This window comes from Vulpes lagopus, chromosome 1 (assembly GCF_018345385.1).
Source record: "Vulpes lagopus strain Blue_001 chromosome 1, ASM1834538v1, whole genome shotgun sequence".
NCBI lineage: Eukaryota > Metazoa > Chordata > Mammalia > Carnivora > Canidae > Vulpes > Vulpes lagopus.
The window spans coordinates 174,686,608-174,758,696 of record NC_054824.1 but is presented as its reverse complement, the minus strand read 5'-3'; positions in this window follow the sequence as shown (position 1 = coordinate 174,758,696).

Genomic DNA, 72,089 nt, shown 5'->3' with positions numbered 1-72,089 from the left:
ACGACAGCATAAATCCTTGTGTTTTCTAGCTTGTTTTATGCAGCTGAACCTCATCCAAAGTGACAGAGCATTTGATACTTGGAAGGGGGTTGCTCCATGAAATGCAATCTAAAGTGTGATATTGACTGAGTGGAGGAGGTGGGAAGGCAAATATTTAGAACTCAGATTTTGCTAACTGGAAAGCTGGTGGCCCTAGTTAAGCATCGGTAGAGCATTGGATTGAGCTATTGCCAGCTATAACTGGGAAAGCAAACCACCAGCTCCTGCTTGAGAGGAAATGGCAGGAAAAAAAAATCAGTTTTGGTTTGCTGTCTCCTTCTTGCCACTTTTGGTGAGGTCCTGCAAGTGAGAGCTAGCCAGTCTGAGGGCAGACAAGGAGAGAAACACTGCTTTGCTGAGGAGCTACGATCTACCTGGGGCCTATAATCTAAGTTCATTGAGAAGATGGAATTTTGTTGGCTCTTATGCTGCCAAGTGAAGTGGGAGGTCTACTGGCTCCAAAACCAGCACCTTAGCAGGATATAAGGCAGGTGCCCATCCAGCAAAGATGGGATTGAGGACTGCCTGCCTCTGAGCTCATTTATGTTAGTGAGTAAGCCCTGGTCTTCGAGCTTCTGGTATTCTGGATGAAAGTAATGGAATGCAGTCTTAATTGATCCTCAGGGTCTGGGGGCCGATTGTGAAAGTTTTCTTCTGTTGTGCTGAGGACTTGGTACATTAACCTCCAGGCAGGGAGAGGGGCCTATGAGCCCTGGTAAGAGTGGGTTCAGGCAGGTGAGGAACAGGCAACCTCTAAGATGGTACAGGCTATAAGGGTATGAGCAAGACCTCCTATTCCATACCTTCCTCCCTCCCAGCTTGCTGGCTCCTGACACTTTATCGCTATACTGTATTCCTTGAGTTTCAGAAGGTATTTCAGACATTGAAAGTCTTCTTCTTCTTCTTTTTCTTCTTTTAAGATCTATTTATTTATTTTAGGAAATGAGAGAGAGCACGAGAGAGAGTGTGTGCATACATGCAAGTGTGAGTGGGTGATGGGGTAAAGGGAGAGGGAAAGAGAGAATCAAGCAGACTCTGCATTGAGTGCACAGCCCCATGCCAGGATCGACCTCATGACCCCAAGATTGTGACCTGAGCCTAAACCAAGAATTGGATGCTCTACTGACTGAGCCATGGCCCTTGGATGAATTTCAAATACTCAGAGGAGGGGATGGGCACAAGAATGTTCCAGTCCTTGGCTGCAGCCAAAGACCCTGGCGCTGTGGGGCCAAGCTCCAGGGAGTGAGGTAGAGAGACCTAGAAGTGGTAAGGATGCTGAAAGGGAATGGGGAGTGATGTCCCAGAGAAATGTAGCTAAATCCCTAACTCTGCTAAAGGTCACTGCAGCCCGGAATGCTGGGATACTGGGACAGGTTCCTCAGTTCTCTCAGGCTGAACCTGTGCTGCGTCAGTGAAGTGGAATTTGATCCATGTAGACAGCTGATCTGGACAGTTTTGGCCTGGATTATTTGTTTGGCTGTCTCCACTGATCAAATTAACTGGATAATTGCCAAATCTCTTCTCAGTTGTGCTCTCGTAGGCAGCTGGTGTGGCCAGCAGGATGGGGTGGGCCTCCAAGGACAAGCCAGATTCGAGAATTAGCACATGCTTGCTACCTGGTACACCCAGGGAACTGGCCATTTAATCTGGGGTGAGAACCAAGGGTGGGGGTGGGGGAAAGTGGATGATGGATGGGCCTCGTGCAACAGTGATGCAGCCTGCATAGGCCCACGTGACCCTCCAGCCTGGCAGGTGAGGCAGTGCCTAGTTAGACCTAGCCAGCTGCCCTAACTCTGTTCCTAGTGGCTGAGTGTGTGCATTCGGGGTATTACGGGGTCTATTTCTAAGGGTTTGTTGTGCTGGGAGATGAGCTCTTCAAACTCGAGATCCAAGAAGCGCTTTCCAGAGGGTATGAGAGAGACAGGGAAAGAGGTCCTCTTCCTCTTACCACTTCTCAGGGCAGTTAGGATCCCCAGGCTGGAGCTGGGGTCCAGCTGCCAACTAGCACACTTGACCGTTACTACAATTGTTGTGCGAGTGTCTTGTCTCTTCAACCAAGGCACATCTTCCTGAAGGGCATGACTTGGGGTTGGTTTCCTTTACACCTAGTAGAGGGTCCTGCACATAATCAGGCCTCAGCGAGCTGGTTGGTCTCTTGCTTCATTCACTAAGATTTATTGAGCACTTACCATGGGCTTGTAGGCTCTAGGGGGAATGAAGGTGGTCAAGCCTAATTCACGAGGAGCCCCAGTTTCGTGGGGTGAAAAATGATCGCAGTGCGGCATAGGAAGAGAGATGGTCATTTTGAATGGAACTGCTCTGGGGAATTAGGATGGCATAGAGGCCAACACACTCTCCCCCAGCCAGAGCCTTGGGGGTGCTGAGGAATTTAAGCCTTATGGGAGCCTTATTAGCCCCATTCAATAGATGAGAAGACTGAGGTCTAGAGAGCATAAACAACCTGCTCAAAGTCATACCACTAGCAAGTCAGGGCTGGGATTGAAACTCAGGTTTGCAGACTCCAGGCTTTGCATCTCCAGACTGGCCCCATCTTTTGATGAATTACATCTTGACCTTCAGAGAGAGGAACAGGGGTTCAGGAGCACCTTCTTGGGGATCAGATCTCCAGCTGGTGCCCTGGAGGGCAAAACAGCCTGCGAGTGAGTTTGTCAGGTTCAGAGAGTGGTGTTGTTATTTGAAACCCAATCGATCCTTAAAAATCAGGATATTTTACATAAAGATTCAGATCTCTGGCTTCACTTAAAAAAAAAAAAAAAAAAAAAAAGAGAAGACCTGCCTGCCATTCCTGCGTAGCAACAATCTGCTGGTGCCCAGTAAGGGCTGCCTGCCCTGAAATGGGGCCCGAGCTTTCCAGTTAGCTGCGGTGCACCCTTGCTTCTCCAGATCCTTCAGCCAAAGCCTGAGTTTGGGGGAGCAGAGTGCTGGCCCCTCCCCCAGCTTTTATCCCCAGATGGTCTTAATAAACAGAGAGACTAGTAGACAGAGCACTGGACGGGGAGTCAGAAATCCAGGGCTGCTGGTCCAGCTCTGTGATCTGGGGCAGATCACTTTACCTCTTCCTCAGTTTCCACAATCAAAATGAAGCCCTTCCATTGTGTCTGTGTAGCTCCCAGGATTTCTGTGTAACAGAGAGAGACAGCAGCCCTAAAAGCCCTTCGTAAACTGTGGACCAAGAATAAAGGACAGGCAGGTGGTTGTGATGAATGAATGGCTGGGGTCTGTGAGGGTGGGTGCTGCAGAGAGAAGGGGTGTCTGCCCATACCCCTGGGCTGGGGCCTTCAGCCTGCCTTCAAATAGGGCACCGGGAAGGGAACATGGACAAGTGGAGGCCCCGCTTCTGGTCAATCATCCAAATGTTTGCCTTTAGATCCATGGAGAAACTACCGACCAGGTGGGGAGGTGGGTGCAGGAGGCTCCCGAGGCCTTTGTCAACAGAATCCTCGGTCCCCGTGCACATGGTCTGGCCCCGAGGGCCGGGTACAGCTGCACGTGGCCCATCCTGGCAAGGGGAACGGGCTGGGTGTCTGCCCGTCTATTCGAGCTCTGTTCCGTGTGAGTTCCGCAGCAATCGCCCTCAAACCATTTCTGTTGGACTCCCTCTCTCGGGAACTTCTGCTTTGTCATTTAAAATAGTTTGGGAACTTCAGATTTAGCTGAGTTTCAGAGCAGTTTATTTGGTCTGTAGGCGTTTTTGTTTTTAAAATTCATGACAAGTTCCTTGCAACATGTTTTATTATATTTTCACCACCTGTTCTACCTTGGGGGTGGTTTTAAAATCTGGGACTATCTATCTATCTGTCTTTTTTTTTTTTTTAAAGTTTCCTTATTTGCCATTTATATGTGTCTTGCAAACACACACACACACACACACAATGTGATTATAAATATGGAGATATATATATGTGTATATATATATGCATATATATATGTGTGTGTATATATATATATATATTCTTCTCCCCCTGTGGCTTGATTGGCTTTAAACTGGTTTGTAATGTTGAAGGTGTGTGTTTTGCCAGGCTAATTATGGAGTTTTAAATGATAAACTTGTAAAATAAATAAATACTTGTAAAACCCTTTGACAGTGTTAAGTGCTATCTCCCTGAACATTAATAGCAACCACCCCCCAAACAACAGCAACCCCACAATATTAATCCTCTAAGGATAAAAGCCCTTGAAAGCTTTACAACTTCTTTCAGCTTTCATTGAAGTGGAGAAAGAGAAGTAGTGTGCCCATTTTTAAAGATGGAAAAATCAAGTCTCAGCAAAGGTAGCTGGAGGGCCAGTGGTGGAAGTAGGGGCCCGTCCTCAAATGCCTAATATCCATGGGATTATTTACAGTATCTCTCTGTGTCCACCAGGACAAGGGGCTAAGACATATTTATAGCACGATATTCTACTTCCTTCCTCTAAAAATACAAGCAGTAGCGTTCAGGTTTAATGATAGTCTCATTTGAGCCCCTGGGTCCAACTGTGTCCGAAGCTTGGAATTTTAAATTCTATGAGCCAAGAAATTATCTTTGGGCTTCTCCTACCAGAAACTAAAGAAAAAAAAATCTTAAATCCCCAAACCAAAAAACAGCCCAGAGTTACACTTTTAACATAATATGTACTTAAATTTGACATGAAAGAGTGATGTGAGGTGGATATTATCCTCTCTACTTTTTAGAAGACCAAAAAAAAAAAAAAAACCCCAGATATGCACATAGAGTATCTTATTACTTATAAAACCAGGTCAACAAATATAGAAGACTCAAGAGAAATCAAGCTTATTTTAGAAGAAATAAAAAAAAATCATCTACTATATTTCCCATAATATCTTTGGAAAATATATATTAGGTCTCCTGACATGGTGCCCTGTCATAACCCTTTTGCTGAGATTTTCAAGGAGGATTTTGTTTCCCTCTCTCTTCTTCTCCAGGGCAACCAGAGAGCTCACAATACCAGCGGTAGGCTCCAGCTCCTCTTGTCCCATAGAGAGATGATTTGTAGCATTGCATGACAGGTCATATGGGGAACAAGTAGAGTGATATGCATTAGTTGCATAATTTATGCAAACAGAATCTGCAGAACAATGTCCTGGAGCGAATAAAAAGGCAGGATCTGGTAATGGTTAAGAACGTGCACTTTGATTGCTTGTAAGCCCAACGTAAGCAAGTTGTTTGACCTCTGTAGGCATCAATTTCGATCTATAAATGAGAATACTATAACTGATAGTACATCTCAATAAATAATAGCTCTTCCTATTCTTTCCCCAAAGTTGGGTCAAATAAATCTGGGATCCACTGCGTGTTGAAATCTTAATCTTTGAGATTCATAATGTTCATTAGTATATCAAAGACTAGGAGGAGTCCACCAATAAGGCAACTGGTGGCTTTTGTTTACCCCAGTGTTTTTAGATCTAACGTGAGCGTGAAACACTTCTCTTCTTTGCTATTTTCACCCCTGCAGAACTGGGGGTCCCATGGAACCCACTTTGAGAAACCCCCTGGGCATGCCACCTATAGTAATTGAGGGGGATTCATTAGGCCACCACTAGGGGGTGTGCCAGCCAAGTTTTCTGATTCTCAGTTGGAAAAGAGGGTTTACTCTCTTGCTTCCAAAGAATAGAAGCTTTTGAAGGATTCACTGGGGAACTCGAAGAAGCCAAAATGGCAGTGCTTTCAGGGAGTTATGGCAGTAGTCACACCAGGTGGAAAGATAGAAGGTTTTCCTGCTCTTCCTTTCTGTTAAGACATGCAAATGGCTGACCTTTGGATATTGAATCTGCAGAGACCTCAGAATGGCTGAAATGGGAGGCAGGACCTGGGGGCCAGGCCAGGGCAGGGGTGGGGAGGCAGAGGCAGGCCCGCAGCTGAGCAGCAGAGGCCTCCGGCAGGGAGAGCCCTGAAAGGACCAATCCGCTCCAGAATATAGGTTTCTGTGTCTAATCAGAAGATTATAAAGTCATAATAATAACTATATAAAATCTTCACATTAGACACAAAATACGTATTTCTTAAACACAGATTTTCTGTGAAGTAAGATTTTCTCTTCACCTTGGCAAAGTATGTTTGTGTGTAAGTGAATTAGAGTGGTGGATTTGAAGGTGGATTTTTATCAGACGATAAAACATGTTTACGGGATCCCTGGGTGGCGCAGCGGTTTGGCGCCTGCCTTTGGCCCAGGGCGCGATCCTGGAGACATGGGATCGAATCCCACGTCGGGCTCCCGGTGCATGGAGCCTGCTTCTCTCTCTGCCTGTGTCTCTGCCTCTCTCTCTCTCTCTCTCTCTGTGACTATCATAAAAAAAAAAAAAAAAAAGTTTAAAAAAAAAAAAACAACATGTTTACAAGTAGAGAATTGGGGAAATGCAGACAAGCAAAAAGAAATCACTTGCCATCATACATCCCTCCCCTACGACATTTTGAAGTAGGTACAGGATTTATGGGTAATTGGGTGTTGAAGGGACCACATATCGGTGAGGGGTTCTTTTGGTTACAATGATGGAAATCCGATTCAAATAGCTTGGGTAAAAAGGGGACTTTTTTATAAGGCCTTGGGGTTGTCTGTCTGGTGGGCTCCAAGGGCAGAAAATGTGGCAGGGCCTCAGGAACCAGGAGACTCATCTGCCATCAGGACACTCTGTTTTTCTGACTCCTGTTTTTCCTTCTGTGCATTTGCCTTCTCTTGCCTCTTCTCTCTGTGGATCAGCTGCTGGGATCTCTGGCCCACCGGGTACAACATGTGAGCGCACATCTGTACCTCCTGGCCACTCTGTCCTATCGTTTCTACTGCTGGAAAGAGACAGATTCCCTCAGTTCCAGTTCCAGAATTACTGGGGAAGGGGAGGATTGTCCTAGCTGGGGTCAGATGTCTACCTTGGACCAGTCAACTGTGGCCAGAGGCCAGCCATAGTAGCACATAATGTGTATAATGGCTCCTCTGTGGCAAGTGTATCTGTGTGTGTGGGTGTGTGTGCAACGTTGCCAGAGAAGCTGGAGTTGGGCAGGGGGAGTGGGATACCGGCAGACAAAACAGTATTTAGTACTGTATATATTTTCTATATTTATATAGCTGGGATTAAACTGAATGTAAATGTATTCTGTATCCTGTTTTTAATCAGTAGTTCCCCAGTCCTCAAAATCTTTGTAAACAGCATTTTATTTACATTTATTTATTTTTTAAAGATTTTAATTTATTTATCTGACAGAGAGAGAGAAATAAAAAGAGAGAGGCAGAGGGAGAGGGAGAGGGGGAAGCAGACTCTTCACTGAGCAGGGAGCCCGACGCCGGGCTCAATTCCAGGACCTTGAGATCATGACCTGAACTGAAGGCAGATGCTTAACTGACTGAGTCCCCCAGGTGCCCCTGTAAGCAGCATTTTAAATTATTGCACTGTATTCCATTATTTGGATTTACTTAGCAAATTTTCAATTGTTGGATATTTGGACTGTTTCCAGTAAATTTTTTAAGGGGGGGCTATATTAGTAATGCTATGATGGAAGGAAATTTTCTTGACATCATGCAAGGATTAGGTACATTATCGAGAATGAAAATAAGTAGGGTTTAGTCCCACAGTCGCCCTCTCCATTTCACAGTGAATGCAGACTATTCTGGACCTCAGGCCCTACAGTGCTTCATGTTTCCATTTCACCCATCCCCAAAGCCAAAAGTGGCAGTGGCAGTGGCAGTTGAGGGTTAAGCAGTGTGAGGGAGAGTGGACACGAAGAGAGGTATGGTGGTCCTTTGGGGCTTTGAGTCCACCTTGGTCCTGCCTGGTTTCCATCTGCAGACAGGTCTAGGTAAAGTGAATCATCTGCAAATACACCCTTCCACCTAGTAAACCGAGGTCCGTGTCCATGTCCCCAAAGTCAGGCATCTCAGGAACGGGGCTCCATTTGGATGATGCTGGATGTGTTAATGCAGGAGAATCCAGGAGTGGGGACAATCAGGGGACCTGAGTGAAGGCTGCTCCTCGCTCCATGTGGGAATTCACCACCACCCTGCTTTGGGGAACAAACGGGCCCCCAGCCACTAATCTGCCGCATTCTTCTTGGGGAAGGGCAGTCCTTTGGTGGTTTTCAACATCCCATGATTTTTCTCCAGTTGGTGTTAAACGTTTGCTCAGGTTGAAATGTGGAAAGGCCCTTTGTGGAATGAGATTTCCTGGATGTGTGTATGTGTGTGGGTCACTGGGTATTCTCTAGTGGCGAGCAAAGAATTCCTGTGAGAGCCTTAGCCAAAGAGCTTATAGACTCCTTGAAGAAAGCTCCACTGAGTACCACCAGCAAGGGGAGGACACTAAAAATGATGTCCTACTGTGGGCCAGGCACTGTGCTGGGCGCTTGACACTTTATCCTTCTGAGGTTTTAAATGAGGGATTACCCTGAACAGTATTCTTTGTGTCGATTTGACCAGATGTTCTCTGACGCTCTATTATTTCAGGTGATCTCTGTTTTGGGGGGGAAGGTTCAGAATGTCCTTTGCCATTGTTTTTCTGCATTTTCTAACACTTTCTATTTGTGGAATGCTATGGTTTTTATTAGATATTCCAGTTCCTTCTGTGCTGGAGTGGCTCCAACTGATGTTTTATCATTCTTATTTGTTTTGAATAATAATAAGCGAATAATAATACTAAATGCCGTGACTCCAGGAGGTGGAACATTTCTCAAGCTAGGGCTGTATTTAATTTTGTTTTGGAAACTGCTGAAATTATTCAGCACAAGAGGGCCAAGAGGCACGATGTTTCTGATTGGGAGTAGGGAAACTGGAAATAAGAGTATTCTTGCTTCGTTTGAGAGGAAGGGAGTCTGATTACCTGCCTATGACACTCACTTCCATGGTAAGATCACACCTGTAAGCTTGAGAGCATCTTGGAAGATCTTGACTGTAGAGGAAAATCCCATTTATTTGAACTTTCTACCACAATTGGTATTTGAGGACATTGATCTATATTTTTACACACTCTAGGGAAGAGGTATTTGGTGATTAAAGAACAAATAGGGTAGTAGAAGCAAAGTTTAATTCCTGCAAAGTAACTCCATTTGCAGCTCCTGTTAGGGTAGCTCTGCCAGGCTGACTGGCTAACTGGTTAACTGAGGGGTGGCTACCTGAGGTTAACTAGGGTGGGCTCTTTCTAACCAATAAGGCCGCATGATCACACTAAGACTTTCTAATTCAGATTGCACTCAGAGTAAGGAAATCTTAAAATAAATACACAGTTGTTTTTTTCTTTAAGGTTTAAAAAAATTATTTATTTGACAGAGAAGGAGTAGGAGAGAGCACAAGCAGGGAGAGTGGCAGGCAGAGGGAGAGGGAGAAGCAGACTCCCTGGGGAACAGGGAACCCGACACGGGTCTCGATCCCAAGACCCTGGGATCATGACCTGAGCTGAAGTCAGACGCTTAACCGACGGAGCCACTGGGGCTCCCCAACACACGATTTTCTACATTATTTGGCCTTTTCAAGGAATGATAGTGAGTCACTTAGCATTTTTGTTCTCAGTTTCTTCATCGATAAAGTCGGAATAATAATGGGTCTTCCATATGTCACTGCTGGGAGGATTAATTGAGCTAATTAATGTAAATTGGCTGAACTGTGCCTGGCATGAAGTGATCAATAAATGCTATTTATTTATTTAGGTGAAGGTCAGGTACATTGTGGTGGCCCCGCTGAACTGCATTGGTATTTCGCTTGTGTCTACGTAACAATGAGCTTGTGTTCCTGGGCAGACAGCAGTGGTGGTGGGGAGAAGAAGTTTGCAGGGATGTTAAACAGGAAACGGGCAACTGACATTTATTGAACTCACACTATGTAGCATGTACTGCCACACTATTATTTTTATTATTTAACAAATAATAAATCAATACTAAATACTAAGTGAATGTATGATAATAAAGTACAGAATATTTTGTCTCCTTTAGAACCCAGGAAGAGTGAAGAATCTTGCCAGGCAGGAGCAGCACGTGTATGAGAGCAACACACTCTGCCTTCCAAGCCCATCCAAGGTTTGGATGCCACGTGCATTCTGGAGAAAACAGAGCTTTCTGAATGATTTATGTTGGAATTTGATGGAACCAAGTGATCCTAGGCCATGCCAGGATCAAGATGGCCCACCAAGAGAAGGTTGGGACCCATCTTCAATCCTAAGGAGAAGCATGGCCATGGCCAACTCCCAGGCACTTAGCAAAGGTCGATTGTTGCATTCAGATGGTCCTATTGTTATCAAACTTCAGTTCCTTCACCTTTCTGGGTCCTACTTTCACTCTTTATAAAATGGGGACGATGACACCCTTGACATAGTACCTAGCTGTTCTAGATTGAATTGTGTCTCCGCTGCCCCCAAATCCATATGGTAAGGTCCTAACCCCCCATTACATCAGAATGTGACCTTATTTGGAAATAAGATTGTTGCAAATTTAATTAGTTAAGGTAGGTTCATATTGGAATAGGGTAAGCCCCTAGTCCAGTGTGATTGGTATCCTTCTAAAAAGGAAAAATTTGAGCGTATGGACAACACAAATATGGGAAGAGTGTCATGTGAAGATGAAGGCAGATGTCAGGGTTTTGCATGGGTGAGTCAAGGAACTCCAAAGATTTCCAGCAAACCCCCAGAAGCTAGGAGGGAGGAGGCATAGAATAGAGTGGCCCTCAGTGCCCTCAGAAGGGACCAGCCTTGCTGCCCCTTGGATCCTGGATTTCCAGCCTCCAGGTCTGTGAGACAATGCATTTCTATTGCATAAGCAGCCCAGTTTCTGATACTTTTTTGCTGCAGCTTGAGAAAACTAATATCCCGACCAATAGGAGGCCATCATCATCCTTGATCATTGTCATGGCTTCTTCTCCATGCCCGCCTTCCTGATGGCCTTCTCCAAAGCATCCAGCAGGCAACCAGGGCCACCATTTATTTGGAAGGATGCACAAAGGAAAGGGAATGTGCCATGGGCGGGGGGGAGAGCAGTGCTCAGACAGAGAAGCGATGACTCTCTCTCCGAGTCTAATGTCTCCACCACGTGCAGCTCAGCCTGGGCAGAGTGTCTATCAGCCTCTCCTTCCTCTTGGGTCTCTGTGCTCATCTTCTGCTCCTCCTCTGCCCACGTGTCTGCTTCATGCCCATCTGTGCTGTGGGGTCTTAGAGAAGACTATTTCTCTAAGTCCCAGCAAGGCTCCTGGATCTGCCAAACAAGGATGCCTGGCTTGGCGGAGGGATCACAGAGAATTGTCATGACAACTCCCTAGGCTTGGGAAGCGCTTCTGCGAAGTGCTTTCTTCTCTGTTGGCCCTTGGAAGAGTCACACAGGGCAGGGAGATACCTGGAGCAAACTGCGTTTCGGGGGAAGGTGGGACTGGGGGTCTGGGGGTTGGCAAGCAGTGAATAAGTTTAAAGAGAGAGGGAGCAGGAGGTAGGATGGTGGTGTTCTGATTTCTTAAAAGTGCTGTGAGCCTGGGGGGCAGGCAAGCAGGGACGGAGCCTCCTGGTAAGGCTTGGGAAGAGTTCTGGAACACAGTGCCTATTTTTCTTTCCTCCTTTCCCCTTCCCCTTTTTGCTCCCTGTCTTCTGCACATGGCTTTCCTCTCTTCCTTAGCTGGGTGCTTCTGGGGCCAACCTTATGTTGCACCCGCTGAGTCCTCCCGTTCATCTGGTCTGGTTCCCAATGTGTGATTTAGCGGTGGTGCGTGCCCCGAACGCGAGCAGGAGGTGGAGGGAGGGGGGAGAGAGAGGCGGGGGGGAGGGAAACCGTTTGATCTGCTCAAACGCACCTTAAGAGCAAACCCATCCACATTACTGAAGGTATCAGCTGGGTCCTGCCTACAGTTATGTCAAACAAAGTGTGCTGCGAAGTGCCAACTCTCCCTTTGTGCTGTGACACCGAGAGCTGCCAAAAGATATTAAAAAGCTTGCATGAACTAGGTGATGGCAGCTGTAACTATCTAAGTTATTGCCTGGCAGCTGCAGCGCTGCCTCACTGCTGCTGGCCGCCTTTAGAGTTGGTTCTCCATTTGTTTGCCCTTTCTCTAGCAACCGAGAGCACCAAGCCTGCAGTGGGCAAGTGGCCGCCCCAGCCCCCTCGCGCCTGCGGTCGGGAGGCTTGTGGCGTCCACTGCCACCACCACCACCACCGCCGCCACCACCACCGAGGACACACACACACCCTGGCGCATGCAGCTCCTGGGAGAAGTTGTGTTTCTCTTGGCCTGGCCCCAAGCCCTCGTTTTGCACCGGTCAGCTCCACTTTAAGGAGCCTTGGACGAGTGGATGCTCAGAGCGAGCATGCACACCCAGGCGCACACACCAAATGCAGCTTTTTGTGTTTGTGTGTGTGGCTTTTTTTTTCCCCTTCCCTGTTGGCTCCGAGTGAGCTAGAACAATATCGCCAGCTCCAAGCCCTGCCAGTCCTACATCTGCTCCCTAAAACCTCCAGCAAATAAGAATACGGTGGGGTTGTTTAACCAACACTTACAATATACACACTTTTCAGCTCCTCTCCCCCTGGGTGGCCCAGGCTCAGAGATCTGGATGCTGGTGGCAAAGGGTTGAGAGATAAGGGGCTAATGATCCCTGTGGGCATCTGTCTCTGAAGCCTCCTTCTCTGGCACGTTGATCTGTGGCATAAAATACATTTCATTGTCATGGGCTTCGGGGAAGGTGTCTGTACCGAGCTGTTTTTTGTATTCTTCTGTTGAGTTTGGTCTTTTCAGCTGTCTGTTAAATAATTCATACAGCTCATGAAAGTAATATTTCTGGGATGTAGGGGGTTCCATTTTTCCAATTCCCTTTCACTCCATCTTTTTTTTTTTTTGAAGCGGTTGTGGGGAGAACTTGGCAGGCGTGGCCTGGGTGGTATAATAAAGCCTTCTGTCTTTTCCTCTCACCTCTCCCACTCAGGCTGGGAGGGCAGGAGGGGTTGCTGACCTTCAGTGGGCCAAGTCAAGGTGAAGGCTGAGGTTTGAGTTTGGTTTTCATCTCAGAGTTCAGTCATCAAAGAGATCCAAAGACATAGGCCTTCTTTTTTTTTTTTTTTTGCTGACAGAGCCATTTCCTTGCTGCGAGGGCCTTTCTCTTCAATATTCTCCCAAATGCTTGCCCAGTGCCTAGCATGGGGCTTTGCCCCTGGTGGATAGGCAATGAATGTCTAGCAGAATGGGTTGAACTGAGGCCATTCTGGAGGAAGGCAGGACTCAGCATTCCTAACCTTCATTACGGCAAAGTCAATCAAATAATCACATTGGCCATTTCATTTATTTTCACATGTCAGTCTGGTGTGTAGGCTTTGTCAATGCAAAAGCAAAGTGCCTTTTTCTAGAATGAGTGCAAGCTTTTCATTCTAGCCCAGCAGAGCCCCAAAGCTGGGTTTTATGTCCTACAGAGTGTTGGCCCCACTTTTGGCACTGGATTGTGGTTGAATATTTGTCTATGACCCTCAACTGTGCTGAAAGTTTCCTGAGAGCAAAGGGCAGGTCTACTTTGTTCACTACTGGATGCCCAGCACAAAGCAATGCTGGGCACATGGCAGGTGTTGTCTAAGGGTTTATTGATTAAATATGTGAAAAGATATTTTCTGTAAGCAAAACAGGTTTTTTGTTTGTTTTTGTTTGTTTTGCAAGGGAAAGAGAGAGAGAGAGAGACATAGGCAGGGGGAAGGGCAGAGGGAGAGGGAGAGAGAGATAATCCCAGGCAGCTCCACACTTAGTGCAGGGCCTAACAGAGAGCTAGATATCATGACCCTGAAATCATGACCTGAGTAGAAATCAAGAGTCGTCTTGACACTTAACCATCTGAGCCCCCCAGGTGCCCCAAAGCAAGTTTTTAGGATGTCATGTACAACCTTCCTGAAAGTCTGAGGTGGGAGGGAGGTTTCCAGAGCCCTTGCATCTCGCTAGAAGCCCCCTTTATCCTGGATCTCCTCCACCTCTGAGGTGCTCTTGAGGAGCTCATGTCCATGTGCTGTCGCATACACGAGGTCCTTCTCTCAAGTGTGGATCTTCGGGAAGGCTCTGAAGACTCAGGCTCTGAAAGCAGATGCCCACTCACTTACTGGCTGTGTGACCTGAGGCAAAGATTCCACATCCTCGTCAATGAACACCAATCCCATCTCAAAGAATTATTGGATGTATTATGAATTGAAAATTTGTCTCTTCCCCAAATTCATATGTTGAAGCCCTAATTCCCAGTGTGGCTATATTTGGAGACGGGGTCTCCAAGAAGTAATTAAGGTTAAGTGAGGTTAAAAGGGTAAGGCCCTTATCCTAGAGGGAAGAGGCACCAGAGAGCTCACACTCTCTCCTTCTCTGCGTGCTCAGAGGAAAGGCCATGTGAGGATGTCATGAGAAGGTGGCCATCTACAAGCCAAGATGAGAGCTCCCACTAGAAGCTTAATTGGCTGGAACTTTGAGATTGGATATCTAGTCTCCAGAATCATGAGAAAATTAATGTTGTTTACGCCTCCTGGTCTGTGGTGCTTTGCGATGGCAGCCCGAGCTGATTAACACAGGAGGATTAAACGACACAAAAATAGAAATCTTAGCATAGTGTTTGGTACAAAGTAAGGAACACAGTATCAAAGTCTTTCTCAAGTATTTGTGGTCTGTGAGGTCGAGGATACGAGGCTGGGGTGGAAGGAAGGGCAGACAGAGCCAAGGAACCTCCCTGTCCACATTGGGAAAGAACTGGGGATGTGTGTGTGTGTGTGTTTGTGTGTGTGTGTGTGTGTGTTTTAGGAATCTGGGAAGGAAGGCTTGTGGAGGAGTGGGATTTTGTTGGATGTGATGATGGTTGGGGTCTTTGGAAGGCAGAGTGAAGTGAAACCTTTCTGATCTGAGGTACAGACAGAGGAAGGCATGAGAAGGGGAGGCGATTGCCATTGGTCGAGAGCAGACAATGTGCCAGACCTGTGCTCTGCATGTCACACGTGTCCCTTCACTCAACTCTCGACACACCCTCACCCCAGTAGGTACCACCATCCCCAGTCTACAGACAAGGAAAGTGATGAAAAGACCTAGTGTTTACAGCACACTTGCAGGTGTCCGGGTACATGTATATGCTCCCTTGGTCCTCACAGCAATCCCATGAGGTACATCCTGGTATCATCCCCATTTTATAGATGAGGCCATTGAAGCAGGGCACTGTTAAGTAACTGGCTCAAGGCCACACAGTTAGTGGTACTGGGGCAGAGATTCAAACCAGGGGGGCCCACTTCTGAGTCTGGGCTCTAAGTCACGTGCATTACTGCCTGGGTCATGCTTTACCTTTCCTGCGGGACAAATACATGGGTCCAGATCCCACATGAACACTTGAACTGAGACTTGAACTGGGTTCTAACTGGAATCCAAACCTTTCTACCATATCACACTGCCCTGGAGGCAGGAGCTTGACCCCTAGACAGTGGAGTCCACCGCAGGTGCGGCAGCAGTTGTAGTGAACATGGACCAAGAGAGATGATGGTGAATGACTTCACATGGGGAGACAGAGTCCGCGCCCCGCGGCAACAGCTGTGGGGTTTGCATGGCCAAGTGGTGAGTTCTTCTTCATCATGACCCCACGATGGTGGTTTTACCGTTATTCCCACTTTAGAGAGGAGGAAACCGAAGCACAGAAAAGCTAAGAAAAATGCCCAGCACCACACTCCATGGCAAAACCCAGGATCTGAACCCAGAAGATCTGGCTCCTGGACTCACCCTCCCAGCTGTCATGCCATGCTGCCTTCAACGGAGATCAGATGGTATTATTTGGCCTAGAATCTAGCCGGCTATTTGCTAGTCATGTAGCCATGGGCAAGCGATTCCTCCCTCTTGGTGTCTTGGTTTCCTCATCTGCACAGTGTAGACAGTCACCCGGTACCACCATGGTGTGTGGGCTTTGCGGGTGTTCTCCTCACCCGGCCTCTCCCTCACTGGCCCTCAGGGGGTCAGTAGGGATTCTGAGGGCACTGGGTGAACTCCCGGGGTCTCGACCATGGGCCCTTTGGTTTCACTTCTGGTTCTTTATGAGTGTAGAATTGCTTTGTTTTCTCACATACTCGAAGGTGTCCCTGTCTTTTCTTAACCATCTCTGTAGATGTTACAAGTCATCAAGGCCTTCAGACAAAATGAAAGGAAGGGATCTGAAGACAGAGAGTCAGTCCTTGTATCCTTCTCCCTGCAAACTGTCTCAGGACTGACTATTACTGGAACAAGTGCTGGGCAAGGCTCTGGGAATCCAACATGGGCAAAGTGGACACAGTCTTACCCTACCGAGAGCATTGCGCCCAGGAAAGGGGCTGTTAAACCCGTGTGAAGAGGGTCCAGTAGTCGGGTAATCCTGATGTCCTGAATTTCTGTGGAGGGGGCTTATCTGTAGCAGGTTTGCAGGAGGAATTTCCACTCAATATGCCAGACTGACCGATGTTTTGGTATTGGTAAGTACACCACAAGGTTTAGTAAAACCCATAGATTTAAGTGTTTTAATTTTTATTGCAATTGCCTGGCTTCCAATTAACTGCAGGTAGATCATCCGCTTTGTAAACGGCCCGTGTTTCAGTCTCAGACTAACCAGTTCCCATCACTTGGGTTTTCATAAGTTACCTGCACTTCTCACGGACCCCAGTTTGCCTATCAAATTTGTCCCATTCAACGAACATTACTCATTGAGAGCCTACTGTGTGCCTGCCACTACGCTGAGCCTGGGGACTATAAGCTGAATCAGACACAAGTGAATTGAGTCTGATTCAGTTCAAAGGATTTACAATCTTTTCCTGAAGTTGAGCATAAACTGATTTTTGTAAATCTGATAACAAATGTATTAAGAGAGTTTACTTTTCAAAGGAAACTTCCGATGCGGGATCCCAGGGTGGTGCAGCAGTTTAGCGCCTGCCTTTGGCCCAGGGTGTGATCCTGGAGACCCCGGGATCGAATCCCACATCGGGCTCCCGGTGCATGGAGCCTGCTTCTCCCTCTGCCTGTGTCTCTGCCTCTCTCTCTCTCTCTCTGTGACTATCATAAATAAATAAAAAAAAATTTTTTTTTAAAAAGAAACTTCCAATGCAATGTTTGAGTATCTGTCCACTGGGTGTCTTGACAGTGGGGCAATCTTAAACTCACAGTAGCTGAAGCTAAAGAAACTTAGACAATGGTGTAGACTGCCAAAACTGAAAGGACTCGGCAATTGTCCAATCCAACTTCTGGATTTTTACAAATGAGACAATCCAGACCCTGAGACATGACATGAGTGTCTCTGCAGCTGACCTGGCCAGTGGCAGAGCTGGGGTTCATGTCAAATCCTCCTGCCTGTGTGTCCCGATGCTTTCTTTGGCTGCTAAACCAGTAGTCGAGGCTTTCTGGGTTCCAGGCTCCCTCCCTCAGTGTAAAGAACTGGCCATATAACATTCCCATGACACCGGACAGGACTGTTGAATCTCAGGCCAGATTGTCCCCCTCTTTTCCCACCAAAAGCTCTGGTCCTTGCCGGCCCAGGTTCCCGCACTCTCCTTCCACTTGGAGCTTCCGTGCGGAATTTCAACCCTGCCGCAACATTTGGCTACTTGAAATCACTCTGCTCCAAGAGCGTGTGTGATGCTGATAGACCTCTTGTGCCCAGAAACCCCACTAAAGGAGTAAGGACAGATGCAGCCACCACTGCCCTTGGTGGGGGAGGCCATTGAACAGAAGGGCACGAGAGCAGGGACATGGCACACGAAGCCTATTGTCCCAACCCCGGCAGCCCCGGGCACGTCAGCGCCTATTCTCCTGGGCTGCTACTGCTTGTCGCAGGATGGACACGTGGCCCTGGAGGCCGCCCCTGCCAACAGTGGCCCTGGTTGGCACCGGGAGCAGGAAAGGGCCTTGCACGGCCTTCGTGCAATTCCTCACTTACTTTCACTACCCAAGTATTGACTTTGGGAGTTTGACTCTTCTTGCAAATGAAAACCCCCTGGGGCTTTGGTGAAATGAGAGGTGGCCCCAAATCCAGAGCCTTTCATCAGAGTGGCCCCCACCTGTAGGGGATGACGGAGATTTTGGCCCCAGTCCCTGTCACCCCCGACGTGTCTCCCTGGCTGGGGTCCTATGCTCATCCTGGGAAAGGTGATGCCCTCACTGCACGCATTCAGAGCAGAAAACAGGGGAAGGGGGCCACTGGGAAAATCTCATGGTCATCTGGAAGATGCTGATCTTCGGCCTAGCGCCTGTAAGATGATAACCAGCCTGGCCAGGAGGAGAGGGGACGAAACCAGAGGAAAGAAAAGACCCAAACAAAGAGCGTTCATTTCAGCTTCTCTGTCTTCTTTCAGAGGAAGACTAAGTACATGATTGTTGTGAACCAGAGTCAGGACCACGGGGACCGGAGCATTCTCTGCTGATTTTCTTTCTTTTTCTTTTTATATGGAGGGGTGTGTGGAGGAAGAGTGGGGGGGACGAGAAACTTGTTGAGAGCTGAGCAAACAATGGCTGGTGAATGCCAAAGCTGGCAGTCAGTGGTTCTTAATGTTTGAATGGAAGTGGCTGGAGCTAGCTTGCTTTTTTTTTTTTTTTTCCTCCCCCTCCACAGTCAGTGTTGCCAAGAAAACAAGGAGTAGCTGTTTTAAGCATTTACAAATGGTAATGTACCAACAGCTGGTCTCAGTCCAACCGAGCTATTGTAGGGGTATTAAAAAGACAGGCCAGAGTTGGAGATGTACTGCCAACCTCCCTTGCAGAGTTGGGGAACATTTTCCTTGGAAAAAAAAGGTCTTATATTCCTGCAGAGATCGACAGGACGGTTCTCCCGTGGAGTCAGTGCCTTGCTTTGGCAGAGGAGGCCGCGCGGGCAGGCGAGCCAAATGCTCCGGCGACAGGGAAGTGTGGAGTCGGGGGGCTCGCGGCGGATTTATCAGCGCGGCCACGCCGCCTCCCTGCCCGCGATGCGCCCCGATGCGCCGCGATGCGCGTGGCCCGTGCAGGGGGGGCCCGGCCGGCCTCGTGGCCCGCTCCGCGCGAGGCCTCCACCGTCCGCGCATGCGCCTTAGCGGCGGCCGCCCATCCGCACCTGCTGCGCGTCTCTACCCTGTGCTCTAAGTGCATCGCGCCTCTCCTACCGCCTCCCGCCCCCCGCCCCCCAACTCGGGGCCAGAAGAGGGAGGAAAAAAAATCTGAAAACCCAGCCCTCCCTCCCCTCCTTCCTCCTCTGCCCCTGGATGGCCCAGGGAGGCAACTGAGGGTAGGGCGGCCCACCTCTTCCCTCCGGTTCTTCTTGGTCTCCGCTCCCCCGTCTGGGGCGTTCTTCAGGGTTTTGTTCATCTCAGGAAATTGTAATACACAGAGCATGCTTCTTCGCTAAATGTAATTACCAGCGGCCCTGTGTTTATGGATGAGGCATGGTGGAAAGTAATAGAAAATGATTATTTTTCGTTCTGAAGGCCTTCTTTATTAGTGGTGCGGTAGGGACGTCAGCTGCCTTCTCTGAATGGCAATGCAATGTTTTGCTTTCCCCGGCAAGATAAACGATCTTATTTGTTGATGTTTGGTGCTTGAGATGACATTTATGTGAAATAAAAGGGACCAAATTAATAATAAAAAAAATGATTAGCCAGACACAAATGAAAAATGTACATCTCTCCCCCACCCCAGTTAAGTTGTTTGTATTTACATGCTATTCACAAATAATGGCAAAATGCCCAATAGTTGGATGGCGAGGATTTTTTTTTTCTTTTACAATCATATGGCTTGATTCCGTTTTCCAGATCTTGTCTGAGAGCTGCTATTTGAAATAAAAATGTTTGCATCCATTTCCTCATTAATCCTTCCGTTGTAATACAACCTGCTGCAGAGAAATGGCAAAACAGATGCAACAATGAAAATTAAAAGGGATGGACACTTATCTTGGGCTATAAAAGCTGCTAACCATGTAGCAACTAGAGAGGCTTTTGGACAGAAAATATGGCAAATGATAGAAACAATCATCGGACTAAGAGTTTGCTATTTGGAAAACTCTGGTGGGACATTTCTCTGCTCGTAACGGCTGGAGGATCACTCCTGAGTTTAGTGTACACCAGAGAGAGTGTTTGTCTGCTTTGCCTTGAGGCCTGTCTTCAATATTTGGTGCATCTACCCATCTGGTTTCTCATTGGGCTGGAATTTTCTCGACACAAACAAGCACTTTGCAAAGAATCTATAGACGTCGTGTTTTGAGGGCTCCATATTTTGCTTGGAAATATTGCTTCCTGCCCTCTTGGGAATCACATGCTCAGAGCAAAGCTGCATTGACCTTGATCTTAATTTTTGCAACCAAATGCATTGTATCCTGCGGAGGTGGGAAGGGAAGGTTTATAGCATGTGTACGGGTGAGGGACCATGATTCCATGTTGCTCAAGCAACTTGGTGAAAAGGAAAAGGAAGGTTCAAATGCACCTTTTTGGGAATACGTGGTACCTATTTACATATTCTAGATTTTTCCCCCCATGTAATTGTTTGCTGTTACCTCATGTCTCTTTCACCTCATGAATTCACAGGAATCTGGGGTCATAAGTAGATTCAGCCTTTTTGTGTGCATTTATTGAGCATCACCTGTTTGCAATCTGGGAGTAATATAGAGACAGAAAGGCAGAGACATGGTCTTTGCCCTCGTACAGCTTATAAACCTCTTGGCAGAGACTGAATTGGCACAATTAAATACACATAAAGACAAACAGCCAATCAGAGCCGTGCACACGGGAGTTGATGAGTGGGATGCGAGGTGAGAACATGACTCCGGGCAGGAGGTTAATTTGTGGCAGATCCCTGCATGCAGTGCAGAGGGCACGAGGCTGTACCAATTGCGATGGACTGATCAAACCTTAGCCCACGACATAAACAAGTGGAGGAGATGGGAGCCCGTGCACGTGTTTGTCCGAATGTTTCAGACTTCCGGTGACTAGCTTCTGGCTTGAATGACACAGTGGAATTAGTTTTGATGCATTAGATTAGAGATGCATTTCAGACCTGTCTTGAAAATCTGGTAGAGGAACACGAGTGGTAAAGACGTTCTGCAGCTGGAGCAAGTCCTGGCTCTGACACTTAACTAGCCAAACATCCTGGGCCTTAATCTTTCCGTGCCTCAGTTCTCAAATCTATGAATTGGGTAGAATCATAGTGCCTCTTATGGTAAAACAATATGAGAATTAAATTATAGACAATAGCACAGGGCCTAGCCCCAAATACATGCCCAATAAATGTTAGCATAACTAAAGAATTGTTCTTCTGCCATATTTATTTGTTTTGTTTTACTTTCTACTCTTGTCTAAGATGCAGGGCCAAGTGTGTATTAAGTGTGCTACGGAGGATCATCAGTTGACAGGGAAGATGCTTATCTTTTCACTAAAAGGGAGGCCCTCTCCAAATTATGTAGCTGAAGGCAGGAAACTGGGCTGAATGACCTCTCGTAGTCATTTCTCAGAATCTGATTCTCAAATCTTTTGAATTTTGCTTCAAAAGCCTTAGCAGGGCTTGGCCACAAGGATGCCTGCCTTTTGGTGAGTGGGTAGGCAGGCAGAGAGGCAGGCACAGACCCCAGGACAGAAAAAGTCCACTGCAGATGCAGTGGGGAGTCTGATTTTGTGGAAAAACTGTTGGAGCAGTTTTATCAGCGGAATTGGTGATCTGCTCATGGTGCTGCTGAAACCCACCACTATCAGGCAGGCAGCAGGTACCCGCACAACTGCTGGGGGGGGAGCGGGGCGTGGAGGAGATGGGGGGATGGAGCTGGGGAGGCAGGAAAAACAGGAACACAGGGCCTGAGGTCTAGTGTCAAGGTGTGTTGGCTGGCAAAAGGCACAGCAGAAGGACAAAACTGACGTGGTGCGAGCAGAGGTGAATCAGAGGGTGGGAGGAGGACGGTCAGGGCTGAGAAGACTGCTCCTGTCGAACTAAACCTTAGGGTGGCTCCTAGGAAAGGACCTGAATAACATCCTCATCCGTCACTAACTCGGACATGAGCATCAGCTGCTTACACCCAGTTGCAGCCCCCAAATGTTGATAGGCATTAACCAACAAGCTCCTCGAGGGACAAGCCACAGCTTGTGTACCTCTGTAGTTATTTTAATGCGACTCACAATTACTGGCCCAGAGGAGGCTCTTCCTATCTGTTATCAGGTGATTGACGACGTGAGTACTGCACATGCGTACTTGTGCAAAGGAAAACTCCCACAAGCTGACATTTTCTTGCCAAGTGTGGATGCAACACCCACGTGTGTAGCTTCCGCCGCTAGGAAGAAAGTCCAGAAATCCTGATTTTGCGTTCATTTCTTCGGTCAAGTGAATCATTTCGAGAGCGAGTTTCTGGGCCTTACGTGTGGATGTCAGCATATGAAAAGCCTAGCCAGATCTTTCTTTTCCTTTCTGGGAAGGGAAGGATATGTGGAATTCAATGACATCTGCTGAAATTCAAACATATTTTTATTTATTCATGGCCATGATCAGGGCAGAACCTCTAATTTCAACCAATAATTAGACTTGACAATAGATGTGGAAATAAAACATTTTTGCTGAATTCACTTGTCATTCCTCCCTGCTGTAGCTGGTGTAACCCAGATGTCAGCTGTCCCCTTATTTTTCTCTTGGAGCTCTCCCTCCCTCAGTCCGTTCATACTAATGCTTCAGTGAGCCTTGTGGCATTTACTCAGGGTTCCGTGGGGGAGATGGAGAGACAGGGCCAACGTTGCAGACGTCACCGTCACCCACTTTGGTATCTCCTGAGGTCCAAGAACAGTTTTCTAAAGGCATTTTGATGGCCATCCCGCTAAGAATCCCTTTTTCTTTCTCTGCTCACCTACCCAGAGCAGTCAGCCTCAATCCTGCCCTCTCTCCCTCCACTCCCAACCTCAAATTCCTCTCTGCGTGACTGTTCAGTCCTTTATTTCATTTTCCGTGGAATGCCATCCTTCCTGCTGCTGTTCACAGCCGATCTAAAGACTTTCAGAGCGAAAGCCCCACCGGCCTTTGCTACTTGACTGACATTCCTTCTGGGAGGACTCGGATGATGGCCATTTTCTACACTGATCATGCAAGTGTTTATCTATGCTTTTTGCTATGTGGTCCTTGGAATGAAAGTAAGGATTCTGAGTGGCCATATCTGCAGAAGGTTGTTGCTGGCCTTTCCCTGAGCTTCCAGGGGAGTGACGGGGCAGGTGCTAGAAGGTCGGGAAATGGGGAGTGAAGGGGAGATGAGCAAGCAGAGACAGTGAGAACAGACGCTTTCAGGAAGTTTGCTCGTCAAGGAGAGGAGAGACATGGGATGGGATGAAGGGTCAAGGGAAATTTCTTCCATGAAAGAGATGCCAGGGCATGTCCAAATGGTGATGGGAAGGAGGAAGTAGAGAGGGAGAGGCTGAGGATTAGATAAAAGAGGGCATACTCACAGAGCAGCATCCCTGTGAAGGAGGGACGGCATCGGGCACAGAGCACCGAAGGAGGAGGAGGGAATGGCCTTGAAGAAGACAGATGTATTGGGAGGAGGAAGGGCATAGGTTACAGGGCCATGGACAGGTTGGCAATGGGGCTGAGGCTGAAGGGGACACAGATGAGGCTGGGCGGATGGGGACCTCATCGTAGGCTATCTGGGTGCAGTCTGAATCTCTTCCCAGGTAGGGGCTATGCTGTTGGTGATGGTTGTTATCGTGTATGTTCCTGAAACCCACCTACAAGCCTGGTCGGCAGGCTCCCTGTGACAACTGTCTTTTCAGTGGTCCACTGGATCCAGCTCATGGCAGTGCTGATTGTTAAATCTTTAGGAAGTTTGCGAGGCAGTTGTTAAACCTTTGGTGGCTTGCGATCAACCATGGAGAAAGAGTGTGCATGCTACAGAAATTGGCAATGGCTACAAATCAGAACCTTTTCTTTCCCTGGAAAGCTGGTTGTTAACATGCAGCAGCGCACCATTGCTTTTTAGCTCTTACACCCCGCCTTGCTCCGTTTGGTGCTCCGTTTGACCTTGTCCACCCTGTGGAGTGCACTGCCCTGCACCTCCTAGAGTGTACGTGATGGCTTTGCTCGGCTGTGCCTCAGTTTCCCCCACTGTCCCCTGGTCTTTGTAGCCTGTGAGACCAGGTAAAACTAGAACACATGTGGAGTGGGATACCATGTCTGAGGGGGTGTGCATGGGAGCACATGACTGAGGGAATGGCGGTACCGGGGTGTTCATAGTGTTGGGCAAGCGATGGTCCTGGCGGCAGAGCTAGTGTTCTCCCCATCCACTGGCAAGTCTGGCAAACTTCAGTTTTAATTATTTATTTCCATGCCTGCTTGCTGGCAGAGGAGGGATTTCCCCATCCCTCCCGGCTCCATAAAGCACATGCACAGAAGCAAGCAGTGCAGCTGCCCTGTTGCCGAAGCTGGGGGTGCTGTCAGCATTGGCAGCTTGTGACTCCCCAGCAGAGTGGCTGCCTGGCACAGGCTTCTAGGCATGGCTCTTGCCTTCCCAGGTCTCTAGCACCCCTGTGGGGCCTGTCTTCCCACTCCCCCCCCCCCACAGCTTCTCACAGCCTTCCCTGCCCCGCTGCCTTTGGCCAAGAGCAAATATTGGGGAATCTGGAACTCAGGACCTGAGATATCATGGGTCTGCTGACCAGGAAGTAGGAGGAAGTGGAGAGGGCCTCAGCTTTGGCATCTTCCAGGCCTAGGGGTGAGTTTGGGCTCCAACAGATAATGGCCCAGTGACTTCGGTATCAAAGGTATGAAATTGTCCATAAATTGTCCGGCCTTAGAGTTCTCCCCTGCAAAGGATTTGGTGTGATCGTGTCTGCAAAGAGTCTGGCAGGTGGTAGGATCTCAAAAAAGTGTTGGTTGAAGGGGACAGTGTGGGACTGAGGAAAATTAACCAGGAATTCAGTATTCTCTTTCTCCAGGACATCCGCTGGACCGCTGGTGTCCTCTGGTCACTAGTCACTGACACTTCTGGTGGTGCCCCATGTCTACATGCTTCCACCATGTGCTGGCGCTCAGTGTTAAGGATGGACCCATTTCATGGTGCTAGAAACTGAGCAGGAGGTGAGGTGGGGAGCAAGAGTTGAAAGCAGTGATGTGCTGCTGAATGTTAACAATCAACTTTCTGGGTGGGGGGGAACCTGATTTGTAGCCGTTGCCAGTTTCTGTAGCATACATACTCTCTCTCCATGGCTGGTCGCAAGCCACCAGTGGTTTAACAACTGGTTTGCAAGCTTGCTAAAGATTTAACGGTCAGCACTGGATCCAGCAGACCCCTGGGAAGACTTATTCACAGAGAGCGTGCAGACCAGGTTTGTAGGTGGGCTTCCAGAATGTATGTGGGAAGTAACAACGACCACCACCACCAATAGCAAAGCATTTAAGAATAGTTATAAAGCAGCACAAGACAGTGAAAAGAAACCATTCACATTTGAGGACCGATCAAAGCTGAATCAGGCTGACATTCCAGATGAGAAAGACCTTCCCTCTTGATGGAGGGAAGGTAGGTCTGAGCAAGTGAATGGTATATGTAAGGGCTGGAGGGGGGATTTAGAGAATCCAGCCCGGGAGTGAGATGGGAATAGCACAGAGAAAGAACATATGATGAGCTGGTGGCCTGGATCTTGGGCTCTGCAGTCTGAGAAAGGCAGTTTTGAATCTTGGTTCCAACACTAATGTAGGCGATTTATGGCCCTAATTCATAAACTGGAGACGCCATCTACCTTTTAGTAATGTTGTGAGGATTAGAGATAACATAGGTAAAATGTTAGCACAGTGCCTGGAGTTAGTGAGGACTCGATGAATGGCTGCCGTTAGAATTGCTGTTTGTCTCTTTCTTCATGCCCTGGGGTTCTCGAGTGTTCTCCACACCCAGCACAAGGCATGGCACATTCTGGGTGCCCACCGCAAGTACTCTGTCTCGGGTACCAATGAATGTCTCTGGATGAAGGCTGGACAACAGGGCATTTGTGGATTGTTCTCCCTCCCCGCCCTTCCTGACTCTGGTGTCACAGGGTAGCTTTGAACAGCGTTGGGGTTGCTATGTTCTCTTGAGTGGTGGAGCCTGTTCCTTGGAGAAGTCCACAGGGGCTGCTGTTCTTCAGAACCTTCTTTTGTCTGCTCATCGTCTCCTCTAGACAGGAGCATCAGGGAGGTTGCTGGCACCGTGCTGGTCACTGAAAAGCAAGATGAATAAATAGGGCACAGTTCTCCTCTCAAGGTCCCAAGTGAGGGTGGCAGTGAGGTACTCACTTATAAGTGTGTACATGCTGGGTAAGAGGAGTGCATTCATACCATGGTGGACTTGTGCAAAGGCTCCACCTCAACCTGGACACCAGACCTGTTTATGGGACTTTCCATTATCTCTGGAAACCCTAGAGACTCCTACAGAGCCCTATATAAATTCTCAAAATGCAGATCCTTTAGAGCAAATCAATGTAAAATCTATCTTCGTCTTTTAAGCAAGGGATAGATACTAAGAGGGTCCAATACACCAGAGAAGATGTTGTTGTTATTAAATGTTTGGGAAAGACTTTGATTCCGCAGGGCCCCTCCCCCACCACCCCTTTTCCCCATTGGATGGATGATTCTCCCGCCTGCAAGCCTCAGTGCGGCCCTTTGCTCAGATGACCCAGCTCTGACAACAGTTAGTGTTTTCTGTGACGGCTCTTCTTCTCTCTCCTGCTTTTGTTGTTACTATTTCTCTTTGTTTTGTTGTTAAATTCTTCTTCCCTCAAACCTTCAAAGGGCTCTTATAGCCATCGCTCAGTTCCCTGGGGTTTTAGGATTAAAACTGCTCATTCTCAGTTAAATGTTTCTTGTGCTGCTTTTCAGTCCATAGAACAAATTATTGGTTCCGATTTACTAGCATTCCTCTGAGAAGGATGGTCTGTCAATAACAAGGAATGTTCTGGAAAGGTAGGGAATCTGAGGCTTGAGGAGTGCTGAGGCTAGCCCAGGAGTAGTCAGGAATACACACACACACACACACAGACACACACACACACACACACACACTCTAAGTTCTGGCAAATCAGAATCTAGGTAGGGCAGCCGATGATCTGAAATTCTAGAGATCGAGGCAGAAGGGCAGAAAGAAACCAGAAAGGAATTTAAGACCCACATGGACTCAGGCATCAAAGAGTTAGGCAGGGTAACTGCTAATGACTCAAAGGGACTCATTTGGCTCCTATCCCTAGGAGCCAAAGGGATAGGGCCTGGGGAAGGAGAGGGCATGACATGGATCCATGCTTTGGGGAGAATTTTTACCAGTTCAGAGCCCATGGCAGTGGAAATTCCTTTGTGTTTCCTGCTGGTGTGAATCTGCTCAAGGCCCCAAAGAAGGAAGGCTGTGGCAAGAGGTGACAAGAGTGTGTAGACATGGTCACTAGCTTCTGAATTTCACGTATCACCAACTTTTCAGGTTGGTGACTGACTGAACATTTTTTGTAGTCACCTGCCATGCTTTAGATCGAATACAGCAGACTGCATCTCACAGCGCTCTGAGCTGTGTTTTCATTCTCAGGGTGGGTTTTGCCCAGCCACTCTCACTTCGTTCCCGGGGGCTTGTGGCCCAAGATACAGGCTTGTGATGCTGGAATCACAGGGCTTGCTTCATGTATGTATTCAAAAACTTTTGGACTTTGAAAATTGTGTAATTGTGTTTTCTTCTTTCCTCTCCTAGACCTGCCCATAGCTTTCTTTCCTGGGCCATTCATTTTTTTTAAAATAAATTTATTTTTTATTGGTGTTCAATTTGTCAACATACAGAATAACACCCAGTGCTCATCCTGCCAAGTGTTTCCTGGGCCATTCAGAACCAAATCACAGTCCATTTTTTCAAGTGTACCTCTTGGAGCATCATTTTATTTATAATTCACCCTTGGGTTCGTCCTATTTTCTTCCCTATTTTTTTTCTCATGTATTTTTCTTAATCTCTCTTTTTATATAATCCACCTCAGTTCTTTTAGAAATCACACTTAGAGGTAAATAAGAGAGATCCCTATAATGTTTCATCTCTACATTGGATAAATGTGTATTGAGAGTGCATAGGATGGTCTGTGAATCCTTGATATCTCAACAAATGATCTTGAACCCACAAGGCTAGAGAGTAATGAAAAGCTAAGTGCCTGCCCTCAAGGAAATTCTAGTACCCAGTCATTGACAAAAGAAATAGATTCAAGTGAACAGAATTGTTTAGCTACAGGATTACAGAGATAGTATGAATGGAAAGGTTTTGCTTGGTCCTAAATCCATTTAGGAAACATTACTGAATATCTACCATGCATGAGGCATTGGGTTATTTCCTGGGGTGAAGCTGTTAGGCCACATAGACAGTATGTACCTTGGTCATGGTGAGGGTGTGGGATGGGCCAGCTTTCTGGAGAAGGTGACTTGTGAGAGTGCGCTAGCAGGACGAGAACAGAGTTGAGTAGATCTTTGGCATCTACTTAGAAGATGGACTACGTGGGCTTTAGCTGTGTGCTTTGAGTGAATCCAGCAAGCATTTTTTTCCTCATCTATTATTATATGGGTTTTGTTTTGTTTTGTTTTGTTTTTTTGGTTTTTGCTAAGGAGGTGAATGTCTCCTCCAAAGACTGCTAAAACTCTCAGATTTTTCTGCTTGTAGGCATTATGGCTTTTCCAAGCCGCTCTGATAACCTTCCCCTGCCTCTGTCAGCTCCCTTTACACGATGTCCAGATCTTGAGCCAGACAGCCTGTGGGCCAGTAGGTGCATAAGGCAGCCAATCCTCACCTACCTCTTGCCATAGTAGCCCAGCTATGAACAGCACTAAGATACCCACCGCTATTGGGAAGAGGGGAGCTGGGGCAGGCCAAGATGGCAGATGGCTTAGAGAGGCATGCTGTTTTCAGGCCCCTCTACCTTTGTTACTGAAGCTGCTGGTTACTGTTTTTAGCTTGGCCATCCATGGGCTTGAGGAGGGAGCTTTTGTAGTCACTCAGGAATGCAGGGTATTTTTAGCAAAGAGATTCTGCTTCAGGCATGTGCATTGTGCTCTTCCAATTACGGGCACGGTGGAGGAGAGCTGGTCACTACAAAGTTGAGGGATCAATCGGCTTAGCTGAAGAATTCATAGAAAAATGAAGGAGGCAGGGATGTATAATCAGGACCCTCTGGTCCCATAGGAATTAAAAAAAAATCCTATCTCTTCATTCCTCTTCTGAATGCTGCCCAGGTGAATCAGAGGTAGACCCCACGAAGGATGAAAGGGTGGGAGAGAGAGAGAGGGCCCTGAGGTTGAAGAACTGCCTACTGGAAACTCCTAAGCCATGGGGACCACATTTACTGGGTCTTATCAGAAGACAACAGGTCGCAATGAAATGAATGCACATTGAAACTTTTATCTTGAGCTTGAAATCAGTTTGTAGTTACTTATTTTGTAATTAATTCACAAGAAAGAATGAATGAACAAATGTTGGCCCATCGGTGTATTCATTCATACTAGAGCAGCACACAATTTTTACAGCGGCTACAAATAGTTTGGCTAAATCCGTTCCCTTACTTCTCTTCCCTGCCTGACGTCCCCGCCTCTGAAACCCAGAGTGGCTAAATGACTTGCTCAAGGTCATATTAATTAGCAGCAGCTTTGGGACTGGAACCCAGGTGTCCTGACACCAAATCGCCTGTTTTCTGTATTATTTCTCTGTGATCTATATTTGTTACATTATTGGAACTATCTCTGTTGTCTACCTTTTGTTCTTATTTTAAGGAAAATATTAAATAAGAACCTAAAAGACCACTTGATATAGAGGCAGGCAGGGGTCTTGGAACTATGAGAATTTTTTTAGTTTCTTTCTTGGTTATTTTCGTGTGGTTTCCTCTGTTCAACGTAGCTCCCGTTTCCTGAGCACCTACTACATCAGAGGCACTGTGCCTGGTAGGGCCACCTGGATTATTTTGTGAACTCAGCAGCCTTCGAGAAGAACTTCAGACCCATCTTTTCGAATCTGAATACTAAGATACAGAGGGGCTAATGGTTTGCTCAAGATCAAACACCAACAAGCAACAGGGCCAGGATTGAAGGCTGGGTCTATCTGCCACAAAGACCAGTGCCCTTTGTCAACCTCGGCTGTTTTCATAATACCCGCAAGCTGTGTTTTTCTGTGTTTTGGGCACGACAGCGGGCCCTGTGCTCTGGAAGGTGCTATCTACATTCACTTGGAATGTGGACTTCCGTGAAAATGTTGGAGGAGATGTAGCCCGTGCCTTCTTACTCTTACATCACCAATAAACGAAATGTCTCCTCCCCCACTCCCCCCCACAAGAAGTCTTTCCAAAGGGAGCCCAGACTGTTGAGGCCATTCCTTCCTTAGACCCTCAGCTCTGCTTTACAGCTGCTACCAGCAGCTCCTTGGGCTCTTACCTTTGTTTCAAAGCTCTTGGTGTGTGTGTTTTTGTTTTTCCTCAGCGAGTTTGAAATAATACAATTTAGTATAATTGAGAGAGTGTTTATTGAGTGCCTCCCAAGGAGCTAGGAGCTGGGTCACAGAGGTGGCTCTGTACTTTGGATCTCATGACGGGACTGGGCCCTGAGCCACTCTTATTCTTTTAACAAGCACAGTGCCAGGCAGCCTCAAGATACGAACAGCCTAGGAGGGAGGAATATAACTACACAAGGCATCCGCGATGTCCCAGATACCTCCAGCTTTGTGGACCATGAGAGCTCAGGGGGACCCAGCCCCACATAGCCCACGGGTGTCTTCAAGTCTCCAGGAGCCAGATCATTGCCTCCCCTTGACCTGTTTAGATGAAGTGGGCTCCCACATTGGGCTGGGTCTCTCACCCTTCACTTATTGCCCCAAAATTTCAAAATCCCATTTGGAATACTTAGGATACCGGAGTTCCTACAATGATAGGGATGAGCACCGGGAATCTTATTTTCTCAGGTGCTAAGTTTCCCAGGAAAATCATAAGCTTGCCCTCCCATGGGGATGACATGACCTGCCATGGTAGGCAATGTGTGAAGCAACATTTAACTGAATAATAACTCTTGTGGCTGAGACAAACACACCCTAGGACTTTAGAGAAATGAAACTGGTCGGTAAGGACAAGGATCATCAGAGGGGATTTAAAGGTGGAACCACATGCCCAAAGCCACTTGTGAAATGAGTGGTGTCAAAAAATGGCACTCAAGGCCTCCCATTTCCCCTCCCCTGGGTCTCCCCTCTCGAGTGATACCGATGGAGAACAAATGGTGTGTTCAGTTTATATCCCTACTCCATCCAGTTCCCTTCAGGCCACACAAAGTTTCTGTGTCAACAAAGCCTCCAGACGGGCGACTTTGCAGATTCCCTCTTGTTCTTCCCTAAGACAATGGGATAGGGTGGATGGTGACAGAGTGTGGTGGCGGCCGCACTGCCCTGCCCCAGAGGGACAAATGCTGCCTTTCAAGTCCCGGCAGGAACAGTAACCGGATCTCCCTTTCTGGCTCTCTGTGGGATGGAACCAGGTGGGTAAGGGAGGCGGGAGGAGGTCATGGCAGTTGTGACCCATTCAGGGTGGGTGGAAAAGGGTTCTTTCTTCACCTGGGAAAGAAATGGGCATTTTTGATGCCGCCCCATGATGAGCTCTGTCCATACCACCCCCCTTCCTCCCCCGTGGGAGGGCTACCCGTGTGGGCCTCAGACCTCAGGCCAGGCTGCTAAGAATTGGCATGGGCCGGGGGAGAAAAGCCTTCTAGGAGGCGACAGGACTTTCCTGGGCTTTCCAGGACTTTCTCCGGCCTGGTTCCGCTGAACCCGTGATCGCCATCTCCAAGTCACAAAATGTCGGACTGGAGCTGTTGTCCTTGGAAAGAGGGGAACTTGGCACTTGGTTCTCATCAGTGGCAGTGATCCTGAAAGGTTTCCTGTTTAACGCTTAATTTGCATTAAAAAAAACCCAACCCCAACTCACCAGCCTCTGGGACCCCAGAGGGCCTGCTGTGTGCTCCAGGGTGCAGGAGGCTCCCCCGCACACCAGGCCCGCTCCTCCGCAGCAGCCATTTCCAACCCGGTCCTTGTGTGTGCTTGGCAAAATCCGGGATTGGAAAAACAAAAGGTTTTCCTGCCAGATTCCATTAATTTCAGCAGCAGCAGTAGCGGCGGCAATCTGGTTCTCTCGGATGAATGTTTGACAAGAGTGGCCAGCAGTGGGGCTTGGGGGGTCTTGGGGGGTCTTCGGTGAAAGTGTAGGCTCTTCCTGCCCCTATTTTCTCTTCCAGAAGAACATGTGGCCAGATGGGAAAATGAGCTGGCCATGTACCCCAGGTAGGAGGGAAGGCCAGGTGCCCCGAGAGGGAGCGAGAATGTGGAAAGGGACAGTGTGGAGTCTCCTGTGGCCCAGCCAGGCGAGGGGTCAGGGGTCACTCCTCACCTGCTGGGCCTGGAGGGTGTCCAAGGGGCCTGGTTCTGGAATGTGAGGCCAAAGGATAAGTGCCGAGGTGTCTGCTCTCAGGGGTCGCAGCACACGGCCCGCAAAACCGGAGCTGCCCTGTGACAAAGGGCGACCCAGGGCGAGCAGGAGTGGGCTGGGGAATTTCCACTGGTTCCACGGGGAGGATGGCTTGAGTGTGTCACCTGCCTGGAATTTTTTAGGAGTCCTGGAAGCCGACTGGAGACACCCCACTGTGGGGTATGACTTGTCATAAGAGCTGATCCTACGGTCGGACAAAGGGGTCTTTGCTCAGTTATTTTTCAGTTGTGTTTTTTTCCCTTCTCCTTTCCTTAGATTTTATAATCTGGGAAGGAACTTTCTGGAACTGGGCAGGGGTGGGGGGGAATCGCTAAACATGTGACCAGAAGAGTGAGCTCACTAGATGGTCACCAGCCCTCCCTAGGAGGTCGGAGGAAAGGTGGATGGTGGCCCTGGAGAGCTGGAACCACTCACATGTGAAGAGCTCCTTATCCCCCAGGATAGAGGGCACCCTTGGATTAGATGTGGTCTCTCAATTATCTGGCTAATTTCATCTCTTCTATATGGACTGCAAGTGTCCAAGGGGCTATTTAAGAACAAACAGCAATAGCAATCACCCCCCCGTCCTCCATCTCCCCAAACGTATCTCATAGTCCTCTTACAGAGCCCTAGGCCATTCTGATGGTGCTGACTTAGTGATGGTGACAGAGCAGCTTCGCTTACTGAGTCCTTGCTGTGGTACCTGGCCCTGGCCACATTTAGTCCTCTGTTATTCCTAAGAAGGCATGATCGTCTTCTTTTTACAAATGAGAAAACAGACTTGGAGCTCTTCACTTGCCCAAATGAAGCTGGGCCTCTAATCAGGTTTGTTTACAAGCAAGGTCTGGCTGGACCTCCCAAGAGGGAGAGAAAGTTCTGACACTAACGCTCCTTTGCTCACCCAGGGGAGGGAGAAGGGAAAGGACATCTCAATCTCTATGGTCCTGTCTGTAGGCCTGTTTTCCTAGAGGTGGCCTCAACCTCCTGAGTGTCATATCGCTGCATAAAGTTGAAACCGCATCTGGATTCCTCACACTGTCTGGGGTTTTCTGGGATATAGATTGTGTGTATGTGTGTACATGCATATGCACGGAGAGAAAGAGAGAGGGAAGGGGAGAAAGGGAGGGAGGAGGCTTCTCAGGAAGGCAAGACTCAAGATTCCTTGGAGAAGTTCTGCAAAGAGATGGAAAGCAGTGTTAAGATGGGACAATGGAAAGGGACATATTTATGGCACATGAATATATGTTCCATTTGTTCAGCATTGCTCTCACCTCTCTCCAATGACTTGATACACTCCTGGTCACCAGGTAAAGTGTGGGATTTATGCTTCTTGACATCCTCCAAGTGCACAGTAGATGCTTGATGAGTGGTGGTTGAATTGAGAGGAGTGAAACTTGGCTAACTAGAATGTAAGCTCTACAAAGTAAGGGATATGTCGGTTTTGTTGGTGACTTATATCTGGTCCTTAGAGCAGTGCCTGGCACATAGTAGATGCTTAATAAAAACTCACTGAATGAGTCTCACCACTAAAGACCTATTAGCTCCACCAGTGACCTGCATTCGAGTGTCCTCAAGGACTTTCCCTTACTGCTGGCTGCACTGGGAGACGCCTAGGACATCCATTCTCTGTCCAGACATGAGAGCCTGCTGGGCTTTTTTTCTTTCTTTCTTTCTTTCTTTCTTTCTTTCTTTCTTTCTTTCTTTCTTTCTTTCTTTCTTTCTTCTTTCTTTCTTTCTTTTTCTTGAGAATCTTCCCCAAATTTAATCACAAGAATGCTGGGTAAAAATAGTTGGCGGGAAGCTGAAGATGAGAGTCATACTTTCTAGTCTGTATGCCAGGAAAGACTGGTGGCCCAGGGTAGACGGTCATGATGTGGGACCTCATACCATTTTCCTGGTAATGGACATGGTTGGTGGCATATCCCTATATCCTCATGAGTGTTTCCATTTATTGTCTCATCTCTTTCCAAGGAGTGACAGTACCTGTCCCCTTGGCTGGACTGTTGTACTCAGTGATGTAATCAAATATTAATCTAGATGTTGCTCTGAGAGTGTTTTGTAGATGTGGTTCACATCTATAGGCAGTTGACTCTAAGTAAAGGGAATGACTCTTGAAAATGTGGTTGGGCCTCCTCTGATCAGTTTCAAGACATTAAAGAGCCAAAATTGAGGTTTCTCAGAGAAAAAGAAATTCTGCCCCAAGACTGCAGCATCTACTGCTGCCTGTGCTTCTTGCGGCCAGCCTGACCTGCACATTTCAGACTTGCCTACCCTGTGGAGTTTGGATTTACCAGTTCCCGTAATTGCACGAACCAATTCCTTGAAATAATCTCTTCACACACACACACACACACACACACACACACACACACACGTGCCCGCGCGTGCACATACGTGTACATTCTACTGTTTCTGTTTCTCTGGAGGACTGGTACACATGGGTCTTTTATGTAAGTTCTATTAATTCATAAATTCCTAATCCTATAGGGAGGGGTTGTATTATCATTGCTCAATAATTACATTTATTGAGCAAGGCAGTGTGATAAGCTCTGTGATAAAGGCTTGTTCTGTACTGAGTCGAAAGAGGAAAGAGCATGGCTTTTTCTCAAGGGGCTTGAATTGGAGTTGAGACTCCTATTCTTTGGTATATCCCTTCCCTAGCCTTCATACCGTCACTGAGAGGATCTCTGTCTGCCCAGGAGGTGAAGAATTCGTCTTCTGTGGGGCAGAAACCTTCTAGAACTGGTTGAGGCATTGGGAGTCTGAGGGAGTAATGATGGCAGGGCACACATGAGTGGATTGTTTTCACACTTGCCTTATGTTTCAGTTCAACTCAACTGCACATGCTCATTACCACCTCACTGGATGAATCTCGCTCTTTTCCTCTAGAAGTTCCCACAACTGACTGGAAAGCAAAGTATATTCTGCAGATGCCACATAGAACATGCAGAATGTGAAGGGACAAGGGGAAGGGGGATTGTTCTGAGGGAGAGGGCAGGCAAGCCTTCTGAGAGGCACCATTTAATGGACTTTGAATGGGGACTCACCTTTGACCAGGGTGGCCAAGGGAAGGAGAGACCTTGCCTGAGAGAGGAAATGGGAAAAGGCACACACACACACACACACACACACACACACACACACACACACAAACAAGAGGTGTGTTCAGACAGCTTTGAAAGGATGTTTAGTATTCAATGTAGTTGATACATGGGTTGAGAGAAAAGAAGGAACACCAAATAGGATGCTGTGCACCTGAATAGGAAAAGAACTGACTTTTTAAGTTCAGATTTGGGATCATATACAGAGCAGCATGATAAAACTTGGAAGAACGGTGCTATTTCCCGCCTCAGTTCAATGGTTACATGGTTCTAGCATGGTGAGAGCAGGCTTTGTATGTGTGTGGGGGGGGGTGGGGGGGGAAGGGGAGCATCTGAGAAACACAGAAGGTACAGCCAGAGGTCTAACAGGTCTATAGTCATCCTGGGTTGATAGATTTGTGCATGGAACCTTCATTCAAGAAATATTCAACCAGTCTTCACCATGCTTCAGAAACTGTTGGAGTTTATAAAATTGAATTGAGGCATGGTCCTGTTTTCGAGGGGCTCACAATCTAGTAGGAGGAGACAGAAAGCTAGATTATTCCTTGTGCGACAGGGTTTAAGTGCTGTGATGGAGGACTCACACTGGTGATTCTGGAGCCCAGGGGACAGACTTGAAGGGGTAGGAAAGAAAGGGTCTCTAGAGGAGTGTGTTTGGTTTTAGATGGGGAAGAGACATGCACATTTAGGATATAAGCTGATGGAAAAGAGGCCTCAGAGAGGGAGAGACGACAGCCAGAGACTAAAGACAGGTGGGCAGGATGTGGTCCCGAGGAGGCGGGAGGATCTGCGCTGGACGGGAGGAGGGACGCAGAAGGAGGGAGAGGAGGACAGATTAGTGGTGAGGCGGAAGCTGAGGGAGCACGTGCTCTAGGATCTTGGGATTTTTAGTGAAGGAGGCAGGGCTGAGATGGAGTAAAGAGGAGGGTGGCAGAGGGGGGATTTTGAGGTGAGGGAAGATCCAGAAATGTGATGAAGAGGAGAGAGAGAAAGGACTTGTCGGCAGTCTGGAGGTCGGAGACCCCAGGTTCCTGGAGACTCTGGTGCTGGGGTTTCCTCTGGTGGCCCTCGGTGGCCTGGCTGGGGAGCAGGGGACTGTGATGAGTCCAGGATTAGGATTCCGAGTCAGGGAGGCAGATCTCAAAGGTCATGGCGAGGAAGCTACAGAAGAGATAGATGGTGAGGTGTTGATTAGAAAGGGAAAGATGTGAAGCTAGATGGGTGCTGGTACATGGAGAGAAACTTAGCTTGTCATGGACTGAAGTGTCCACGAGGTGAAAAAAACCAACGCCACATACACTGAAGGCAAGAAAGATAAGAAAAAGAGGATGTGGCACAGAAGGGTTGTCCTTTTAACTTTGGAGGCTCCCTGGAGGATGGCAGGACCAGAAGGGACAGTGGACTTTGAGGGATGAGGGGGAGTGACAATGAGGGATGAGGGGGAGTGACAATGAGGGGCCCCCCTTCCCCTTCTCCTGCTGAGCCCTGTCATCCCTTGACCTCCTCTCCTCCCTCCTCATTTACTGCCCCTTAGCTCAGTCTCATGTCTATGGAGAGCACACAATGCTGAGGCCAGATTTCAGAGGGTCCAGCTGAGGGGCAGAGGGAAGTCCACTGAGGACAAGGGTCAAGGACTGTGCTAGGCAAAGGTGCAGGCTCATCTGGCCGAGAGGGAGGAGCTGTGGTGGGAAGTTGGGTCTGAGTTGCCTAAAGGGATGGTTCTCCTTTTCTCCTGTGGTAGTGTGGGCTGCCGGGTTTTTGCTGGAAGATGGAGAGAATATTACAAATGCTGCCGGGCACCTTTGTGGGGCTCACACTTGACTCCCTGGAGGGAGCTGGCTGTGGTCTGATGCAATCAGGTTGGAAGATGTTGGGGCTCGGTTCCCTCTGATGTTGGCCAAGGTCATTCCTGAGCCAAAAGGGAGGATGAAATTGGCTTGTGCCTTGATGGATGTGGTGGACACTCTTGGGCATCCAGGCTGGGAGAGGTAGGCCCCAAGTGCCTGAGTGGATCAGTTGATAATACAGCACACCCTCCGGGTGGTACTTAACCAGCAGCTGAAGCTGGTAGCACAGGTGTAAAGTAGGGCGGTCTCTCAGGCTGAAATGGTCAAAGAGGAGTTGCTGGGGGAGCTGGGCCGTTAAGAATGGGTGCATTTGTGTTTCTACTGGGGAACGTGGAAGGGGGCAGTGTTTCTGAGAGATCCAAGACTCATCAAATGAGAGGGCCACTCAATCCCCTGTTTGTCTTCTGGCAGCTGCATGGATGGGCCAGGGCTGAGAGAGTGTGGCAGGCATCTTCAGGGGATAGTGAGAGGCTTGGTGAGTTGGTTACTTGGCAGACCGGCCCAGTTTATCATGTTGGCCTCCTTGCGTGTTTAAGGTATTCAGAAATGTTTTTGCTCAATCTCAGTGTTCTCACGGGTTTTCATAGTAGACACAGGATGGCTGCTCATATCAGCCACCCCCGGCAGCCCAGGTAGGTGGAGTGACGGGCCTGGACAGCTCCCCAAGATTTTGTTTGCATTATTGGTTCCTGCTGAGTCCCGTTCGTTTGTGCCTGGCGGGCCATGATGAGGCATTCCTATCTATCGGGAGAAGTCCTCATTAAGTTCTGTCCACAGAAACAAATTATTTTCTAGGCTATCCCTCTTTAGGTCTGCAAATGGCAGATGGGATGGGATTGGGGTGTGGGCAGAGGAGAGGGAAGCCTGAACAATTAAGATAGAAAGGAAGGAGGGAGAAGATACTTTCATACTCTTTCTTTGATGAGAACATTGAGGATGGTAAAACCTAACCTAGCGAGCAGAGGGATGAACTGCAGCTCTTGGCCCCCTTCCATCCTGTGACTCCTCTGCCCCAAGTAATCCCTTCCCTCTCTACAGTGGTGTCTCAACATCCTAATGTGTTTCTTGTTTGGGGTTCTTGTTTGGCTCCCACACTGTGCAGAGGTCCCTGCTTCACCCTTCAGAAACTGAGGTGGGGCAGGCATGCTCTGTCCTGCTCCCTGGTATCTGGGCAACGTGCATGTGATGTGGTCTTGGGCAATGGATGCTTCCTTCTACTTGATACTGGGAACAACGGGGGTCCAGCAGGGGCAATGCGTGTCTGGTGACAGGCGTGGTACCTGGGGCCACAGACCAGACTGTGATTGGGGGTGTGTTGGCTGCCCCTCAGCTCCCTGGCCTCCTTGTTCTGCCTTTTGGCTACTTTTCTGGTTTTTCTATCACCTCTATGCGCTCTCAATTATCCTTCTAATAAATCTCTTTTCTACTGAAGTTGGAGTTGCTTTCTGTTGTTGGCAACTGAGAATTTTGACTGAGAAATCACTCTCCTGGAAGCCTCAGTGCGCTTTCTGCCTTTTCTTACATTCAGAAGCCCTTGGTGCATGCTGCTCTTTGAACTGGGTTTATGTATATTGTCTTCTAGGTATAAGCTCCTTGGGAGAAGGGATCATGTTAATTTTTTCTTTCCCAAGAGTATCTATCTCATTTTGTTTGCTCTGTAAATATTTATTGACTAATGGACAAATAGATGACTATGTAGCTAAGTATGTGTATTAGCAATCTACCAAGGCACAGTGAATACCCCAGAACTTAGTGGCTTACACCCGCAATAAACATTTATTATCTCACACAGTTTCTAGGAATTAGGAATTTGGAGTGGTGTAGCTGGGTGTTTGTCTCCTATGGTTTCAGTTAAGATGTTGGCTGGGACTGCAATCTTCTGAGGACTGGACTACATCTGGGGAGTCTAGTACCAGGATATTTCACTCAAGTGGCTGGCAAATCAGTGCCGGTCATTGGCAGGAGCCCTTAGTTTCTATCCATGTGGACCTCTTCAGAGAGCTACCTGAGTATCTTTGCAACATGGCAACAGGCTCCCCTCAAAGAAAATGAACCAAGACAGAGCAAAGCAGAAGTTGCAATGTCTTTTATGATCTAGCTTCGGAAGTCACACTCCTTTATTTCCACGATATCCTACTGGTTACGCACATCAGATCTATTCAGTGTTGGAAGGAAATATACAGGTGTGCGATTACCAGGAGGTGAGGATTACCAGTGCCATCTTGGAAGCTCTTGACTGCCACATGGCTCGTGAAGACAGCTGGTGATGGATTTTCAGGGTCAGGTACTACCTTAGGCAGATACTTTGGAGATCACAGAGAAAGCTAAAAATGATGTTGGCCTATCGGTCCTCTCAGGTTAGTCTTGCTCTGGGGTCTTGACTTTCAGTTTCCTGATGCGGTGAGTGAGGCCTATCTGATGATGCCCTGGGATCCATGCTCTGATCCTCAGAGGCCTGGAGGTGGATGGAGCAGTTGGCAGTCTCCTCGACCCCAAGGACTCTCGTTTCCCATCATTTACTCTTCTTGTGGTGATTGCATGAAGTTCTTCTCTTGCTGTTCTGCTCTAGGAAGGTAGAGCTGTTAAATAGTGTCCCTTTAAAATTCATGTCAACCTGGAGCTTCAGAATGTGACTTTCCTTGGAAATAGAATCTTTGCACATGTCAGTATAGTAAAGATCGAGGTGAGAACATGCTGGATTAGGATGGGCCCTAATTCCAGTAACAGTGTTCTTCAAAGAGACAGAGGAGGACATAATGAGACCCAGAGAAAGAGGCGGCATGAAGAAGGAGGCAGAGATCAGAGAGATGTTGCTACTCAACAAGGAATGCTGTGGATGCTGGCTGGGAGAGAGACATCGACACCTCTCCTTCAGAGGCTCCAGAAGGAAGCCATCCTGCTGACCCCTTGCTTTTAGGCTCCCCGCCTCCTGCCCTGTGTGAGAACAAATTTCTGTTGTTTTCAGCCACCCAAAGTTGTGGTGATTTGTTAAGGGAGTCCTTGCAGTGGCCGCTAAGTGTTCAAGAGAAAGAAACAGTTGCAAGTCTCTCACTTGAAATCAAAAGCTGGAAAGGATGACGCTTAGTGAGGAAGGCATGTCGAAAGCTGCAATGGGCCAAAAGCTAGGCCTCTTCTGCCAAAGAGCCAAGCTGTGAACATGAAGGAAAAGTTCTTGAAGGAAATTAAAAGTGCTGCTCTAGTGAACACAAGAATGATAAAAAGTGGAACACCCTTATTGCTGATACGGAGAAAGTTCTAGCGGTTTGGATAGGAGATCCAACCCGCCACAACATTCCCTTAAGTCAAAGCCCCATTCAGAGCGAGGCCCTAACTTCAATTCTTTGAAGGTTGAGAGAAGTGAGGAAGCTGCAGAAGGAGCAGAGGCTGGCTCATGAAGTTTAGGGAAAGAGGCCCTACAAGTGCAAAGTGAAGCAGCAAGTGTTGATGTAGAAGCTGCCACAGGTCATCCAGAAGGTCTAGCTAAGAGAATTCTTGAAGGGGGCTACACTAAATAATAGATTTTCAATGTACATGAAACAGCCTCCTTTTGGGAGAAGATGCCATCTAGGACTTCAGTAGCTACAGAGGAGAAATCTATGCCTGCCTTCAAAACTTCAAAGGACAAGCTGACTCCCTTGTTAAGGACTAACCCAGTTGGTGACTTTAAGTGGAAGCCAATGCTCTTTTAGCATTCCAAAAATCCTAGAGCCTTTAGGAATTATGCTAAATATACTCCGCCTGTGCTCTAGAAATCGAACAACAAAGCCTGGATGGTGGCACATATGTTTGCACCACGGTTTACTGAATACTTGAAGCCCACTATTGACACATATTGTTCAGAAAAAAGATTCCTTTCAAAAGATTATTGATGACTGATAATACACCCAGTCACCCAAGAGCTCTGATGGAGATGTACAATGGGATTAATGTTTTCATGCCAGCTAACACAACATCCGTTCTGCAGCCCATGGAGCAAGGAGTAATTCTGTCTTTCAAGCTGTCTTATTTAAGAAATACATTTCATAAGGCTAGAGGTGCCATAGACAGTGATTCCTCTGAAGAACCTGTGCAAAGAAAATTGAAAGCCTCTGAAAAGGATTCATCATTTTAGATGCCATTAAGAACATTTGTGATTCATGGGAAAAGGCCCTCAAATGTCAACATGAACAACAGTTTGGAAGAAGTTGATTCTATCCTTCATGGGTGATTTTGAGGCGGTTCGGACTTTAGTGGAGGAAGTAACTGCAGATGTGGTGGAAATAGCAAGAGAACCAGATGAGAAGTGGAACCTGAGGGTGGGACTGAATTGCTTCAATCTCACGATCAAACTTGAACAGATGAGGAGCTGCTTCTTATGGATGAGAGAAAAATGTGGTTTCTTAAGATGGTGAAGATGCTGTGAAGATTGTTGAAAGGACAGCAAAGGATTTAAAATACTGCATAAACTTTGTTGATAAAACTGTGGCAGGGTTTGAGACAATTGGCTCCAGTTTTGAAAGAAATTCTACTTTGAGTAAAATGTCGCCAACCATAGCATACTACAGAAATCGTTCAATCAACACAGGGAATTTCATTGTTGTCCTATTTTAAGAAGTTGCCACAGCCACCCCAGCCTTTAGCAGCCACCACCCTGATCAGCCACCATCTACATCGAGGAAAGACCCTCTGCCAGCAAAAAGATTAGGACTCTGAAAGCTCAGATGATGGTTAGCATTTTTTAGCAATAAAGTATTTTTAAATTAAGATGTGTACATTTTTTTCAGACATAATGCTACTGCACACTTACTAGACTAAACATAACTTTCATATGCACTTGGAAACCAAGAAAAAGTCATTTGACTCACTTTACTGTGATATTTACTTATTTACTTTATTGTGGTGGTCTGGAACTGAACCTGCTTTATCTCCGAGGTAAGCATGTATAAATCTTTGAATGATGTTTGAAGACTGATCCTGGCTCAGAATGCAAAAGTGGAAGCAGGAGCAGGGTTTAGGTGGCATTTTCGGGGGGGGGGGGAAGCGGGATCTTTTTTCATAACTTGGGAAATCTCAGGACAGCTTGCTCTGCAGCTTTATTGAGCAGACCTGCTGCCTTCCCATACCCAATGGTGCTCTGCCCATCGTGGTCCCTGGGATTGCTGACATGTTGGGCTGGGGTGAGACCAGAGATTCAGATTGGCTTGCTCCATCAGAAAAGGTAGAGTGATAAAATAAGACCTGTTCTGCCGAGTAGCCCATTCATTGACTTAATCAACAAATCATTGATTGATTGATTGATTGGTTGATCAACTACATTACTAATTCAAGGTCGACCGTGAGCAAAGCTGTGTGGTTATTTTTTGCCTATTCTTTAGATTTTATTCCTACTCTGCACCTAGGAATCAAATGCTTTTTAAAAAACTGAAGCCCCTCCAGTGAGGTGGAAAGAATCTGCTATGCTAATTCATACCAACTTAATCATACTATTATTAGGGACCTAATGGATTTTTCTTCAACTGGGTATTTGCATTTTAAAAGTGAGACCTGGAAAACTCAGTAATTACTCTCTGGTGCTTGTGCAGTAATCAGAGTAAGGCTTCCTCTGTCCTACAGCTCATCCCAGAGCAATGAATCTGCCTGAATCTGTTGGTGACAAGCTAAGGGCATGGGCTTCTCTGGGCAATCTGTGGTAGGATAAGACTGGTGCTGGAGACAGGAGAAATTGCGAGAACCCTTTCTGCCTTTGAGCCACTTCATTCCCAGTTCCGGAGGAGAAGGCTGGGGGTGGGGGTAGCTTAGCCCAGGGCCTCCTCCTGGGGGTGGAGTTGACCTTGAGAGGAGCAGTGGCATCTACCGTCCCTTCCTCTTGGGGCTCTTCAGTGCCAATCTGAACAGTCTGGAAATGGAATCTCTGGGACCCCTCCCCATCACTATTATTATAATAAACTCCAGGATTGTATCCGCGGAGCCTCAGGCTTCAGGAATGCAGCCTGTAATTACCTCGCTTCTAAATGCTCCTGGTAATGGATGATGAGGCCTCGTGCATCAGACCAGTTAAATTGCTGTGCGACTCGGCCACAATTTAACTTGGCAGACAACACGTTCCAACTTGGCAATGAAGAGAACGTGAACTATTTGGGAATTGTTAACTTTTAGAACAACCTGGAAAGTGCCAGGCAAGTCTCTGGAAGGGAGAAGTTAAGTCTTGGGCTACGAGTTGATTATCTGTTACCATTTTCCCTTTACTGTCCACCTGGTCCCAGATCTTGGGGAATGCAGATTGCAGGGATGACCGGGGTCCTCCGCTGGGATCATACTCACAGTACCAGATACTCTGCTGGAGGCTGAGGATAAGAAGCGCTGCAGACAAGACCACACTGGGTCTCTGTTCCCCAGGAGTTTATGTTCGGTGGGGCATGGTGGGATCTGTTCTGTAGAAATACAAACCAAGGATCTGGGGCTTATGGAAGGCGTTATAAGAAAGGCGACAGCATCTGATTTGGACATTGAAGCATGTTCAGGGTTTGGGTAGGCTGAAGAGAAAAGTTAGATCATGCCACAGGTGCCGGTTTAGCCAGGGAAAGGAGGCTGTGAGCAGCGTGGCAGGTCATAGGTGAGAGGCAGATAAAAGGGGAAGGAAAAAATGAGACGGTGGCCCTGTCCCCAGTAAGCTGGGGCTGGGCTGTGAAGCCAGATGCATTCCCTTTCTCAGGGGAACGTAGTGGTGCAGACCTCATGGGTTACGGTCCATCCAATCCTGGGGATCGCGCCTCAGCTGGGTCTGCACATAGGCTGGTTAAGCCCCGACCCCACATGATGGGCAAGGGGCCAGGGTTAGCTCAGTGCTAACTCAGTAGTGCTGCAGACCAGCTGGACCACTCCAGAACTCCCAGGCACTGTCCCTCTACTCCCCCCCCCACCCCCTGTCACGTCCTTGAACAGACTCAGGGGTGTGCGTGGTCATTGCTTCCCCTGGTGCCATCCTCTCTTCTCCTCCCCACTGCCCTTCAAGAGCTTCTGTTCTGAAAGGGTCAGCCCCAGCTCCAGAGAACCTGACCTTGGGGTGAAGACCTGGCGGCAGGGAGGCTCGCAGGCGGACTGCAGCTGGCCACGTGCAGGTCTGGGGCACAGTGCTCCCTGGGGACTGTTCTGTCTGCTGGGAACGGATATGAGATGTGGCACGTCCCATCACCCCGGGGATGGGCAGCTGTCCCTGCTGGAGGGACCGTGGGGCTCTCACCGACCTCACCTCGACTGTCTTTTCTTCTTTCATTCACTAGGCCCTGACTGCTTCCAGAGCTCCTTATACATTTGCTATGAATCTTTATTTCCAGATTAGCCACCACGCACACAAAATGGAGCGTCCCTGATTTGAGGAGCAAAAACAGTGATTAGTAGATTGGTTCTGTCTCGCAGAATGTGGAGGAACAAACAATGCCACACAATTTTAGTTTGTATAGCGTCTTTCAAACCACGCAATGCCCCGGGCACAGCGCGGAGCTGCTGTAAATAATACAATCGCCGGGATAAACGTTCTAAACATCTTTGCATTGAGCTTCGTTTCATCCTGCCATCCTGGGCTGGGGAGGCTGGAAGGAGAGATGGGGCAGGCACAGCCCCCTAGCCCTAGGGAGAAGCCAGCAGGGATGTGGCTGGAGGGGCCACGGAAAAAGGGTGCCAGTGGGAACATGGTCTGGAACTGCTGCATTTACACGGGGTCAGGAAAGGAAGCACGAAGGTGGGAGAGTTGGCAGAGGGTGGTCCTAGACGGACAGCAGGAGCCCGAACAAAGTAGGCCCCATTGCCCAGGGCGCCCCTCCACTGTGGACTGGACTAAGAGGAGGTGGGTAGAAGGCTGAGAAGGGTGGTTGGTCCTTTTGTAGAAGTCTTTAGGGCATCATAGGACAAAACCTGGGTAGACAGAGTCAACTTGCTGTGTGACTCAATTTTGTCCCCTGACCCTTGGCTTTTGCAAGAGGGAGTGCTGTGGGTCACTAAATTTCCCTCCAGGCCCGATGGTCTCTGAGTCATTGACTCCGTGTCCTCCACAAATCTACTCCTCCTGCCCCTACGCCCTTGTGAGACTACAAGGGGCTCTGCACTTGCCCTCTGACTGGGGAGAAGGGGTGCAGGTCTCTCCATTCCTGCAGTGGGAGCCTTCCCTCACCTTTCATTGGAGCAAACCCTCCACCCCACTCCTGGGCTAGCTCTGGAGAAGCGGAGGGCAGGCCGGAGGACGTAGACCCTACCTGTATCGGTCTGCCTCTGAATCTTCCTGTGTGGCCTTGGGCAAAGGACAACCTCTCTCTCTCAACTTTGCCAGCTTTGAATAGGCATAAAGACACCTAGTCACTGGGTTCTGGTTAGAACTGAAATAACATGAGCCCCATCTACCATCTAGCACACTGCCAATGCACAAGAAATGGTGGTTAATAGTATTGTAATTTAATTTAATTTTTAAAAACAATTTCATTTATTTATTCATGAGAGACACATAGAAAGAGAGAGGCAGAGACATAGGCAGAGGGAGAAGCAGACTCCCCATGGGGAACCCAATGCGGGCCTCGATCCCAGGACCCCGGGATTCCTGACCTGAGCCAAAGGTGGATGCTCAACCACTGAGCCACCCAGGCTTCCCAGTTATTATCATTTGAACTATTGGAGTCGATGATTTCATCCACAGAGAGGGGTCAGGCTTCGCCCTGTCTGGCGGGCAGCATCTGGAGACTCAGGGGATGTTTCAGGGCTGTGAAGACAGGGGCCCAGACACCCTGGCCAGCGGGGCCCTGCTGGGGGTAGGTGGGGGCTGGTGCAGGCTCCCCCTGGGATGGGCTCCTGGAGCTCACTCCCATTTTCCAGTTGCTGGAGTTTTGTTCATCAGTTCCTCCTAATTTGGGTGAAGTCTGCCATATGGAGAGCAGGGAACAGTGTTAAAAAAGCTTTCACACATAGATAGCGCAGCGCTTTCTCTGCTAAATGAGGACTCTCTTCCCCAGCGCAGATTTCACACGCCGATCTCCGGGGTGTTGAGTTCCCTCGTCAACAGCGGTGGAGTTGTTGAGGCTCTCGGAGCCATTGTCTCTGGCCGGCGGGGTCCTGTTCCCACCCCAGGAGAAATCCCATCTTCTTTTTCCTCCCCAGGGGTGAGGGTTTTCCAGCCCGCTCAGGTGCTCAGGTGAAGCGACTGTGCGGCCCAGGATGGGGAGCATGTGCAGCCCCCCCGCCCCAGGCAGCCGGGCTGGCTGGCCCTGCAGGCCGGGGTCTCCCGGGGATCCCTCTGGATGCTGCTTTCCTTTCACGTCTGCAAGGGAGCTGGGCTGTTCTGAACTGAGCCCAAGCCCCCCGTTCCCCAGCCCACAGCGCATTCTCTAGAACTTTCTCTCCCAGCCAAGACATCTGCCGCAGTGTGACTCCCCACCCCTTTCCCCCCGCCTGCTTCCTCCTGGCCTGACTGCACCCGTTTGCCTATTTTAGTTGTGAAGAATAAATCTCTTCATGTGTCTGCTGGAGGCTGCAACTTGCTGTCCTTCACCCCCCCAAAGGCGGCTCCATTCCTGCAGATGCTCCTGAGGGAGATGCTCTCCCCCAGTCAACAGGACAGTTGTCCCGCGGCCCGGCTTTATCTGCCTGGATGCGGCTGTGGTTAGTTAGCTGGGGGTTCAGTGGGCAACTCAGAGGGCCCCAACTCCTTCCTCAGTGATTAAAATGATAGCGGTACTTAGCCATTTAGTGAGCACTTACTGTGTACCAGTTGCTATAATTTCATGGTCTCATCTCCTACTTAACAATAGCCCAGCAAAAGCCAGTGTGAAAGAGGAGGAGCCTGAGACTCAGAGAGGCTAAGTGAGTGGCATAAAGTTGCACAGCTAGTTAGTGGCAGAGCTGATGTTCAAATTCAGGCTAATGACCTTATATCCTGTGTAGTTTCTGTTGTCCTGCTCCCCCTGCCCTTGTCTTACTGCTCACGTCTTGTTGCATCCAAAGATGCTCCATGCTCAGGTTAGCAACAAAAAATGCCCAGAAATAAATTATGGACTGCGGGGAGAGGGTTAGCATTTTCCCAGGCTGGCTTTGTAGAATGGTGTCCTGTGTTAGGAGAGAAAGGAGCGTCTATGACTTTGTTCCGGTGGAAAGTTGGCCACCCACATGGGTTTGGCTCTCCTTGGGACCCTTGTACAGCACTGCGGGGTCTGACTTTGCCACCCTGTGGGAGGAAGAGGAGCTTGAAATTGTTTTTGAGATGTTGTCATTGATTTTCTTTAATGCACAAAAACATTTCCATTCACACATGGGCTTAGTTGAGGGGCACAAAAGGGAAGATTTGACACAAATTTAGGGGGCTAGGTGGAGCTCAGGGAGGGAGCCTGAGTGCCTTGTCGATTGCTCTTCAATTTATCAGTATTTTCCTGGAGTTCCTTTGCAAAGCCCTCTGCTTAATCTCGCTGCTGGGTGGGGGATTGGAAGAAGGGACGTGGCTTCCCGCTTGCCTTGGCTTCCAGACCAATTTAGGCCGACAGCTCAGCCCCTGCTCCAGAGCTGTCCTGTTTTTCTCGGACAGCATGTGGCTTTCGGGTTAGCTTCGTAGGTCAAAAAAGTGGGAGATAGTGGTGCTGTCTGTGCCCCTGTGTGGGGCACGGACCTGGATGAACCCTTTGCACTACAGCATTGGTCCGCTTGCACCTCCAATGTACAAGGGAAACAGTTCTCCACTAGGAAAAGACAGCGACGATTGCAGAAAAAGTTCCAACAATGCCAGCCAACGTGGCGAAAATAAAAATAAAAGCAAAATATCACGGATCATGTTCTTAAAGAGGGCTGTCTCAAGGGCGTCTGGGTGGCTCATGGGTTGAGCATCTAACTCTTGGCTTTGGCTCAGGTGGTGATCTTAGGCTTCTGGGATAGAGCCCCGGGTCAGGCTCTGTGCTCAGCACGGAGTCTGCTTGAGGATTCTCTCTCTCCCTCTCCCTCTGCCCCTCCTCCTATGCTCTTTTCAAATAGATAAATCTTAAAAAGAACAAAAGATGGCTGTCTCAGATGGATGAGGGGAGCAGAAACTAGCAAGAGAGGAATATGGGGGTCCCAGCTCTCTGTTTCCTGTCCCTTTTCTCCTGTGGCCTGGCAGGCATTCCATGATCCCTACGTGGATTTTTCTCTACAACCTCAGAAGTGCCACCTTCCCAATTTTCCTTGGTTTTCCTTGACTCCTGTTTCATTTGCTGAGATCGCTGTCTTGAAGTACCAAAAACTGGGTGGCTTAGAAAGACATTTATCCTTTCATAGTTCTGGAGGCTAGAAGTTTGAGATCAAGGTGTCAGTAGGGCTCTCCCCTCTCCAAAGGTGCTAGGGAAGGATGAGTCCCATGTCTCTCTCCAGCTCCTTGGAGTTCCTTGAAGTGTGGAGCATAACTCCAATCTTCACCTAGTGTCCTCACTGTGTGTGTGTGTGTGTGTGTGTGTGTGTGTGTGTTATCTGTCTCTTGTCCAAATTTCCCCTATTTATAAGGACCCCAGTCATATTGGATTGGGGCCCACACTAATATCCTATCTAAACCTGATTATCTCCATAAGGAAACCATCTCCAAATAAGGTCACATTCTGAAGCACTGAGGGTCAGGACTCCAATGTATCATTTTGAGGGCACAATGAGACCCTAGTAGTCCCTCTCTTCCCCAGACCTGTTTTTCTCAGGTAGCTGTTCCTTAAATTTGAATGAGACTTTATAGTCTGCAAACTACTAGCATCACGAGAAATGCATGGGCTAGAAATTCATAACAATCTGTATTCAAGTCCTAGTGTTCCAATTTACAAGGTGTGGGACATCCATCAGTTTCTTAACTCTTGTTCTTCACTGGAAATTGGTGGTAAAATTTCTACTTTATTGGTTGGGCATGAGATTTGATGAATTGAAGGGCTTGGTGTGGTGCCTGATATATGGTAGGTGCTCAACCAATGGAGGCTGCAACAAAGGTGAAAGTGATCATCTCCATTTGCCAATGAGGACACTGAGGCTCAGACAATCCAATCCAGAGACAGTACGACAGCTATGTCTGAAGACTCTGGAAACCCCTTGCCACAGAGCCCCCCTTTTGTTTCATGCCTTGTTGTGGTTATGGTACTCGCCTCACAGTATGGCACTTACCATGTGTGTATTTTTAACCTGTCTTCTTCCCTTGCTAGACTCCAAGTTCCTCGAGGATTGTGACTCATCGTATTCATTTTTCTTTTGTATTTGTTTTTTTTATGGTAATAAAATATGCATAACATCAATTTGACCATTTTCAGAAACCATTTTTAAATGTACGGTTTGGTGGCATTAAATGCACCCACATTATCGTGCAACCATCACCATCACCCATCTCCAGAATGTTTTCGTCTTCCCAAACTGAAACTCTGGACCCACAAAACACTAACTCTCCATTCCCCCTCCTGGCCAGCCCCTGTCTCTGGGAATATCACTATTCTAGGAAACTCATGTAAATGGAACAATGCAATATTTGTCCTTTTGTGTCTGGCTTATTTCACTTAGCATAATGTTTTCAAGGTTCATCTTTGTTGTAACTTATATCAGAATTTCCTTCCTTTTTAAGGCTGGGTAATATTCCATGGTATGTATAGACCAAATTTATCTGTTCATCCATTGATGAACGTTTGGAGTGTTTCCACATTTTGGCTACGATGAATAGTGCTGCTATGAACATGGGTGTGCAAGTATTTCTTCAAGTCTCTGCTTGCAATTCTTTTGGGTACCTACCCAGAAGTGGATTTACTGGATCCAACCCCATTCACTTCTGTATTCTCAGGGTTGATGATAGTACTGATAGAACTTTATTTGCTTAATAGATATTTGTTGACTGATTATACTGAGGAATGAATGATTGAATGAGTAATTGAGAAGTGAATGAAGCAAGGCCTAGAAACCTGGCAAGGAAAGAGCGGTCACGTTAATAGTGAGAGGATCCAGATGAAGCCATAGAACCAGACTAGGAGGCGGAGAAGGGCATGGTTGGATCTCACAAGGACTATCCAATGCATCTTTTGTTCTGGCTCAGTGCTGCAACGGTAAAGGTTCAACTGAGACACTTGCCTCATGTTGTTCTCAAAGTATTCTTTCCCAAGTAATGAAAATACCCATAGGTCTGTGCTCTTGATTGGTACCTGTAGGTTGTGCTGTGAAACATTCTGGAAAGTGGCCTGGAATTTTGGACCTGCAGAAGGCAGCTTCTAGGCCTCAGCCACAGACAGATCAGGAGTCCCATTGGCAAGGAAACCCTATGGTGTCTTCAAGCATCTACTCCTAGGAGCTCTCCGGACCCGGCTCCCTCTTCAGGCAGCTGTGCTTCGCCTCCCAAAACCAGCTCCCCACATTGCTTGTGTGACCTGCTCCTTTTCCATCTGACATGAATGTCATGCAGCTGAATGTGACTTTATTTGTTTTTCTTTTGTTCAGAGCTGAGGACAAGCTGCCCATCTTCCTCCTAGCCCTGGATACTGGGAGGCTGTGATTGGCAGTGGCCCAGGATGAAAGACAAATGTGCCTCAGGTAGCAGATCTGCCAGAAAAATTCTGGCTGGTCTGAGCTCATCTCGCCCCATTCTTGATGGCAGGAGTTTTGCATTTCTCTGGGCGACTCCCTCCTCTCATCCCTCAACCAGCCCCCAAGAAACTCAAATCCCAGGGGCAGCAGCATTGGATCTGAAGGATTCTTCTCATGTTGTCAGCTCGTCGCTCAGATTTGGCCACCAGATTGACAAGGAGAGTGCCCAGGAGGGTGGCACGCGGGCTGGAGGGGGGCATTGGGTGGGCAGGAAGATGGCAACTGCGAATGGCTTAGCCCAGGCTTACTGCCTTAAACTTTATTTAAAAATCCCACATCTCAGCAACCTTCTCTCTCTAAATAAAGCAATAAGAAACCAGGGAGAGGAAGGACATCCTTTTCACACCAGACCTCTATCTGATGCAAGTGAACACCAGGGCCCTTGTTGGGGGCCAGGTTTCTGTTCCTGAGTGGGAGAGTTGATGGGGGAGCATCAGGGTGCTGGGGGCCGGGGAGGCAGCCCAAAGGGGAGCGGAGGGGAGGAGGGGGTGCGGGCTGGGTGAATAGCCTGCTCAAGAGCTCTTCTGCACAACGAGATTAGCACGATGTGAGCATTTCCATGCCAAGGTGCTAACGCAATAATACACACGAGTTTGCCAACTTTTCAAATTGAATGTATTTGATTATTTGCTTTTAATTAGTGTGAGTTTTGGAGTATGTACAGGATTGTCAGGGATACGCGCAAAGCCTCCTACAGCCCATGAAGCCTCCCCTTGGTAAAGACGGCCCGGGATTGTTCTTTTTTCGCTGTGGAGAATGAGATTTAACAGCTCTGTTAAATGTTTTAGCCCATTTCCATTGTGCCTCTGTTTCAACCTATTGGCAAGACCAATCGAAGTGAGAAAATAAACCTCTTATCTGATTTGAATGCTGAGAGCCGCTCCTAAGAAGAATTTTCCTGCTCAACTTCGGCTTTCCGTGAACATCCTTGTTCTGTTATGTGTTTTCTTCCTTTTGCCTTCCCAAGGTTGTCTATGAGGCTGACTTTGCCCTCTTCTCTCCTCGCTAGAAGTGTGTTTTAGGAAACATCTAGACACATGGAGAGAAAGTGAGTGGGGGCAGGAGGGAGGGAAGAAATGTGTTTATGTAACAGAAGCTTTCCGAGAGCCTTTCTATTCGCCGAAGGCTCATATGATCGTCCTGGTTTGGAGTCTCTGCATGGGGCAGGCTCTGCTCAGGATGGTTCTGGAACCTGTGCCACGTGGGGGACAACGAAGCCTCGGGGAAGTGGGGCTGGCCGGGCCAGTGAAGGACAAAGCGTGGATACTTGTGCTCCCATCTGTACCCTGAGGGACAGTGCCATCTGGCCAGTGTCCTGGCTCCTGCACCTATCATGCTGTGGGTGTTCTAACCAGGATGACCCACTGGGAGTCTTGCAGGCAGTGATCCTTTACCAAGACAAAGCAAGTCCCTTCTTGATGGCCCAACTCAAAGGAGCAGGACAAGGTTGAGAAGTCAGTGTGGCAGCTCTCCTTACCCTCTCTGCCTTGCATCCTTTTCTATTTGCTAAAGAGGATGGGAAGGAGGTGGCTCAAGGAGGCTTTTTCCACTGGCGCCTCTCTCCTCCCAGCCTCCTCGGGCAGGTCCCTGGGCTTGCCTCGGCCCCCAGGACACTGGGGACGCAGAGACCGCAGTCTACCCTGGCATTGCCAGCCGCTTTGTCCCTTCCTGCTCCCAGTTCCCATCACTGTCCCAGCAACTCAGCGGGGCCACAGGAGCCACCATGTAGCTGGGAAGCAAGACCCCTCATACACATTCTGAGGATGGCCGCCCGCTCACCCATTACCTACACAATCTCTCAGTTACATTAAAAAAAAAAAAATCTTTCCCCCCCTCAACAATAGAGAGGAACAAATGGTTGACAAATAACAACAGCAGCAGCTCTCCAACAAAAGCACGCAATTATTACAATTATACTATCCTTGATTAGACTGCCATGCATTGCATTTCAATGTAATTGATGTTGTAGGTTGACACATCGGACACCAAATATTCTCGCCTGTCCCTTCTCTCTTTTGTTTCAGAAGCTGATTTGCATTTTCTATGCTTTTAGTAATGAAGACTTAGCACTTTTCCTCCATTAGAAAAAAAAAGAGAGATACAATAATCTGCAACTCGGCACTTGTTTAAGGATTCTGACCCTCGAAAATACCACTTTGCTTCACACATTAGCTGCTTACAAAGAAGGAAGCTAATGTATCATCTAATTGGGCAAACCACTGCATCTGATTTCTCTCAATCAGACTATTAGCTTCGTAATTACCCATCTGCCTCGTGTGGAAAAACGGCAAGGCGCACACCCAGCTAATAACGTTCTCAAGAGCACTCCACCACAATGAGAGGAGGCAACGTGGAGGGATGCGGTCTCTAACCATTTCGGTGCCAAGGTGGTCACACAATGCAGGGGGGCTTTGCCAACCTCCCCCCTCCTGATGAGTTTAATTATTTGTCTTTAATTAGTTGGAGTTTGGGGGTTGTGCTCAGGACTGCAATCACTGGTGGCCGCAGGGAGGAGGAAGGATGGTGAGCGGCATGGAGGTGAGGAGGAGGCTTCCTGTGGACCCTGGTGGGAGACACTTGAGGGAGGAATGTCTCCTGGCTCGACAGGGTTTCCTCAAAGGGAATCCAGAATCCCCCAAGGTCAGGGCAGGGTGTTCTACTCCTCTTTCTGGTCCTTCTCTTCTTTTGGCGTTGGAGTCTTCTCTTTGCCTTTTGAAGACGCACCCTTTGCGCCCCTGCCATGGCTTGCCTGGGGACAAGGACATCAGGAAGGAAGGGACCTGGGACCTCCAGATGTGTGTGTAGGCTGAGTAGCACAGGAACATCTCCAACATGTGATTCCCTCTGGCTCACGTTCGGTTTTGTCTGGCATCACATTCTGAACATAGGGGGCTGCAAGCCTGGAGATCATGTGACCCTGGGCAAGGTGTGGGATGCCTCCTTTCCTCCCTGACCTGAGAGAGGAGGCTGGGCCAGCTCATGTCCTCAAGGACTGGGGTCCTTGAGGGAAAGGGTTGGCCTGTGGTGTGTTTGGGAGAGAAGGTGGAGTCAAATTTGATGCCCCCTGCAGTGAGTGGTTGGGGTTCTCTGTCGCCACAACTAGAGTAGCTCAGCTATTTGCCTATGTCCTTCTATGAGACGTTTACTTGAACGAAGTGTTCCAGCTCAACATTTTGAGACCAAATGGTCCCACACGAGACTGACTGGTCTGGCTAGGAATGTCTAATGACTTAATATCTTGAAAAAGTCAGTAGACTGTCCCTGGGTCCATATTGGCATTCATCATCTAACGGTTGATTTAGAGGTTGGGAAACAGGTTAGCATATAAAAATAGTCTTTCGAGCCTGACACAGTGATGACTTTGCTCTTGTGCATTTTTTTGTTTAATTATGATTTTGAAGACTCACTGATAGCTAATACCAAAGTATTAGGTTGAGAACAGAAACTTACATGTGCATTGTATCACCTAGGAACATATTTCTAAACACCTACTGCGTGTGTGTGTTATGGTGAGAGGCCCTGTAGATAATATTTATATCGGGCATATTCCCTGCTTAATGGAGCTTTAAGTGATAAAAAATAAGTTTGTTCCTTACACAAGTAAGAGACAGAGTGTCAGGATTCATCTGGTCTTGCTAAATGTCTCATCAAGCTGGCTGAGACTTTCCAAGGTGGGCATGACTCATTCATAAACCCGCCTCAACCTGATTACTCCCATCTCTTATGCTCAGGCTTTTAGTGGTCAGTTCTGTTGAACTTTACAATATTCCAGGGAAGAGTTAGGTTGATCCGTGAAGTGGAAGAAATTGGGGAACTTAAGAGCCATATGGATCTTGTAGGGTTGAAGAATTTTGTGGAAGATGCCATCACTGTATCATATAAAGTCTTATTTATAAGGATCTTCTAAAAATTCTTTAGGTATCTGTTTAAGGAAAGAGTTGGATTCCCATGCACTATGTATACACTCTGTATTTTACAACTGATCACTTTTTGTCTTTGCTTTGGCAGCTAGGAAGCTCAAAGGCCAAGTTTTAGCCTCTCTCTATTGGCTTAATAAGACTAGATGCCACATTTTATGTGTGAATACCCCTAAAACTTTATTATTTTCTATCTGTTTATAATCATATTTTTCCTTTGCTCTCACTCATGCAAATACTTGTCTTACATCTTTTTGTATTATATGCCTTTTTGTACACTACCTCCACACTTGGTGGGAAAAGGTTCTGGTAGAAACAGACCAATGAGGTTAAGTAAATTGTCTAAGTAACGCAGGAATGAATGAGGTTAAGAAGGTCTTTCTTGTGCCCAGAGCAGGGCTTTGCAGATGTTTTGATGTTAGTTATTTGTTTACCTTGTGACTTAATTTCTCTTTGGCAAAATTCACACAGTTCGTTAGCCTCTGTTACAGCTTTCTTACTCTTCCCCGAAAATCTGGGATGCTAAGCATCCATCAAGCCACACCCAGGGATAGAACTAAAGGAAAATAGGCTCTCAGAAGTTGAGTTCCCCACCAACACTTCCAGCATCCTGGACCTTTCATCAGGCAGGGCTCTTCCCCTGAGAAGTCAGTGCCTTCCACAGGCCCCGGGATTGAGGTGAGAAGTGAGTTGTGTATTGCTCAGGGAGTGAGTGCAGAGGAGCAGAGAACATGCTACCTCCTCACAATCCACGTTATGGGAGAGTTGGCAACCTGTGGAATATGCTGCCTGGGACATGTTCATTTTGTTCCCAAAGGAGAATCATCTGCTTGGCCATGACATGATTTTTAACTTGCCTCCAAGCATTCCCCACTATTCTCCAGAGGCCAACAAGGGGTCTGTTCTTAAAGGACTCAGCCAGGGATGGAGGTTCCATAGTTTGGCAATTCCTAACCTTTTTGGAGCATAGACATCCTATCAACTCTTTTCACTTTCTCACTCTTTTTACTGAAAAATGTCATACAACTTATTGACCTTTTTTTTTTTTAAAATGTAATTCTTTTGAGAATTTGGTCATCATCACCTCTTCCCCACCAATATATGTGTGGGAAAAACCCGAAATGTGGGGCAGGTACTATAAAACATGGCCCAAATAATAACTCCTATAATGTGTTCCCGTTTGAACAACTCCCAGGATGTCCTTCCCTACTTCTAACTGCCATCCTTCCTAATGCATTCTACCTCATTTCCTCTGGGTCTTTCCTCAGAGGAGATGAACATCTTACTGATACCAGGATAATTGGAAATACAGCCAACTTTCTATTGATTATAAGTAGATTATGTTACAGTTTATCTCTGGCAAATCTTGCTTTCGTCTCGCAGTTAACATCTCTGTTGCTTACTTAATTTCTTTATTGCTTTTATAACCATTGCCATCTGCTACTGAATTGGAGTTCAACAGGAACTCGAAGATTGAGATTTTCAAAATGAAAACAACGATTTTTGAGGCCAACGGGACTAGAAAAGGTAGACAGTAGTCTTAGAGGAAGGAGAGGTCTGCTTAATCTGTCCACAGGGTACTCAGAGTCAGACTCACCTTAGCCAACTGTCCAATCAGCTTACATAACGTTTATTGATCAGGAAATCAAGATCTTGATCCAGTAAGAGTCCTGCCAAATGTCATGGAGCTACGTGGAGGAGCCTTGATATCTAGGATTCAGGTCTGGGGATCTTTATAGTCTCTCATAATTTTTTAATTGAGGTATAATTGACATATAAGATTATATTAGTTTCGAGTATATAACATACAGATTACCACAATAAGTCTAGTTAACATCTGTCCCCATACATAGTTACATTTTGTTTTTTCTTGTGAGGAGGACTTTTGAGATCTACTCTCTTAGCCATGATTATTATTTATCAGTCTGAAAGGTGAAATTGCCCATTTGCAGCATGAAATGTATGGCTGGAAAGAATTGCATGTTGGGACGGAGCTAAAAAATGAGGTAGTTCTTAGCTTCCCCGCTCCTCTAGAATTTTGTCTTCATGGTACAATTTCATAATTTTATGTGCGATATCGTGAATAGCTAGGACATCAGATATCCCCATAAGAAAAAGCAAGCAGAACCACAGACTGCAGCACACAGACTTCAGAATAATTTGACATACAGGAATTATTTCCTATTTATCTACTGTTTAGATTACCTTTGCGAGGGACTCTCTCGCATTTCTGTGGACGATGAAGAATTGGTGTTATTTATGCTTTCACGTGGGAGTCAGAATATGTGCAACATCCTCAGCATCTGGACCAAGTCCAGTCTATATTTTTTTCCCCCATCTGCTCCTGGTATTTTAAGTAAAAATGTTTGTATCTGCATCCCCCAAGCCCTGTTGTAAATTGTAAATCATGCCATTATATCTGGTAAAACCACAATGTCAAGCAACAATTCACAAAGCCACAAAGATTCTCCGGAGTAATTTTCCTGTTCTCGTTGATCAATTTTATATTTTCCCCTTGGCCATATGCACACATTAAATGGCACTAATTCAGTGAGAAAACTCATAAGGGATGATATTTCAAGTGGCACAAATGGCAGCAATGCCTTTACAAGTATCTATTTTATAATTGCATCTGCATTCTACCTGAATCTGCTCTTCTCTGTTGTTTCAAGGGAGTGAAATGGACACGGAAATGGTGGGGGTCGAGAGTAAGGGGAAGGGGAGGAGAACGTTTCAGTTAAATTAGGAGCAGACACAGGAAAATCTCAAGTCAAAAATTGTGTGGCTGCAATTACTGCTTTCTTCTGGTGAAAATATTTATTATCTGATCTGGAAAGATGACAGGTGGAGAGAGCCGGCTGGTGCTGGCTGGTCAGGATGGGTGCTTATGGTTGATTATCTCCCACCTATAACTTGATGCAGATCCTTAGGTCATTGATTCCTTCTTTTATATTTTTTAAATTTATTTTTAAGTGTTAATTTTAAAATAAACTTTTAAATTCAAGTACAACATGTATACATACATATATTTAATTCAAATACAACATGTGTACATAATTCATAATTGTACAAGATGATTTTTTTTTTTACAATATGAACACACCTGTGTAACCACCACGTTCATCAAAAGGCGGAACCTTATCAGCTGCCCAGAACGTTCCCCCCCTTACCCTTTTCTTTCCACTTGTGTTGATTATTCTTGACCTTTGCATTTCTGCTAAAGTTTTAGAAACAGTATCAATTTCCAGAAAAAAACCTGCTGGCATCTTGATTGGAATTGCCTTGAGTCTATATATCAGTTGAGGGAGAACTGAAATCTTGAAAACTTGCATGCTTCCCATTTGTGAATAGTAATGGGGAAACTGTAACAGTTTCAGAGTTGTCTGTGTAAAAATGTTAGATACCTTCATTAGATTTAGTCCTGAGAGTTTGTTGTTTTTATAAATGGCATCATTTTAAAATTCCATTTTCTTATCTTTTGTTTCTAATACAGGAAGTGCGATCCATTTTGTATATTGATCTTTTATCAGTGACCTTGATAAAATCAATTATTTGAAAAAATTTTAAATTCAGGTATAGCCGACCTATAATACTGTATTAGGTTCAGTTGCACAACATAGTGATTTGACATTTGTATACATTGTGAAATGATCACCGCAATAAGTCTAGTTACCATCTGTCACCGTACAAAGTTAATATGATATTATTGACTATATTCTCCATGCAGTACATTGCATCCCCATGATTTATATATTTTGTAACTGGAAGTTTGTACCTCTGGATCCCCTTTACCATTTCAAATCTTCCTCCCCACTCCTCCTACAACTTTCCTCCCTTCTGACAACCATGGATCTGTTCTCTGTGTCTTTCAGTCTAGGTTTTATTAAGTTTTGTTTGTTCATTTGTTTTATTTTTTAGATTGTACATGTAAATAAAATTAGGCAATATTTGTCTGTCTGATGTATTTCACTTAGGGTAATACTCTCCTCAAGGTCCATCTATGTTGTTGCAAATGGCAGGGCCATTCTTTTTTGTGGCTGAGTAATATTCCATCTTACCTAAGTACCACATCTTCTTTATCCATTCATCTATTGATGGACACTTGGTAAATAATGCTGCAATGAACATAGGGATACACAATTTTTTTTGAATTGGCATTTTCATTTTCTTTGGAGAGATACTCAGTAGTGGAATTGCTGCTTATGTTGTAGTTTTGTGTTTGGTTTTTTGAGGAATCTCCATATTATAGCTGCACTAATTTCCATTCCCACCAATAATGCATGAGGGTTCTCTTTTCTCCACATCCTCACCAATACTTGTTATTTCTTGTCTTTTTGATGTTAGCCGTTCTGACAGGTGTGAGGTGATACTTTATTGTGTATGTATATTTAAAAAGATTTTATTTATTTATTCATGAGCAACATAGAGAGAGAGGCAGAGACATAGGCAAAGGAAGAAACAGGGTCCCTGTGAGGATCCTGATCATGACTCTAGGACTCTGGGATCACGACTTGACCCAAAGGCTGGCACTCAACCACTGAGCCACCCAGGTGCCCTTCATTGTGGTTTTGATTTGCATTTCCCTGAAGATAAGTGATATTGTGTATCTTTTCCTGTACTTGCTGGCCATGCATATATCTTCTTTGGAAAAAATGTCTAATGATGTCTATCTCTGCCCATATTTATTTAAATCTGATTGCTAATTTTCTGTGGTGGTGGTTGTTATTAAGTTGTATGAGTTCTCTAAATATTTTGGATGTTAACTGCTCATTGGATATATGATTTGTAAATATCTTCTCCCACTCAATAAGTTGGCTTTTCATTGTCTTAAGGTTTCTTTTGCTGTGCAGAAGCTTTTCATTTGATTTAGCCCCTTTTGTTTATTCTTGCTTTTGTTTCCTTTGCCTTTGGAGCCTGATCTAAAAGAACATTACTGATGTCAAGGAGCTTACTGCCTATGTTTTCTTCTAAGATTAATATGGCTTCAGGTCTTATAATGAAGTCTTTCATCCATTTTGAGTTAATTTTTGCATATGGTGTAAGAAAGTGGTCCAGTTTCATTCTTTGTCATGTAGTTGTCCAGTTTTCCCAACACTACGTCTTGAAGAAACTGTTTTCCCCATTGTACATTCTTGCCTCTTTTGTTGAAAATTAATTGACCATATATGCATGGCTTTATTTCTGGACTTTCCATACAGTTCCATTGATCTATGTGTGTTTTGTGCCAATACCATACTGGTTTAATTACTGTAGCTTTGTAGCATAGTTTGAAATCAGGGAGTGTGATACATCAGATTTGTTCTTCATTCTCAGGAATATTTTGTTTGTTTGAGTCCTTTTTTATTCTTTTTAATTTATTTACGATAGTCACAGAGAGAGAGAGAGAGAGAGAGAGAGAGGCAGAGACACAGGCAGAGGGAGAAGCAGGCTCCATGCACCGGGAGCCCGACGTGGGATTCGATCCCGGGTCTCCAGGATCGTGCCCTGAGCCAAAGGCAGGCACCAAACCGCTGCGCCACCCAGGGATCCCTGTTTGAGTCCTTTTGTAATACCATATCTGTAGATTACTTTTAGAATTTATATGTAACCAATTATGTATCTATGAATAATGACAGTCTATTATCTTTCTTTTTTATATTTCTTTTTCTTGCCTTATAATACTAGTGAGGACCTCGAGGAGTTTACTGTTGAATGGTAATGGTGAATATTGACATCTATCTTGTTCCTCATCCCAAGGTAAAACTTTCACTATCTTACCATTATAAGTATGATGAATAATAGATTTTTTGGAAGTAGATACCCTTTATCATATTAAGAAGTTTCCCTTTTAATTTCTTTCTTGATTAAAAAATTATTTCTATCATGATTTTTAAGATGATGAACAGGTACTGGATATTATTGATTTTTTTTTCTGCATCTATTGAGATGATTACATGTTTCAGTATTTATTTTTTTGTCAGTGTGATAAATTACATTGATTGGTGTTCAGATTCTAAACCACATTTCATTCTTTGATTAAAATAAGTTGTTCATGATGTATTTTTTCCTTTTTCAGATATTGCTGGATTTGATTTGTCTGTATTTTTGCTGAGTAAACAGTTGTAAACAAAGGCTTTTGAGTTTATAGTTATTAGAGGTATTGGCTTGCATTTTTTTCTTATGATGTACTTATCTGGTTTTACTCTCAAAATTATGCAGGTTTGATAGAATGAGCTGGGAAATGTTGGTATAAGATGGGTGTTTTCTCTTTCTCAAGTGCTTAGAGAAAAAATAACTGATAAAGCTATCTGGGCCTGGAATTTTTCTTGTAAGCTTTTCATTATAAATTCAATTTATTAGATATAGACCATTCAGATTTTTAAATCCTTGTTTCAGTTTTGCTAAATTATGGTTTTAAGTTAGTTTGTCCAGTTTGTTTATATTTTCTCACTTGTACTTTCTTTGTGCTTAATTCGCTATTTTTCTAACTTCTTAAACTGGATGCTTATATAAGTGCTTTTCAACCTCCATTATTTTCTAGAATATGTGTTTAAACTAAAAGTTTCCCTCTAAATATGTTTGAGTTCTATTCCACAAGTTCTGATGACGTTGTATTTTATTGTCTTTCATTTTAAAATATTTCCTGATTTTCATTTTGATTCCTGCTTTGACCCATGGGTTATTTATAATTTCTCCCCCTCTATATTCTTGTCTCTATTTTTTTCTGCTAATCTATCTTTCAGTTGAATACTCTTGTCTTCTAATGTGCTTCTCTGCTGTTAAATCCATTTCTGTCGTCCATGATATCCATAATTGCATTTTTTTTGTTGGAAGTTATGTTTGGTTATTTTAAAAATAATTCACTGGTGAAATTCCCATCTTTTTTATATATTTTCTTGAGCACATTAATCACATTCATTATAAGTTCTGTGTCTAATAACCCAGATATCTGGATTGTGAGTGTGACTATTTTCTATTTTTTTCTCTAGATTTTCAATTGTTTGGTCCTATCTCCTGGCATATTTCATAATTTTTGATTAAATGCTAGACATTGTGTTTGAACAGTTCTAAGGGTATTGATAATGTTATCTATCTCTGGAGAAATTTCCTTCCTTTCCTTTCTTCCTCTCCTTCCTTTCCTTCCCTTCCTTCTGTTCCTTCCTTCCTTCCTTCTTTCCTTCCTTCCTTCCTTCCTTCCTTCCTTCCTTCCTTCTTTCCTTCTTTCCTTTCTTTTCCCTTTTCTTTCTTCCCTCTCTTCTCCTCTCTCCTTTTCTTTTTCTTTCCAAGCACTTAGATTAAGGGCAGGCTCCCCTGATTTAATCACATATTAAGATGTTTTAAGGCAATTATAGGTTTTATGTGTGCTCTCTCTGAGCTGCATAATTTTTGGTTTCTTCTTTTGGCGTATCAGCTAAAAGAATGGTGTATGACTGAGGCTACTCCTCCTTGCTGGGCCTGTTTTCTAATTTTAGTGTTTCCACTCCATCCAATGGATGGGTTTTTAAAAAAAAATATATTTATTTATTTATTTATTTATTTATTTATTTATTTATTTACATTTGTAGCCACTTAGCAGCTATTTTCCTTGGTTTCCCGGCCTGCCATTAAGGTTTGCTTAGGGTTCAGCACATACTTCAGGAGCAAAAGCGACACAGACTTTTGGCTTATTTTGTTGAGATTCTCTTTTCTCTAGGATCTTGGTTTCATGTGTCATAAGTCATACCACCTTGGTATCCTTGAATTCCAGCTTCTACCTTCCCAATACCATGGAACTGTCAGATGCTCTAGGTCCTTGCTTGGGTCTCTGACTTTTTGCCCTATGATGTGCACTGGCAAATGCCTTTACAGGACAGAGCAGCAGAGGAAAGTCTGGCTCACTTCAATGTGTGCTTCCCATTTCTCCAAGATCTTGGACCCTCAAATCCTAAATACCTTGCTTTTTCTCTGGTGCTTTCAAATAGTTTGTTTTCCCCCCAGCTTTTATCATTCTTCTTGGCAGGTATTGGTTTGGTGCAAGCTACCCTAGCATAGCCCGACTGGTGATTAATTTTCTTTTTTTAAAAGATTTTATTTATTTATTATGAAAGACACACAGAGAGAAGCAGAGACACAGGCAGAGGGAGAGGCAGGCTGCCCAAGGGGAGCCCAATTCAGGACTCAGTCCTGGGACTTTGGGATCATGCCCTGAACAGAAGGCAGATCCTGGACCACTGAGCCACCTAGGAGTCCCTGGTGGTTAATTTTCTTGAGAGGAGTTGTTTGTTCTTATTTGGTAGAATTCAGAAATGTTTACTGGTGTGAGCCCTCCCTCTGGGTGGTGGTTCACTATGGCTAGCAAAAGATTAATGTGTCATGGGGTGGAAGCATACACGAAATGTTTATTAAGATCAGCATCAGTGAAAGGAGTGGGGAGAAAGTAGGATTAGACAGGGAGCATTTGGGTCTAACATAGCATGACTGGCAATGCCTCTGGAGTGAATATTGACTGCCAGAGTTATATGTATGAGGTAGAAATGGCCAGGCATTTATGCCGCTGCCTTGCTACTCATCAGATGTAGGAAGCCCATGAAGTGTGTGAGCTCATACAAGATGCTTCTCTGAAACTCAGGCAGACCCTGAAGGAGCTGCCAACAATGGCTGTCTCCTGCACTCCCCATAGCAGGCAAGCATGTCCTTCCTGGAAGGGGAAACCAGGTGACACATCTCTCATCTGCACTAGAGTGGTGACAGGAGAGCACAGGACTCATTTCAAGGAGATGGTTAGATGAGGCTGTCAAGAAAAATCCATGGAGGTAGAATACAAACATAGGGCAACGTGGGAGCAGGACAAGGGCATTGCTCTTCTTAGCCCATATCAATAGAATGGGCATAAGATGGTTTTATTACTGTGAACTCTTCTTAAAAATGGTTTCTATTATCCTGTTATTATTTTTACTGTGTAACCGCAGGGTGCAGATGGGTCAGCATTGTTTGTAAGAAAGGACTGAGGAATCAATAAGAGATCAATGAGAGAGAGAGAGATAGAGATAGGATGCAGGCTATTGCTTAATGGCGCGGTATTGAAAAGGGCTTCTCCATGAAGCTGATATAAAGCAATGCCCATCTTTCGCCCATGGTGCATAGCCACAGAGCTTCGTTGCTTTAGTTATAATGACACACCTTCCCATGTTCATGAGAGAATTGCCTTCCATAGGAGTGTGTTTGATTATGTGCATAATCGGATACACCGCACTGCAGGGGAAGTGAGAAAAGCTTTAGTTCCTTTGTGAAGTCATCACTTCCCATCATCCACCCTCCCTCCCCTGCCAGCTCCGGCATCCCAATTACAGCTGTCAGAAACACTCCAAAGACAATCACAATCACAAGTCATGAGCCTCCTGTGTGTCAGGCAGGCTCCTCCTGTGTGACTTGAAGACGAGTCACAACTAGATGATGTAACAAAATTCACAAAGAGATCTAAGAGAAAAGGGAATGGGGAGGTGGATGTGAAGATGTCTCTCTTTCCCTACAGTTTAATAACTTTCTCTTTATTTGCTTGTAATTCAATTCTTTCTAGGCTTCAAAAGTTCTTGGAACAGGCTGCATTTGAGCTGCTAAATGTTAATAGGAACGGGTACCTACCTTACAAATGTTATTATTAAATGACGCTCAGTCTGACAAAGTGATCTTTGTCCTCATTTCAGTGGTAGTGGGGGGAAAAGTGCTTTAGGGATAGACAGGATAGGTGCAAAGCCAATTCTATACAATAAGGTTTTACTCTGTCCTCACTGTGTAGCAGTTTCTCTAGAGAGGAAGAACTTTGGATGCTGCCTGTGTATACAGTAGCCAGAGAAGGTGGAGAAAATAGCTCCTTGGTTAGTTGCCATATGATTTCCCATCAAGCATGTAGTGAGTGTAAGTCATCAGAAAATGATAGAGAAGAAGTCTTGATCCCTGCCCATGGCTTGCTTGGGCACCTCCCATGGCTAGGCATCAAGCCCTTCTTGAGACATTTCTTGTCTCTACTGCAAGAGGTAGCAGGAGAGCTGATAGGTGACCAAAGAAGGCATATAACCCAAAATAGCAATACCAGGCAGATCGGGTAATGAGTCATTGGGAGTTCAATGATCCCATAGCATAGTGTGCTTTGCCCCAATCCAGTCGGATCAAGAAGAGGAGACAGGGAAAGGCTCACAGCAGCGGTGAGATTTGACTTGTCCCCATCAGGATGTCCCAAGGTTTGTCATAGATGGTGTGTGTATACAGGTCACAGTGACAATGGCTAACAGTTACCTAGATTTTGCTCTATGGCAGGTCCTCTGCTGAGGATGTTACCTTCACGCTTTACCTTCACACTTTACCTTAGCGAAGCCTCATAACTATCGTATGAGGTTTGGAGACAGTGTCCCTATTTACAGAGAGGGAAACTGAGGCTTCAGAAGGTTGCAGTTGGAACAGCCAGAGCACCCTGGCTGCACATGAGGATTACTAAGGAACTTTGAAAAGCCACCCTCGCCTGGGCTGCACCTGTTAATGCTGATGCTAATATCTAGCGATAGGGCTCAACCGCCTGGGTCTTACAGGAGCTCTCCAGATGGGAGCCAAGGAGGTGATCTGAGGAGCAGGGAGGGTTGAGGAGTAGTCATCTGGAGCAAACTCAGCGCTACACTCAGCACAGGCCCTTTAAATAATTATGAACTTTTTTGTAATAACTGTAGGGAAATTTGAAGAAATTTTCCATCTCATTCTTCCCTCATTCACTCCAAGGAGCCACTGCCTTGAATTTCGAATTTTTCATCCCTGTGCCTTTCCATGGGATGGAACCCTTTGTCATAAGCAACAGTGACTCTTTTAAATGTGATCCTGAGTGTGTGTGTAGGAAGGTGCGCATGTTCCTTAGGTGAGAACGTAGTAGAATCTCTTGGAAATGGGAAATTTGTCAAATTTGGAAAATAAGCCCAGGCAGTTCTGACACTACCTCCCACATTCCCAGGAGTGACTTCTCAGTTGCAGTATCTGTTCATCTGTTTACTGTCTATCCATCCTTTCAGCCCCCCTCCCCCTATGATGTCGCTAACCCTCTTGAAGGCAGGGATTTTATCCTATTCGTCATTCTATACCCAGTGCCCAGAACAGTGCTCACACTTAGTAGGTGCTCAACAGACATTTTTTGAGTGTATGAAAGAATCACTGAACCACAAGCTTCTCAAAGGCTGGGAGTTCTTTATGAATTACACAACAGAAGGATCAAGAACATGGGTTTGGGGTGTAGGAAGCCTTGCATGGGGATCCCCCTTCCACTTTGGATCTGTTCATATCTTGGGCAGTGTTACTCAACTACTCTAAGCCTCAATTCCTCATCTGTACAATAGAAGCACCTACTCAGTCTATTGCAGAGAGGATTAAGTGATACGATGCATGCATGTATGTATTAACATCTGGAATGGTTCCATGGTGTTCAGTACTACCAAGTGTTCAAAGCAGCTTTAGCTATGGTGGTGGACTTCTATGGGGTTGTTTCTGCCTCACATCCCTCTTTCCAAGGAATAGCTCCTCCTGCTCCAAAGGCTTCCATAGGAAATCCTATTCTGATATGGCCGTGCCCCTATGGCCATACCCTAGCTCCTTCCTTCTGGGCACTTGATCCATTCTGGGCCCATAAAAATGCTGCCCTATTGGCCACATTCAGGAGTGAGTTTTAGTTCCTCCTAAAATTTCCCTAATTTTAGTGGTGTAAAATTGGACCACTAGACCCTTTAACCTTTTAGGGCTTTTTTTTTTTTTTTTTAAAGCCTTGCAACACTTGTGTTAGAGAGTTTCTCTCTCTCTTTCTGATAGCTGACACTATCAGCTATAGGATCTAAAAGCTGTTGATAGCCATGTTTCTGCTAATGAACAAGAGTCAAGCTGACATTCTGACAAAAGCAGAGGTAGAAAATGGAAATGCTTTGGCACTCCTAATACCAGGCATAGCTAAGACCCAGATATTTTCTAGCTTTTCCTAGGCTGTGGTGGTGGCAGGGCTGGCTGACATGGTGAACTTGAGGAAATCTCTCTTTCTTAAGATGATTTACTTCCATCTCGTGGGAAACTGTCATGGTATATCAATATTATTAGTATCTAGGCACTGGACAGTCATATTTTAGAAAATTATTGAGGTATAACAATTGATGATCACAGGCCACCTTCTGGGGTTATACAGTGCACAACCTGCACAACTGATCATGCTGTGTGGCCTGTGCATTGGACCAAAGCCTCCTTGGCCTGAATTGGATTTCTGTTAGTTTCATCCAAGGTTGCTGATGTAATTGTTGTTACATAGTGAACAGTGCCCAGGCCATTGGAGGCATTGATAGATTTCTGGAATAAGCATATGGATGATTAAATGAATGAGTGAACCTTGCCAACATACCTCTAACAGGATAACTTCTAGGGTCCTTTTCAGAATCTCGGCTTCAGGATTCTGCGGGGACTCTCGGGTATTAAGGTCTACGGTGCTCCTTAGAAAGCAGTGACCATTTCTGCCTCCCCCACCCCTGGAACCCCTCTTGCGGTCCTTTATCCCTAGTTCCATGCAGTCATATTCAGAGTCTATTAGGATTTTTTTTTTTTTTTGAATGGGGAGCTTTGTAATTGTTCAAGCCGTTTTGCTGTTGCTCCATGAATGAGATCTGGTAATACTGGTACTTGAACTCTTTCTGGAGTGGTAATAACCCCTTCCCTCAGACCTTATTCCAGCCAGGCCTGGCGTACCTGATGCGGTGTCAGCATGACCACGCCACTCTGAAAGCCCAGTCCATTTTGCCTGCACAGAAATGCTCTGGCCCCTTCCTTTCTCTGGGGAGATGGGACGGTTGTCAGGCCGAAGTGAGCTGCGGGAAGGTTTGTCTCTTTACCTTTCCCTCCTGGATGAGTCTGCAAGGGTGACTAGAACACAGTACCAGGCCGGGGGGGGGGGGGTTAAACAGGAGATGGCCATGGTCTCAGCTCTGGATGCTAGGAGTCGAAGATCGGGGTGCTGGCAGGGTTGGTTCTCTTTGAGGGCTGGGGGAAGAGTCTGTCCATGTCATTTCCTTAGCTTCTGGTGCTTTGCTGGAAATCCTGGGGGTCCTTGGCATCTGGCTGTGTAACTCCAATCTGCGTGCAGCATCCCTCACTGCATCTCTGCATTGCTTCCCTCTATGCTGTCTGTGTCTACATTTCCCCTTTTCGTAAGGACAGCAATCACAGTGGATCAGAATCCACCCCCATTTTAATTTGATCACCTCCCTGAAGATCCTATCTTCACATAAGGTCACATTCACAGACAACTTTAATGGGATTGCAGTTCAACCCATAACACTTCCCTTGGGATAGTCCTTCTCTGAGGCTTGATAGGATGGACCCAGTCAAGCTGGTTTCAGGATCACCATTCCCTGAGCTCAACTGAGGTTCTTTCCATGTGTACTGGATCCTAGAACTGCATATGCCTCCAGCACAAAAGCTTTAGCAATTGTGTCTTTTTTTTGTTTGGGGTATGTTTATCCTTAACATGGGTGGGATTTTTTTTTTCCTAATGAGGTTGGTGGACTGCGGGGCTAATTCGTGTATATATTTTTCAGTCACATGCTCTGCGTGTGCAATCTTTGGGGCATGATATAAACGATCAAGCTCTTCTCATGGAGGGAGATTGTGAAGTGGGGTTGGAGAAACCCTCTTTTGCTTTGGAGGGGGTGAGAGGTACTGGCCTAGAGTGTGATACAGTACAGTGTGTACCTATAAGTTCAAAGGAGCATGTTTTTGCCGAGTGGGAGACAATATGTGCCAGGAAATTCTCATCTAGAGCTCCTCAGTATGACACTGTTTGTTGTGGGTTTGTCTTTCTCACCTTTGATGTCCTTGCTAGTTGTTCTGTACATGAACGAAGAGGTTGTTCTTGACTCAGCCTTAAATATGTTTTCATAACAAATATCATAATGAAAATATTTTCTTCCATTCTGGAGTCTCTAAATGTGTGTTTGCGTCTCCTGATTGCTCCACGGGTGTGCACATTACCCTCTCCTTGAACCATGGGATGGCCTGGTGGTCAAGAGCATGGGCTCTGGTGCCCCAACGCCTGGGCCCAGCTTCATGGCACCATTTACCAGCTCCAAAGACTTTTTTGGCTTTAACCTCTCTGTGTCCCGTTTTCTCTTCTATAAAATGGAACGAATAATGCAGCTTAACTCATTGGGTCATTGTGAGTCTGAAACGAGTTAACATTTGTAAGGCACTTAAAACAGCCATTCATGGCAGCATATGGTAAGTGCTACACATTAGCTTGTATTTTATTGACAGCTGAGCAAATGCAGGCTCTGGGAAGTTAAGAGAATTCTCCAAAGCCACACATGTCTAGTAAGCTGCAGACCGTATCCTAATTCCTGCTGGAATGACTTGAAGCCCAGCCGGCTCTCACCTCCACCATGTTTGTACAATTTGAAGCATATTCCATAGCTCAATTTCTCCGGCAAAAATGTTCGTGCCATTTTCTGCTTGGCCCACTCCTACCCCTGTGTGGGTCTGACACCTGCCCTCATGTTCCCAGAGCCCATGGGCCTACTCTGGCCCATAACCACCTGCTCGTTTCTGTTCCTCCAGGCTGCAAGTCCTTGAGAACCTAACATGTGCTGGTGGTGAGTGACGGAATAAAGCTACATTCTGCACTCACAAGATGAGTGAATACTCCTTCAAGTGTCAATATAGCAGTTTTGGGTCATAGAAGGGAGGTGCTGCATTTCACAGGGAGCAAGGTTTGGATGCCCTATGAGTAGGGCATAGGGAAAAATTAGAATTAAGTCCAGAAACTTACTATGTTCAAGGACAATAAGCTGGGTCAGACGTGACCTTGAAGGTGCCTGTAACGTATCTGCGAAGATGACATCTTAGAAGCAGAAACCACACTTTCTCAGAAAGCATTCCTTGTTACCTGTGCACCCACTCCTGAGAGAGCAGACAACTGTGGCATTTCTTCGTCTTTGCCCTGGGAGCAGCTAATAGCCTCGAGGTGGCCCATGGTGTTTTGAAAATTTTCCACTACATGAAAATCACTGGCATTGAGTACAATGCTATTCACAACCTCGGCTTCATCAGCTGACATCTCCCAAGTGCCAAGAACAGTGCCTGGTATGCAGCAGATGCTCAATCATGATTCATTGAATGAATTGAAGGAGGTACCATATTCAAAGTGACTCAGCTCTGTGTGTGTTGGCCCTCGATTTAGGTATAAGACTATCTCCTTTTGCAAATGAGCCCGGTAGAAGAAGAGGGGACTCAGCTTAGTTAAAAGCTATGTGATGATGGGGACACCTTCTTTCTGTCTATAAACCCTCATGCCCCAGGAGCCCCCTGAGACTCCTGCATGGCTGTGTGCTTGGGCGGGGTCAGCCAGGGATGAGTATTGGGGAACCTCTCTCTAGGGGAAGCTGATCCCAGGAAGAGAGATGGCAGCTGCCTGCCCTTGGGGTTAATGGAATGAGCACTGGCCTGAGAAGACACACCTGCTGGATGCTCCTCATCGGCACTCCCAAATCTGATCGTCGCATCAGATCACCCCATCTGGCATCTTTTTTTTCTCTATGGAAGTGACCTCCTTGCCTGATTTATCATTCCGGTGGTGGTGGCAGGGTAGGTAGTGCAAGGAGAAACACCGATGAAATTTGGAGAATCTCCGCAGGAGGGCAGGGCCGTGGCCTAGCGCCTCCATGACACAGCATGGCAGGGTTGAGCTGGCTGCCCGGCTGGAGGAACAGGCTGGCCTGTGCTTTCCTGGGGGAACACACACACACACACACACACACACACACACACACACACAGCAGAACAGGAATCTGAAATTGTCGGGGAAGCCACAACCCAGTTGCCGGGGCCCACACTTTCTCCAGGGAAGCGGGGTGCTGGAAAAGCAACAGAAGGCAGCGTGCTGCTGCTGCAGGCTGACGGCGAAGGGGCTGGTTTCTGGCTCCGAGTGCCTGGTAGCCCTTTGCATTCACGGCGCACAAAGCCCTCCCAAGCCTTTCCTAATGGGAGGTGTTATCTCCATCTTCCAGACTGAGAAGCCTGGTGCAGAGAGGAAGCCGGGCCTTTCCACCCCCGCGCCTCCTCCCAACCTTGGCGGGCACAGGGTGAGTCGGTGGCGGTGCCACACACGCGGTCCAGGTCTTCTGCTTCCAAACCCGAGCTTTATCTCCCAGACCGTGCTGCCTCCCGGAGCCTTCTGGAGAGGAGTGTGCTGGGGAAATGAGCATCAGTCCAAACTTTGGAGCCTGGGCTTCAAGGGGTCTGCACGACTTTGCACCCCAGCTTCCAGTCATCGCATTCCTCACGTCTCCCCACCGCCCCTTTCAGGTCTTCACGGCTGCCAGGGGAACCTGCTGGCGATTTACTCGCTTCTCTGCATCCAGGCAGGCCTTTGCCCATACCCCAAGTCCTCCCCTCTCCCCCCACACACAAACACTTAATTTTCCTTCTGGAGTTCTTTTGAATGAAAGTATATGGATCCTGGACAGTATATGGGATGATTTTCTTTTATACACTTAGGTATTCTGTATATAATATTGGTTATCTGTACAGCCTCTTCATCCATTCATCCTCTCCTGGGTCCACCCTATAGAGCCCCTACTATGTGCCAGCCACTGTGCCAAGTCTGAAGGACTCCTCCTCTTGCTGGACAACTGGGAACATAGAGATTTCTAAGGATGGACCACGTATTTCTCTAGATCGCACACAGCCAGGGGAGAGTCAAGGGTCATAATGTGAACAAGCCTCTTACTCTCTGGCTCAGGCCCATCAGATGATCTGCAGGAACTCTAGTCTCCATCAGCACCCTCTCTCCAGTTCAGGATGGAGGTGATAGAATGTGTAATCCATCATTTTCTGTATTCTGGGTGGTCTCCTGGCTTCGTGAGCATGGTGAGACGTGCAGACCCTCTTTCCGGATCAGGTGCTTGGCACTAATGCTGCCGCCCCAGGATGGGGACTCTCAGGGGTGCTTCTCATGGGCATCTGTAAGGTTTCTGTTTTCTGCCCACCTTTGGTTTGGAGGCAGAGTCTCTGGAATGATACGACATCCTCTCACCCATAGTAGGAACCCTCCCATGTAGTTGGATACCCAGCTGGGGCCACGAGAGCACTGGATCCCATTGCAGTTTGGGGAAGTTTCCATGGACAGTCCTCAATGGTCAAGTCCTTGCTAGTGCCTTTCATGCCCATTGCCTTCTCTTTGGGAATGCATGAACGTGGCAAGAAAAAGCATGCTATTTCAATCGGACAGGCTCA